Source organism: Ricinus communis, chromosome 7 (genome assembly GCF_019578655.1).
Source record: "Ricinus communis isolate WT05 ecotype wild-type chromosome 7, ASM1957865v1, whole genome shotgun sequence".
NCBI classification, from domain to species: Eukaryota; Viridiplantae; Streptophyta; class Magnoliopsida; order Malpighiales; family Euphorbiaceae; genus Ricinus; species Ricinus communis.
Window position 1 is genome coordinate 4,453,013 of NC_063262.1, and position 65,896 is coordinate 4,518,908.

General features: G+C 32.2%; 8 protein-coding genes and 3 long non-coding RNA genes across 16 annotated transcripts; 6 read left to right on the forward strand and 5 right to left on the reverse strand.

The window, feature by feature from the left end:
- Nucleotides 1–12,768: 12,768 nt before the first annotated feature.
- Nucleotides 12,769–13,820, forward strand: LOC8283389. Its single transcript, XM_002525250.4, has one exon. It carries the CDS (start codon nt 12,837–12,839, stop codon nt 13,434–13,436), a length of 600 nt encoding a protein of 199 aa, XP_002525296.1. The 5' UTR covers nt 12,769–12,836; the 3' UTR covers nt 13,437–13,820.
- Nucleotides 13,821–16,658: 2,838 nt separating this feature from the next.
- LOC8283390 (GTP-binding protein At2g22870) lies at nt 16,659–19,519 on the reverse strand. Its single transcript, XM_002525251.4, has 4 exons — nt 18,841–19,519; nt 18,659–18,728; nt 17,207–17,369; nt 16,659–17,088 (listed from the first exon to the last, which is right to left on the reverse strand). The coding sequence occupies exons 1-4, from the start codon at nt 19,286–19,288 to the stop codon at nt 16,879–16,881; spliced, it is 891 nt and encodes a 296-aa protein (XP_002525297.1). The 5' UTR covers nt 19,289–19,519; the 3' UTR covers nt 16,659–16,878.
- Nucleotides 19,520–25,559: 6,040 nt separating this feature from the next.
- LOC8283391 lies at nt 25,560–26,271 on the forward strand. Its single transcript, XM_015723035.2, has one exon. It carries the CDS (start codon nt 25,665–25,667, stop codon nt 26,115–26,117), a length of 453 nt encoding a protein of 150 aa, XP_015578521.1. The 5' UTR covers nt 25,560–25,664; the 3' UTR covers nt 26,118–26,271.
- Nucleotides 26,272–30,308: 4,037 nt separating this feature from the next.
- Nucleotides 30,309–31,440, forward strand: LOC8283392. Its single transcript, XM_002525253.4, has one exon. It carries the CDS (start codon nt 30,599–30,601, stop codon nt 31,232–31,234), a length of 636 nt encoding a protein of 211 aa, XP_002525299.1. The 5' UTR covers nt 30,309–30,598; the 3' UTR covers nt 31,235–31,440.
- Nucleotides 31,441–32,510: 1,070 nt separating this feature from the next.
- LOC8283393 lies at nt 32,511–36,542 on the forward strand. Of its 2 annotated transcripts, XM_015723056.3 has the most exons (4): nt 32,511–33,225; nt 33,853–34,040; nt 34,754–35,416; nt 36,292–36,542. In XM_015723056.3, exons 1-4 carry the CDS (start codon nt 32,643–32,645, stop codon nt 36,313–36,315), a joined length of 1,458 nt encoding a protein of 485 aa, XP_015578542.1. In that variant the 5' UTR covers nt 32,511–32,642; the 3' UTR covers nt 36,316–36,542. The 2 variants fall into 2 exon arrangements, with proteins under 2 accessions (XP_015578542.1, XP_002525300.1); XM_002525254.4 differs by lacking the exon at nt 36,292–36,542 and having other exon boundaries at nt 34,754–35,699.
- A 479-nt stretch (nt 36,543–37,021) lies between these two features.
- On the reverse strand, nt 37,022–41,226 carry LOC8283394 (ACT domain-containing protein ACR1). 5 transcript variants are annotated; one of them, XM_048376522.1, is made up of 8 exons: nt 41,082–41,226; nt 40,015–40,164; nt 39,825–39,870; nt 38,905–39,019; nt 38,593–38,660; nt 37,869–38,513; nt 37,669–37,773; nt 37,022–37,581 (listed from the first exon to the last, which is right to left on the reverse strand). In XM_048376522.1, the coding sequence occupies exons 2-8, from the start codon at nt 40,083–40,085 to the stop codon at nt 37,198–37,200; spliced, it is 1,434 nt and encodes a 477-aa protein (XP_048232479.1). In that variant the 5' UTR covers nt 40,086–40,164; nt 41,082–41,226; the 3' UTR covers nt 37,022–37,197. The 5 variants fall into 5 exon arrangements, with proteins under 5 accessions (XP_048232479.1, XP_048232480.1, XP_025014234.1 ...); XM_048376523.1 differs by having other exon boundaries at nt 40,015–40,122; nt 41,082–41,221; XM_025158466.2 differs by having other exon boundaries at nt 40,015–40,122; nt 40,835–41,219.
- A 702-nt stretch (nt 41,227–41,928) lies between these two features.
- Nucleotides 41,929–42,632, reverse strand: LOC125370715. Its single transcript, XR_007216771.1, has 2 exons — nt 42,332–42,632; nt 41,929–42,246 (listed from the first exon to the last, which is right to left on the reverse strand). It is a non-coding gene; the product is annotated as an uncharacterized LOC125370715 (long non-coding RNA).
- Nucleotides 42,633–46,412: 3,780 nt separating this feature from the next.
- Nucleotides 46,413–50,304, forward strand: LOC125370656. Its single transcript, XR_007216683.1, has 2 exons — nt 46,413–46,914; nt 49,263–50,304. It is a non-coding gene; the product is annotated as an uncharacterized LOC125370656 (long non-coding RNA).
- LOC8283395 (protein PHLOEM PROTEIN 2-LIKE A10) lies at nt 46,921–49,031 on the forward strand. Its single transcript, XM_002525256.4, has one exon. It carries the CDS (start codon nt 47,218–47,220, stop codon nt 48,520–48,522), a length of 1,305 nt encoding a protein of 434 aa, XP_002525302.1. The 5' UTR covers nt 46,921–47,217; the 3' UTR covers nt 48,523–49,031.
- On the reverse strand, nt 49,622–52,641 carry LOC107261741. The gene is made up of 2 exons (XR_001535643.3): nt 52,246–52,641; nt 49,622–50,118 (listed from the first exon to the last, which is right to left on the reverse strand). It is a non-coding gene; the product is annotated as an uncharacterized LOC107261741 (long non-coding RNA).
- Nucleotides 52,642–61,406: 8,765 nt separating this feature from the next.
- Nucleotides 61,407–62,111, reverse strand: LOC8283396 (phytosulfokines 3). Its single transcript, XM_002525257.4, has 2 exons — nt 61,827–62,111; nt 61,407–61,714 (listed from the first exon to the last, which is right to left on the reverse strand). The coding sequence occupies exons 1-2, from the start codon at nt 61,956–61,958 to the stop codon at nt 61,583–61,585; spliced, it is 264 nt and encodes an 87-aa protein (XP_002525303.1). The 5' UTR covers nt 61,959–62,111; the 3' UTR covers nt 61,407–61,582.
- Nucleotides 62,112–65,896: the final 3,785 nt, after the last annotated feature.

Consider the following 65,896-nt stretch of genomic DNA (forward strand, 5'->3'; position numbering starts at 1 on the left):
GACATGATTCATTGACACGACTTGTAAGATGAGACATAATAAATTATTATTCAGAGAAAAGAAAAGAAAAAGAAGAAGAAGAGAAATTAAGATGAGACAACAAGTGTACACCGATTTGGAAAGTACGATGCCAGAAAGAAAAAAAATGTTCACCCCTTTTGGTCCAGTTCATAACCTAAAAGCAAAGCATTGTACCCTCTTATGTCTCTCTCTCTGTTAATTAATATAATTTAGAGAAGCTAATGTCTCTAATGTTTTATTTTTCAAAACATATGTATTTCATATCCAAACACATATACTTTGAGTGACGATCCCCTTGCTTGCCAATGGATAAACGAGATTACCATACTGCCTTCTTGATGTCTAACTTGATTAAACATGGACTCGATTATGAAATAATGAAGCTCAATTATAATCCATTGATATGGAATTGTATCCTCGTCAGTGGAAGAATACTATTCATGTAATTGACATAACCAGTTTGAGACATAATTGAAAAAGTATTGGTTATATTATTAAATTTAGGATAATTTTTTTTATTAATTTATAATTATTATTCTTTTAGTAAGTATAATTCACTTGACACGTCATTTTTATTATCGTGATATTTGAAAGATTACCATTGAAAAGTGTTTTTGAAAACAAACAAAAGTATAGATATTTATTTTAAAATTATGAAACAATTAGATAAAATTATTTAAAATGTAAAATTTAGAAATTGATTGGCAATTTGGTCTTAAATTTATATACCAAGATTAAAAGGAATGGTCAATTTGTGGGGGGTTTTGAACTAAAAGTTTTCATAACACATATTATGAATTTCTTTTTAAAAGAAAATATAAATATAAATAAAACTTTATTGAGCCCTAAAATAAAATTAGGCCCAGCCCATTAACCAGCTCAACTCATTAAGTAATTAAATAAAATATTTTTTAATTAATTAACTAACTAACAGAGGGATAGGATAATAGTTGCAAATTCAAAAATTAAAACATTGTCAAATTTAAAGCAATTCTTTTGTTTCAATTCAATTTGCTAATCTTCATATTTCCTTCTGCATTGTTACTATCTTCCTTGGATGAGATATAATTTTCAGCTTATTCGAAATTTTAGTTTTTACATTTTCATAAAGTATTAATTCATCATTGTCTCGTTTGAATCTAAACAAATAATAATAATGGATTTTAAAAACTCAAAAAATACAATTCAAACACGATTTATATAACTACACGTGTAAGACTCTTAAACCGTAAATTAAGCCATCAAACTCGAGAGAACACGTGGAAAGATTGTCCTGAAGAAAACTATATGCGTCTATACTTGTAGCATATGGTTGGCTCATGGAAACTTGGAACATAAACTTGTTTACGCACGTGTTCCATGTTTGGCTCGTGCAGGACGTTACTGAAATTGCAAACGGATTTATTTTCCATCGTCAGTTCATCATGCATGGTTGCAAGGGAATATTCTAAAAGACATGTGACATTTTGCATCATTTTAATATATTTTCATCGTGCAAAGAACTTATAATTTAGTACACTAAAACTTTTATATAATATACTCTATATATCAATAATCTTGTATAATAATAAAAAATTATAATTTCAATTTGGACAAGTAATAAGCAGAAATAAATTTTCTATTATAATATTTTATAATTTTTCTTTAAATTTCGTTTAAAAAAAAATATTTCTATATATAGTAATATTTATATATATAACTTTAAAAAAAGAATATAGTATGTTTTGTTTTATTGTAGATTATTTTGTCTTATTAATCTTATTTATATAATATGACAAAATAATTACTTATCTTATCTCTGATTTCTATTATTTCACCAATAAGATTAAGAATTAAGTTCAAAAAAATATATTTAGTACTAAACTTGTATTAAGTTATAATCTATTCATAGTCATAAATTTTATTTGGTCTCAAATGAATGACTATAGAGAGGTTTTACTGTACTTAAATTTCTTGAAGTCTAAAATTCTTTTTCTTTTTTTGACTTTATTACTAAATAAATTATGAACTTTACACTTCTTAACAATTTAATCAAATTATTTTAAAATTTTTAAATAAATATCTATGCTTCAATTTATTTTCAAAAATATCTTTTGATAATAAATTTTGAAATATTATAATGAGAAAAATGACGTGGTAAGCCAATTCTTCTTATTAATATAAAAGTTAGCAAGTTAATAGAAAATTTATTACATTTAGATGTAAAATATATGGAAAATGCACATATATGACATTTTTAATTATCAAATTATTAAGTCTAAACTATTTTTACTGATCTATAATTATTATTATTTTAGTAAGCACAATCGACTTTTTATATCATTTTTTTATTATAAAATTCAAAAATTGTCATTAGAAAGTAGTTTCGAAAGTAATTTTAAAAATGAATATTTATTTTAAAATTTTTAAAACAATTAGATAAAATTGCCTCTTTGTGGTCTTAGCTTGAGGATATTCACATGCCTTGAGTTTACAGCATGAGGACTATACCATGAACAGCTCTCGGCTCCCTTTGGTATCAGAGCCTTTGGTGACAGAGAAGAGAAACCCAACCACAATGACTTCAGAAATCACTACCCACACTTCAACATTGCAACTCTCTCCTTCATGTAAGAAAACCGTATCCAACAAGATAGACCATCTTGTAGAAATTTCTCATATACCTGAGAATGTTCAAATAGAAAACACCCTTGTACCTATTATGAACCCATACAATATCTTTAAAAAATAAAACTTTGTCAGAAAAACCTTTAACCAGATTATCCATAAACAACCCCTTTCTGTAAAGGAATATGTCCAATCTTCTTCCCTTTCTCAATGTTCTCTCACTGCTACTACACAGGAGTAGTACGTTACTCTCGAAATCCCAACCTTCTTCATAGAACAATGGAGAAAACAGGGCTATACACACCTCCATTTTGGAGCAGTTAGATTAGTCCTATCCTATCATGGAAGGATTGGTCTACCGGTCACAGCCCGTATGTCGCTACTGGACACAAGATAACTCAAGTATGAGCATGCAGTGATCGGAATGATCGTCACAACACTCAACACAGGAAGTGTTGTCTTGACCTTCTTCCCTAATTTCAATCTATCCCTCAATGATCCTTATCTTTCCACTACACTAAAAGTTCAATTCCAGATAACAGGAGCGAATCAAGTCGATAACGCCCTCTCTGCAACCCTACACCATCAAATAGTCTATAAACTACAGGATCATGCATTGAATCTACAGATCCCAGGTTTTCAAGCCTCCTCTGATGCGTTGTTCATTATGCCGACTCTGGCCAGATCCCTACTATTGTCCAAGCTCCCAGGCAACTGGAAAAAGAAGATCTACAAAAGCTAATCCCAACAGAATGGGTCACTAACTATGAGAAGCTTCAGGCATCCCAAAATAAGCCTGTTCAAGCTACAAACCCTCTTTTTATCCAACAAAGAGACGAGACTGTTAAAACGATCTTCACAAAGACTGGAGAAACTTCTTCAGCTCCATCCATCTTTCAAGCATCCATGATACAACCAATATCAAGGCCAAGAGAAAAGATCCATATTCATTCATTCCAGTCCTCTGGACACCAGATCTATGCCACCCAGGTCAAAGGACACTTTGTCTGGGATGTTGCCCCAGAGATGTGTCGCCTGGGATGCACTTGTGATGATGACTTAGACTATGCTGAACCTTGCTTTCGGCATCCAAAGAAGAATCCTCGAAATATGTCACCGGACACTCCATGTTCAGAAATAAGATCGAAGCCGGATGACCGGGATCCGGATGATTCCTAGAAACAACAGAAAAGCAAGACACCACTTCCAATATTTGATGAGGCTATCGAACTCCTTGCAAAAGAAGGAAAAACAGTCCTTGATATCTCTTTCGATGAATTTAAGGTACTATTGGCCCAACTCGATCTCGAATTTGGGAAAGCCCCTTCTGCAACCTGCAGAAAGGAGATCCAGCTAGATCTACCAGTGGTACAACCATTAATTCAAGGATGCTACATGTTCCAGCCAGAGGATTTCCCTCCTTTAGGGAAAACGGAGAACAAGAGATCAGAAATCCTTCCTTCAAGGATTTCTCCCTCTGGATCTATAGAGCCTCTGACACCTCTAGAAGAGGTGCTAAACTGGTAAACCTCCAACTCGATCGTCCAGAATACTTATCTAAAAAAGATAGATGGGAAATTGGACCAAGCTTTACACCTGGCTCAAAAACTGGATTATAAGTTGGATACTTTCTCACAAGAAGTACTTCAGCTCCATTCATCGCTCACTGCAAAGTATCAGGCTCTGGATAGAGAGCTTCGGATACCTCAGCCCATTACTTCCGCCTTCATGCAAAAGGAAAAGGAGATCACACGGCTGAAGAAACAAATAGATAAAATTGAGCATGATCTTCGGAAAGACTAGTCTACCATAATTCCATCCTTTACTTCAGCAGCCTCCACATCATTTGCTATTGCCCCTTCGTACTATTCTTCATTTCCTTTTCTTTCACAACCAGAACAACCACAAGAAATCCTTTATCAGCCCTTTGGCACCTTCTCTCACCTTTACCCAAAAAACTCAAAAACCCAGCAAAAGAAAACATCTCCTCCTCTAGCCTCTAAAGACAAACTTCCAGAATAATCCCTCATCAGTCTGTATGATTCAGAATCCTCTTCAAATATTTCAGAAATGACGGACATCACTGAGATTCTCATGAATACTTCTGCTACTGATCTCAGTCCAGAAATAGTGGAACCCAAGGATGAGGATGCACAGTTATTCTTTGCTTCCACTGGAGCTCCAAACCCAAGGTCAAAACCAGCTAGCACGGGACCTTGGTTCACTTTTGATGACTTACCCCCATCGAAATGGAAGGACAAGCTTTCCGAATTCTTGGCATGGATTGATCTTTAGATGACCCTTGAAGGGGCCACACTCAAAAGGGTCCTTACCGAATTTGTCACAAGATTTACCGGAAGCTTAAGAGATTGGTTTCAGTCTCAGCCTGAGTACACCAGACTTCAATTTGTCGCACTGCCAACTCCATCGGCAGCAGTAACAATCCTCCATAACCAGTTCCTTGGGAGTTATGACCTTGTCATAAGACAGCAGAAACAAGAGTTCTTTGATCGAAAATGTTGTTCATTAAAAATGAAGGATCTGGAAAAACACTATTCGGCTATGTCCAAACTCTACTATGTTATTGGAGGACATGATGGTGACGATACACTAAAGTATACCTTCATCCCCTCTCTGCCAGATGAAATACAACCTGAGGTCAACAATATGATTGCGGCAACAAAGAGACCAGTCACCTCTATTACACTTGGCGAAATCTGGCAATTCACACTCTCTTCCATTAAGAGACTGTGTGATCAACAAGAGTTATTTAAAAGGTTATCTCAAAGGGACTTGATAGTCCAGAAGGCTTGCAATAAGAACCAACTCAAGATTAAGTGCAAAGCCGCCAACTGCGTCTGTTCAAATCATAAGAAGTCTGGACATCATTTCCAGAAATACACGCGCAGCAACAAGGAGTTTAGGAAAAAGAACCCAAAGAGATTCAAATACTTCCGTAAGAAACGGAATCAAGGGTACAAGTCTGACAGATGTTTCATCTGCAAAAGAAAGGGACACTATGCAAAAAATTGTCCTAGGAATCCAGAAAAGTCAGCAAAGATGATTCAACAAGTCAGCATGTCTTTATCTTTTTCAGACTCTTTTGAAGCAGAGATAGAATCTCTACTTTCAGAGCAAGAGGATCTTATCCCAGAAAGCTTATTTGGATTAGAAATAGAGTTCTCAGACTCCACAGAGTCCTCACAAGAATCTTCTTCAGACTCAGACGATAGTGAGATACCAATCTTAATGATTGATCTGTATGAAGAAAGTCAGAAAAATATTCTGGAAGATGTAATACAATATCCTCTCTCTCCAGCCCTACTGTCTTCTTTCTTTGTTTCTTCTCCACCTCCTGAAACTCTTCAATTTACTAATAAACCCCCTCCAGTTCCATATATTCCAATACAGATCCTACCTTCAAAATACTCCAAGCCTGTACCAGTAATAGTTTTCTTTGACACTGGAGCACAAAGAAGCATGATGAACCCAATGGTTCTTCCATCAGAGTATTGGAAGCCCCATGATCAGTTCTTTAGGGCAGCCAATGGTCAAACTTTCAAAACCACTCTGATCACAAGACAGAAGATCGAAATACAGTTCTTTCCTGATTGCGTTGTATGGACGCACATCATTGGTTCGGATCTTCCAAATAAGGATATCCTGATAGGGTTTGATGTTTATCATCAAGCTCAAAAGCTCCAAATTCTTCCAACTGGCATAAAGTTCAAGAGACAGTTTCGGCCATACACTAAAACTTCAAATCTATTTTCTGTGACAGATACAATTCCACCATTCCTACCATACACAGAAAAATTCCTTCAGTTCTGTCCAGAATCTCATTCACATTTTCAACACCATCTTCCTCTGTGGAAAAATCCACAATTCTATATCAGTCTTCCCTTCAAACTTAATGAAGACATTAACCCTACTAAAGCCACACACATGGGAATGTCGCCCACAGATCTAGCCCTTGCCCAATCTGAATGCTTGACACTGTTACAGCAAGGCCTAATTGAACCCACTACTTCATAATGGGCTTGCCAAGCCTTTTATGTGGAAAAAATGTCTGAAAGGATTCAGGGAAAAAAGAGGCTTGTCATAGACTACAAGCCCTTAAACTATTTCCTTCAAGACAATAAATTTCCTCTTCCTCGGATCTCAAATCTCAAAGTCCATATCCAAAAAGCCCAATACTATTCCAAATTTGACCTAAAGGCGGGCTTTTGGCAACTCGGTATCCGGCCCACAGAGAGATACAAGACTACATTTTGTATCCCTAATGCCCAATACCAGTGGACTGTTATGCCCTTTGGGCTCAAGACGGCCCCATCTCAATTCCAGAAGACCATGATTGAGATTTTTGGGCCTATCCTTTACTCTTTTTTTATCTATATCGACGACATCCTACTATTCTCAGAAACAGCAGAGGACCACCACCAACTGTTACAACAATTCCTTGCCATAATCCAGAAATATAGCATTATGTTGTCAAAAAAGAAGAGCACTATTGGCCAACGAGAAATCGAATTTCTCGGTATGCATTTCAAGAATGGCCAGTACACATATGGTCCCCACCTGACAAAGGAACTTGATGATTTTCCAGAAGAAAATTTATCAGTGAAACAAATTCAACAGTTCCTTGGAATCCTAAACTATGTTCGAGAGGCCATTCCATACCTGTCTAGTTACACGTGCCACCTCTCAAAGATGCTCAAGAAGAACCCTCCTCCATGGGGAGTGGAACAAACAACAGCTGTCAAAAAACTAAAAGAGCTGGCTCACAATCCGCCACCTCTCACAATCTCGTCAATAGGAGAACTTATTCTCCAAACATATGCATCTGATTATGCATGGGGGGCCATCCTCCTAGAAAAGCTCCACGACAAGGAACAATTATGTGGATATGTATCGGGTCAGTTTTCCTCTTCAGAAAAATATTATCACACGACCTACAAGGAAATTTTGGCAGTCAAGTATGGGATAAAAAAGTTTGAATTCTTCTTGATTGGACAACACTTCCTGGTTCGGATGGACAACTTCTCCTTCTCAAAGATTCTTGAATCCAACCAGAAGACCTTGCCTGAGCCCCAACTACTGCGATTAAAGTCATGGTTCAGCAGGTATGATTTTAAGGTTGAGCATATAAAAGGGATAAGAAACCTAATCCCGGATTTCTTATCCAGACTTTCCAAACCTCAGAATCAGCCTATAGTCCTTCTCACCTCTACCATAAATCTTCCCATAATTTTTATGGCTTCTTCATCTTCCAGAACCAACCTGCAACCTCCTTCACCACCAGATCTTCCCAACAACCTCACAACCAAACAAGTCACTGACTTTGCCCGGAATATGATGTTCCATTATTTGGCAACTTTTCAACAAACCTTCTCACTCCCAATACAACCCAACTTCTTCTTTCCATACTACCCTTGGTGTCTGATTTATCACTTATCTCTTGAACATCCAAAGCATGAAAGTGAGTTATGGTTCCTATGGTGCCTATCTACAGTCTGTCATCATGCTATAGAAGTGCACATTATGAATCTTTTACACTTCTTCAACAATGAAGCAAACTCGGGGTCATATCCATGGAGATTCCTTACCTGGTTCAAAACTCCATATCAATGGACAGGAGATCTCCTTAAACTTATCCATGAGCATCGGTTATTCTCAAACAACATTTCTAAAGCTTCGGAATACCATGCTATTTTCATATTACACAGGCCCTATCTCAGACTGACAGAAAACACATATGCAACCCAGAATATCTATTACCATTGGAGAACACTTAATAGTCCTCTACATCTTGCTTCACCAGCAATCACAGAAGACCTAAAACAGGCCCTGCAATACAGAAATGAATCAAGGATGACTAATGTCTCAACACCATTAGTATGCACATTCAATGGACATCAATCAACTGGACAATCCATCGAACATTTTTGTTTCTCTGATCTTCCGACCCCACTGGATGACCCTACCTTAACCAGAGCACAACAAGAAGCTCTCATGCAAGACTCCCAGCCAATGGATGATGATCAATATGACGATATTTTCTAAGCGGTATTACTTTAAGTGAATTATTGTGTATTGTCCTATTAGGCATGAGAGTGAATGATGAGTCGTCCTTATTGTCTTGTAAGTGGAGTGTATTATTAGGAATTTGTGTAGAGTGAATTATTGTATATTGTCCTGTGGGTGAATTATTGTATATTGTCTAGGCGTGAGTGAATGATGAGTCGTCCTTATTGTCTTGTAAGTGGAGGATGAGTGGGATTCCCACTTAGCCTCCTTTTGTATTCTTGTTGAGACTCTCCTCCCTATATAAGGAGAAGTCATTTTGAATAAAAGGCAGGCAAGTTTCCATTAAGCAATGGCCTTCTAAACTCTTCTCCTCTTTTCTCCTCGATCCAATGGCAATGAACTAATAGTTGCTACGATTTGTTTCTGGTATGATCCAAAAGGGCTAACTCGGCTATCGAAATCCAAAAGAGCAGAAAGACCCCCATGGCGACGTGCCTCTTTGTGGTCTTAGCTTGAGGATATTCACATGCCTTGAGTTTACAGCATGAGGACTATACCATACCAAAGGGAGCCGAGAGCTGTTCATGGTATAGTCCTCATGCTGTAAACTCAAGGCATGTGAATATCCTCAAGCTAAGACCACAAAGAGGCACCTCTCCATGGGGGGTCTTTCTGCTCTTTTGGATTTCGATAGCCGAGTTAGCCCTTTTGGATCATACCAGAAATAGATCGTAGCAACTATTAGTTCATTGCCATTGGATCGAGAAGAAGAGAGGGGAAGAGTTTAGAAGGCCATGAGAGAGTAAGAAATTGCTTAATGGAAACTTGCCTGCCTTTTATTCAAAATGACTTCTCCTTATATAGGAAGGAGAGTCTCAACAAGAATACAAAAGGAGGCTAAGTGGGAATCCCACTCATCCTCCACTTACAAGACAATAAGGACGACTCATCCTTCACTCACATGCCTAATAGGACAATATACAATAATTCACTCCACTCACATACCTAATAGGACAATATACAATAATTCACTCTACTCACATACCTAATAGGACAATAATACACTCAAATGCCTAATAATACACTCCACTTACAAGACAATAAGGACGACTCATCATTCACTCACATGCCTAATAGGACAATATACAATAATTCACTTAAAGTAATAGGAGTGGCCGACAGCTTCACATGCTTAGAAAATATCGTCATATTGATAAGACTTAATTTGTAATTCAATATTTTTTTAATAAAATATTTCAAAAGTAGCTTCATAATGATAATCTCGACTAATGTTTATAATATTTAGGACATATTTGGTTTGATTGATCAATGCAGCTAGTAATTGGTAACTAATAGTTGGTAGCCGATGACTGATAAATTAAACCGTTTGGTAAAATTTTATTAGTGGTTGTTGATAATATGATAAATGATCATTGAAAAGTATAATTTATCGTTAAATATATTTATTTTATTGCATTATATTCAATGACACAAATTAATAAAAATAATTTATAATAATTAAAAATATCATAGTTGATTTTTATTATCTTAGTTGTATTTATTATTAAAAAAATCTATAAAAGTTATTTTAAAAATAGAAATTTAAATTTAGATTATACTAATAATTTTTTTTAATTTTAATTACTATAATTATAAATATTATAATTATTTAATTATTAGGAATAATTTTAAAATAATATTATTTATATAAAATATAAAAGTTTAATTATATAGATCGGCTTAAAATAAATTATTATTAATAATTTTTAATAAAAATAATCATATTTAAATAAATAAAAAAATTAAATCAGCTATGAGCTGCCATTTTTTAAATTTTTATTAGAAGCTTTTAATATAGTTGTTCAGTAAGAAACAGTTATCAATTGCATCAAATATCTGAATATAATATTCTCTTATTTAAGTTGCATGCTTTTAGTATAAAGCTGAAATGAAATCAAAAAATAAACATCATCAATTTTTATAGTAATTCAGAAATTTTCTAAAATCATATCATTCTTTTAAGTAAATCTTCAATTCAATTATCTCACAATTACATAAATTTCTATATAGTAAATCTTAATACTGTTCTAAAATTCTAAAAAGTTGATTGAAAATTCTAAAATCATGGTTGTGAATGAGAAAAATGAGCATGGTCAGCTAATCAAACTACAATATTTAATTAACTTCGGACAGCTAATTAAATAGGCACTTTTGACGAGAGTGCCTAATGAATAATTAATCATTTTTACAAGATTCTTCGAAGATTTTGGATGGCCGCAACTTGCAGGAAACGACCAAGTTTTTATCATTTAAATATAGTGAAGGGTATCCGATCATTATTTATTAGTTAGAAATTTTAGAAACTTCCTAAGTTACTGTCTTTTTTTCTTATTTTCTTCTTTCTCCAATTCTAAGGGAAGAGCAAGAAACCATTCAAATGAGGGTGAAAGATAAAACCATGATAACATGAGCTCTAATCTATTATTTGTTTCAGGAATGATTCATGAGAGATCTATTAGTATCAACTCAGACAATATTTTTCTGATTATTCCACTTCTTTAGCATTCTTAGCACTAATCAGTAGTTAAGGATTGTTAGCCTGGGCATTATAATATATGCTTGCACCCAGAAAACACCACCTTCACATATCTATCTTTAAAGGGTTGGATCAGAAAGAAGTTTATAAATAAACAACTGCAAAGTTCAGAAAATAAATAGTAATAATATGTCTTGAGTAACTGGATTAATTAGTAGTTGGAAATGACTAAGTGCTTTATCTCATAATATAAAAATATACAAAAATTGCTTGAAAACCTCCAAGAATTAAGAAGCAACGGCACATATTTCATTTACATATTAAATTTGGCGAGGCTGCTTGAAGACCCACTAGCTAGTAATTGACAGGGTTACTGCACAAATTATATCAGATGATTGCAGAGAAGATTTGAGTAGTTAATTCAAAACACTAACAAACAAAAGGAAAACAAAGATAAACGAGTTCAATGTATCATAGCTGCCTTCCACAAAAGAACTAAACTTAATGAATTTTTATAATGGATCTTATCATATGCTACTAGACAGTGAGTGATCGGGACTGATGAGCTTTTAAAATTGTTTTTGTTTTTGTTTTTCTTTTATTTTATCTGCGATAATATTCAGCAAAGTTATAGGTGGATATTGTTGAGCAGTTGTTTTTGGTCAGAGATTCAAAATAAGGGCCACGTGGGACGTTTAAGAGATTTATAAAAGAGTCCAAAGAAGGCGGCTGGTCTGTCTTTTCAGTTGGCATCTGTTCTTCCATGGCTGGCTATTTAATCACTTTTTATGTCCCCATTAAAATATTCTGCCATATATTTAAATCAATAATAGGTTTAGTTCGATAATTGCTTCTGCATTTATTTTATTGACTGTAATTAATATTAATATTATGTCACAGTATATCCTTTCTAGAAAATCTCTGTTCAATTTGGATCATATATATGTTAAATTGAGCTATGGAGATGTATGTATTATTTTTAATTGGATCGAATTGAATTCATAATCTCACCACTTTAAGGACTTCAGCTCTAAGTATTAGTCTAAACACATTGGTAATTAACTATACTCAAAGAGTACATCTTTATTTATGAGTATTATATTTTTATTAATTTATTAAGAAAATGAAATTAAAAAAACTAATATAGCCTATCCAAATATGTTTCTAATTGAGCACTATTAATGCCATGACTAGCCTATATGAGAAAACAAACAAATACCCACTGGAAACAAAAGACAAACATTATAAGAAAAATTATGTTTTGATTTACTTAGTTAGAGATTAAATTATATTATAATTGTAGAGACGACCATAATATCAATTGAATTATATGCAGTTAATATAAAAATAAAATAAATAATTTAATACATGAAAGAAAATAGTCAAAAATTCAGCCATCAGACCAATTTATAATTATTGATAATTGAATATGTAAGCTATCACGTCCATCCGTCCGCGGATAGCAAACATAAGTTTTGAATTTCTGTTTTCCCTTCTTAACAACTTCATTGCTCGGTCGTTGCCTTCTTTTTGTCCTATTATCTTCACATTTATCTTATATATAAACTTATCTGCTGGATCATTTCTCATTCCCCATTTTCCCAAAAGAGGCGAAGAAAAAGGAAAACACCTAGCTACCTTATTAATGGAAACTTATTCAACTGCCTCTTCTTCTTCTTCATCTTCTCCAATGTACCTATCGAAATACCCACAAGAGGGGAACAGTCTAAAAGCATCACAATCCTTCCATTCATCACTCCATTCGGTTCGTAAGCCTTACCAGGTGAAGCCATGGAAGAAACCGATAGCACCATTGCCACCGACTCCACCAAGAGTATATAAAGTAGACCCTATAAACTTCAGGGACCTTGTTCAAAAGCTTACTGGGGCACCTGACCCGTCAGAGTCCCAGGGGAACAACCAGCAGCAGCGGCTCCAACGAGTGGCGCCTCCTCCACTTGATCTTGATAAAAAACCTGCATTATTTAGCAGAGAGTTTGCGACAGTATCAGCAGCACCACTGGAGCTCCTTCCTTCCCCCGTGAATACCCCATTTTCTGCTTTGTATCAGGAGTTGATGTCTGATACATTACCTGATTCAAAACCAAGGAAGGTTTCAGACAGTGTGATGGCTTCGAGTTGTCTCGAATTTAATCTTCTGTCTCCATCCACTCACAATTGGTGTTCTTTTCCTCTTCTCAGTCCAGGAACACTTTCAAGTTTGGAGCAAAGCACAGTCCTTTAGTTCTTCCATAACTTTCAACATCCAAACGTTCTTGCACCAGCTACTATATATATATATATATATATATATATATATATGTTGAAGGAGCTCTATTTCCTCTTTGCTCAAGCTTGCAAGGGATGAAGAAAGACGCATAACAGCTGTAGATCACAGCTATAAACTAGCTAGCTTACGAATGTGAAGTAACGTATAAAAAGTATTAGCATCTAGGAATTCTCATTTTTCAGGTTTTGTTTCTCCCCTTTAGTACTGCATTAGGAAAAAAGAAATGTATAATGCACCAGCAATGCTTTTGGCTTGACATGTAGAGCCTATAGATTATTGCATGAAATTGCTGGTGAAGAAGATGAATGTAAAGAAAATAAATTGCCCGTTTCTCTGCAATCTGGATGCACGAGTGTGAATGTGGAATTTTCATTTTTTGTCCTTTTAGTTACTTAGGATTTGAACTCGTACTATTTACCAAAATAATATATTTATTAATTTTAAATATAAAATATATATTAATTATTTAATATTAAAATATAAAATTTTTATATAAATTTTTATTTATTATAATATATATACTAAATTTAGATAATAATTTCTCGCTTCTTAAACAGGCATTTTGTCTACTGTTAGATGAGCTAAGGTAAGCAAATACTGAAAAAGAGACTTCAGGTTTTCCGAAGCCGCATTTATAATCCGTATAACGGCCTATAGTAGACCATTCAACCAATGCTACAAATGAGGTCTGAATACTTTTGTTTTGTTTTTTCAAGAAAAATTCCATTCAACTATGAACAAATTGTCTTGACAAAAGTAGGAATTTGGCATCGATAACATTGATATATTTTCATATATTATGACGATTAGCAGGGAGTATTTTGACACATGAGAGCATTGATAAATAAGTATTTACCATGGGTAAACAAGTTTTGAATAAGTAGGAATGCAATAAACATGCATGGAGTAAATTTCTTGATTTCTTTTCAACCGAATTACCCAAAAGTTTTCATAGTGGTTCTGCAATTAGTTCTGTAAAGATATTGATTCAACAGTTGATCTGTATTCTTCATGTTTACACATACGGGTACAAAAAGTCCACTCGTTTATCGACTGTTTGCAGAAGACATGAATATGGTGTTGGCACGTGTGGTACTTGAAAAGTCCGGCTAAACCTTACGAGAGGCTATTTGACTCGGAGACTTAACGTAATGGATAACTCTTTTTTACCAAACAACTATATTAAAACATTTGATAAATATTTAAAAAATAACAGTTAATATCTGATTTACTCTCAATTAATTTTTTATTGTATCAGTTTTATTTTAAAACTTTTTTTATCGGTTGATAATTAATTTGATTTTTTTTTTATTTAGACCATATTATCTTTGATAAAACTTATTAATTATAACTCATTTTAAATTGATCTCATATAATTAAATTTTTATATTTTATAATAAATAATTATTATTTTAAAAATATTTTTTATTGTTAAATAATTATAATATTTATAATTATGATATTTGTTAATTGAAATTTTTATTAGTAGAGTTTAAATTTAAATTTTTAACTTTAAAATAAATTTTATAAATATTTTTAATTATAGAAACAATTGAGTTCAAAAAAATTAATTATAATATTTTTAATTATTATAATCTATTTTATTTATTTGTATCATTGAATATAATATAATAAAAAAAATTATATCTGACAATAAATTATACCCTCAATAGTAATTTAACATACTAACAGCAACTATTAATAAAATTTTATCAAACAGTTTAATTTATCAGCATCAATTATCAACTATCAGTTACCAGCTACCATTTGCATTGATTAGTCCGACTAAACATGTCACAACCCTCATTACGACATCCTACAACTTGTCGCAACCCTCCACATTCAAACCCGGAAATGCATGTAGCTTTGCCATACTAAATAAGAACTATCGTTTTTCCTTTATATTTCTCCTTTTTTATTTATTTAGAGATTTATTGGGTCGTTTTTGTTAGAGGTTTTTCTTTTTTATTTCTCTCTTGTTTTTTTAGAGATCTATTGAGTCGTTTTGCATTCCAATAAGTTGCAAGCAATGTGATAAAAAATAATTACTTTTTTTACTATTTCATACAGTAACAAATTTTAATATTGGTAAATAACGAAGAAATCCGAATTTAAAACCTCCTAAATACTATGATAATTTCAATCAAACCGCTTCTTATCCAAACGGTTAAAAGCTTTGTATATTTGAAGTTAAAATAAAGTTCTTTTAATAAACAAGCAAAGCAGGACTAGTTCAAAATTTTAAAGTAAATATTCTAATTAACTTATAACAAATGTGTATGTAAATATGTATTCAATTGTACAACTCAATGTCTTCAAAGAAAAGTATTCAACTCATTTTTAAATCTGTTAAAAATAAACTACTCACAAAAGTGAGTTCCACTTGCTCATTATCTAATCAACTAAAAGCTTCAAGTAAAATAAATTCTAATTCTCGTTTTATAAATGAAGCCTGAACATTTCAAGATGTAGCTCCAAGGTTTTCATTTCAGCCTCAAACATATGAGAAACGCAAGTCACCCACCGATTTTGGAACAAAACTATGTGCGGAGCAATCATTTCCACAAGACAAACTATGATTTCCACGAGTGACATCCATAACCTCTACTAGTTACTGCATATTGACACTTAATTTCTGTACATATTATTCTGCAAGTGTTCTTTAACCATTGGATCAGGCCAACTGCCGAAAACCGCATAATCTCGCATGAGCGTTTCCTTACCACAAAGTAAAGAAGCACTTTGCCGAAGTGCTTAGCAAGTACCAAGTATTTCACAATGTTTGACCCCCGAGAATGACATTAGCAGAAAATCATACTTGGGGAATTTAGAAGTTTGACGAAGGACACAGTCCCGGAGGGACCCAACTAGAGGTTCAATGCAATTCAGAAAAGAAAATGGTCTTGGTCAAACTTCAAGAGTTGGATTAGCAACAAGTGGCAAGTAACAAATATTTATATTATACTCCTCTAGATAAGGAAAATTATTGAAAATTGATGAGGATTCAATAAACTCAATCAATAAAATTGATTTGACATTGTGGATTTCAAAATCCTTGAATGAGGGAGTTTGAACTTCTAATCATTTGAAGGATATAAAGCTAACCACACAAAACTAATAGCTCTAACAAATTGAAGCCATAGTAACTGAATAAATGGAGAGAAAATGAAGTGTACCTTTGGAATAAGGGTAAGACGTAATTCATCTATATACACATCAATTCATGTTACATCAAAACACAAGTTGCTGATTCTAGATATATTTTAATATAACTTTCTCTGGAAGAATCAACATGTAACAAGAAAAAAGAAAGAGCTGGGAATTAAAAACTGTAAACATCTATTTAGGCTACCTTTTTCCAGATAAACTTCATTAAGCGGTAGTTTTGACTCACATTTTATTGATCCCAATAGTTCCTTAGCTGTGACATATGTAGGAGAAGCTCATCCCTGCCCAAGCCAGTGACACTACTAGTCATGATCCATGGGGGATGTTCCTGGTAATTTTGTCTGATCAACTCTTGGAAATTCCTGATGTTCTCATCAGGCCTTGTACTTTTGCCCCCTTTCATTTTGTCACACTTTGTGAAAACGAAAGTCAATGGTATCTGAAATGCATGGTGCATAGGTCGTAGGAAACCATAAGAAACCATTGGATTTAGCCTTGTCCAAGTAAATTGCTATATAAGTTATTCATAGAAAGTATTAAATAAGAGTGAAACCCACATTATTGCGTCCAAGCCAATCAGCACAATCTAGATCAATCTTTTGAGGGGGAACACTTGCATCAATGAGAAGGAGAACAGCAACTAGAGTTTCTCTGTTCAAAAAATAGCCTTTAGTGAATGAAGACCAATCCGTTTGAGCAGAAGCTGGGGCTTTAGCAAATCTGCAGACATGGAGATTTATAACTGTAAAACAGACTGCATATGTATTATTAGTGCCTTATAATTTAAAAATAAATGAAAAGAGCAGACACAACTAAAATGTACTGATTCATTCATTTGTCCACTAGATTAAAACATTAGTCGATATGAAATGTAAAAGCAGCCTGCATTAGATACACACTCTGATTCTCTATACTCCCAAAGAATGGTGCAAAAATGGCTCACAAGAAACAGAATCATATTTGGAGATAATTAATTAACCACTGTAACAGTGAAATCCATAATAAGCAATTAATTTTGCAAGAGATCCATACTCCAAGATTGTGAATTTAACCAATAAAGATATAAATACAGGATAATAATTTAGGAGTTATTATCAGGGGAAATGGGATTAAAAACTCAACCCAACTAAGCCTTAATCCCAAGCAAGTTGGAAAATGGAAGTAAAAACATGCAGATACACAAATTACAAGCTTAGCTGCAAAACAAGGAGGCCTTCAGTTTTAGATCACGTCACTTGTAAATGAAAAATTATTAATTCATATCAGGATAACAATGAATATAAACTACACAAAACAGAAAAATAGAATTCTTACTAGAGATAACTGCTATAATAGAACAACTTCTATCATCAAAAAGGAACATAAGTAACATTACGGCAAATCACAGCATACAAGTTACCCAATGCTTAACTATGTCTCTGGCTCATTCATCCTACGTCTTAAACACTTTCCCACTCATTCTCAACTCTCAAGAAAACATATTTAAGATAAACAATGTCAGTAGATGGCCTTATAAGTGCTCCCATCTTCTGCAATGTGACCATCAAGACATCTCTGATTTGTGGGGGTTAAGGGGTTGGCGGCAGTGGGTGTGAGGTTAGATGGTGGCGGATGTGCAGGTTGCATAATTTGGGTCACATGGAGGCTTCCTGTAGCAGAGAAAGCTTAAGAATCAAACTCCTAAAATGCCTATTCTTCCTAAGTAAGGTTAAACACATCCTTAATTGACGGCTCAAACTAATCACTGATAAAAATAACAAAATCAAAGTTTATTTTTTCAATCAAGTAAACACCCTAATGAGGCATACTCACTTGAAAAGACGAAAAGTTTGTATACAAGGGATGTAACTTCAAGCATATTAACACTTAAAAACACAAAAATGGGCGAAAGGGAAAAAAAGAAAGGATTACATATATACTATGACATCAATGTATATTCTATGAGCCTTCAAATGCTAGATCGTATACATTATTCATAGCAAAGAAACATTAAAATTCTGCTTGCTTACCCATAACCAGGCAAATCCACAATATACCAACTTTTGTTCACCAAAAAATGATTAATCAACTGGGTCTTCCCTGCATTTAAAAGAAAGACAAAAAAAACCCCATACAGCACACACACCATTATAAGTCCGCACATGTAAACATATACAATTAAAAATTTAAGATTGAAATATTTTAAGTAAACCTGGTTTTTTAGAAGTAAGCGCAACTTCTTTCTTTCTAACAAGAGCATTAATAAGTGAAGACTTTCCAACATTAGACCGACCCAGAATTGCAAACTCCGGTCGGTCCTCTCTCGGGCAATCTCTAGCCCGACTACTACTCTTAACAAACTCCACTTCTTTAATCTGTGAATGACCCGCGTAGGGTCCGACAACAATGTTCGACCCAGGTAAAACCATATTCTCCGTTACCTCATCTGGGTCGACTCCGGGAGGGACAAAGAGCACGGTCCTGGCGAACCGGGCGGAGTCAGCGGTTGACGGTTTGGCGGTTTTTGAAGCGGAGAATTTTGGGTGCGGAGAGCTTTGAGCTGAGAAGTGGAAAGCGATAGTAAAGGAGAGAGATTTATTGAAAGGCAAAGGAAGTGATGGTGGCGATAAGAGAGTGATTAGGCGGTTTCGAAGCAGCATTTTTGCTGTGCTTTTTGCTTGCTTAGCTGATGCATTTTCAATTGGCTTAATTGGCAACTGTACTTCTTGAAAGCCAACGTCATCGTTTTGAAATTTTTTTTTTTTTAGTGAAATTTTATTTGTTTAACCAGCTGAGCTCGAGTGGGAGGATTGGATTCCAACTTCCCACTTTCCTTTTCTCTTGGTAAAAAAGATTATTTATTTATTTATTTATTATTATTATTGAGCTCAATGCAACATATTTTGTCCTTCGACATACGAGGTTAGTTGTGAATAGAGTTGTTTAGGACTTGGGTCTTGGGCTGCGTTTGGGCCGGATTTAATTGAATTTTAGCTTGAGAAAATTTCACGGGATACGAGTTCTTTCAGATATTTTTCTTCTTATGTAGCATTCTTTTATATGGCCTTTTTTTCTTTTATGATATTTTTTATTTTATTTTTTTATGGAATGTTGTTCTAAGATGTTTCAATTTTTCTAAAAAAACTCTAAATAAAAAAAAAATAAAAAAATATATATTAATAAAAAAATTGATAATTAATTATTAGAATTTTTTATTAAAAAATAATTATTCAAGAAAGTTAATGAAAAGATTACAATTTTTTTTACCAAGAGTCATTTGAATGATCTTTATTGAATTCAAATAGCCTCATCCTAATCATAAAAAATTTCTTGAATTTGTTTTTAACTAAATTAATTATAGATATAACAAATAGTTTTATAATTAAAAAGCTAGAGAAAAATATTTGATAGAAATCAAACATCAAATGAAGAAAAGTAGAAGGGAGAACTAAATTAATCTTGAAATATATTGAAGAAGAAAGAAGAAGAAATTGAATTGCTAGTGACTGATAGTGTGTGACAAAAAAAAAAAGAAGAAATAATATTTTTCTTTACATGCAAGTTACGAATGATATTTCTTTAAGTGAAAAAGAAAATAGTAAAATGAGTCTTCTTCCAAGCCAAAATGGATAATAGATTTTTTTTTTTTTGAAGAAGAAAATGGAATAGAGGTACGATTGATGAAGAAAAACAGAAGAATAAATGAGAAGAAATCAAAAAATAGAAAATGGTAGAAGAGAAAAAAAAATGAGAATTTTTATTTTTGTTTTCGTATGCTTGCCACGTGTGATATTTCTTTAAATATTTTTAGTGTGACATTTTACATTTATGTTATGTGTCCTTTTATGTCATTTGCTTTAAATGATGGAGTAATTGGATGTGTCATATTGTATATCATATATATTTTATGTTTAGTTTTTTTTTTTTTTCTTTTTTGTATATGTTTGATTTATCTTTTGCTACAGGTTAACATCTTTGTTTCAAAATATATAGATTTTAATTTTTATTTTATTTTTTATTATGCTATAATTTACTTTTAAGGATGTTATTTTTTAGTTTATTTTTGCAACAATTTAATATTTTTAGTTTATTTTTTCAATAAATTAGCATTTTTTATTTATTTTGTATCATGCTATGGTTTACCTTCCGATATGTTATTTTTTTGAATTTTTTTGTCTATATTTGTTTATTTTTACAACAAATCAATATTTTTGTTTCAAGGTATTCATTTTTTGTTATGTTACAGTTTACCTCTAATTATGTTGTTTTTTTTTGCTTATTTTTGCAACAAATTATTTATTTTTCTGCTATGTTAGATATGTCTTTTAATAGTATTGATTTTTGGTTTACTTTTTTTTGTATAACAGATCAACATTATTTATGGGTTTACATTTTATATTTTTTTAGATTTAATTTTCTAAAATTAATTCAGATTGATTAATCATCTTCAAAACTCTTGTAAATGTGTCGATTACATTAATGTTGGTTGGAAATCAATCAAAACAAACAAAAATTTAAAGAAAAACAAAGCAATTTTGTAAGGTTTACAATTTTATTTTAAAAATTTAAAACTAATATTTTATTTTATTTTTTAAATATAGTTGTCGATCTTAGCTTTATTTTAAAAATAAAGTTTTATCAATCTATTTATTTGTTAGTTAATCTAGTGGATTTGTGTTGAACTATTTTTTACTTTTTAAATTTTACGCTTTGTTTTGAAAATTCAGATATTTTTGATATTATTTTAAAGAAATCAAGTATTTTTAAATAAGTTTTGGGATACGGTGCTTTTAACAAAAGGTGCACTATTTTTTGTGTTTATGAAATTTTCTTTTTTAGTGTTTCAAATTTTAATTCAAGTTCAGTAAATCTCGATATACAAATTTAAAATTGTAATAAAATCTCGACTAACTTTCGAAAATATATAAATCTTCATTTATAATATTTTTAGGGCGGATAAAACTTATTGGATAAGCTTTTAGAAAAAAATATTTCTAAATCTATTCAAGAATAATTGAACTTTTTTAGACTTAGACTGAGACAACTTAAAATAAAAATTATGTATTTAAACTTGAAAAATTTTATACGGTAGATAGAAAGGGTAATCAAATCAAGTCTAACTTATGAATAATTATAAGCATACTATAAACATGAGTACCGAAATAATTAATAAAACTAAATCTGCTTTTATCTTCAAATCAAGAAATTATACAAACATTTAAAGGGTTCAATTTTAAGATTTTTTTAAAATTAAATTGATATAATTTCATTGAATTATAGTAAGATAATAAAGAAATTAATAATGAATAATAATTTTATATAAAAAAATTGATAAAGTAATTGCAACCTAAACTAAGAAGATGTGTTTACTGCTGCCAGAAAGTAATAGAAATTTAATTTAAGAAATAACTTTGTGTACTTGTTGCACTCTTCCATCAAGTGACTTCTTATTTTACACAACTCAGAACTTAGAAGAGTGATAACCATTGCCATATTCTCTTCTTGTCCCACTTTCCGTGATTCCAGCTCCCTATATTTCTCAACTAATAATTACTATAGCTTTTCTGGAATAAGATTTAATTGGCCCTCAAATTTTATATTCATATTCAATTTAGCCCTTCTCCTTTTTACTTTTATAACTAATCAAAACATTTAACCAGGTTAGATCAATTCCACTGGCCCAAAAAATTCAAATATGGTGTATAAATCATAGGCGATGATGCGCCATATGAAATATTGTTATAGATGATATCCTCACACTAGAACACTCCCTCATTGACTCTTTAAGTAGAAAATGGATGCAACTTGCATTTTCTGCTGTATTAACTTGACATGAAAAATTAGATTTGTATTGTATGTTGCCTTAATTTAACATGAAAAATTTAAGGAAATTATAATTTAAAAATATTAAAATTATGATTTAATGAATTCTAATTGGGCAAATATGCATTTTTATCTCTTTATTATTTTCTGTTTATATAATTAGATTGTTATCACTAGTATATGGTTAAATCATAAATCTCAATCTAACCAAAAAATTATAAACTCTCAATTATTTTATAAAAATTATATATATTATTTATTTATTTTTAGATATAAAAATAACGTTTTCAAATACTTTATTTGCAATAAATCAATTTGATATTGCTCGTCTGATTTTTTTTAATGGCTAAATTACATTAATTAGTAAGACCATGTTTGAAGTTTTAAAGAAAGAAAAGATATTTGTCTTGGGATGTCTTTGCTTTCCTTTTCAATTTTGAAAGAAACGTGAGTTTAACTATGAATGGATATTCGAATCCGAACCCGATTAAAATACACATATCCAAATTTATTTTAAAATTATCTTTATTATCCGAATCCATCCTAAATTCGAATAGAAATACCTGTATACTATCTAAATCTAATTAAAATCTATTTAAATTAAATAATTATTAAATATATTTATAGATATTTAAATAAATATTTAAATAATTAAATGTATATCCATTTATAAATTTTTATAGATTTCAACTAAACATAATATAAAATAATTTTAAATTTAAAGTAATTTTAAATTGAGGATTTAAATATATTCTACCGGTAATAATATGCAAACTGAGAACTTAAATTTGTTAGCCCAGACAAAAAGTATTGTTAAAGGCAATAATAATTTATAGTTTTTCTTTTTTTATAAAATGGTTAAACTAATATATCTTCCATTACTATTATCATATCAAAAACAGTAAGTTATGTGAATGAATATTACTGTGTAGAGCCTGGCATAATGTCTATAATTTGAGATTGTATGGTGCTTATCAATAACGTAATTCGACAAAGTCAAGAAAAAATATTATAATAAATTTATTATGTAAAGAAAACATAAAAATAAATATCTCAACCAATGATATTAAGCAATATTATCCGAGTTAATTTTATTATTATACGATTTAAAGTATTTTTATTATTTATAATAACCATAATCAATACAATTATCATTAATTTAGTATGCATTCTTAGCATAGATACAATAAAGAGGACTTACAAACGACAAATACAAGTAATCTTATAAAAGACTAGCTTTATGGCGGATGGCAGACTGTCCAAAAATGCTAACACCCAAAACACAAAACACAAAGTTCATTGCAGTGAAGCAATTCTTGGATATTTTGTTTCAATATTATTGTTCATAAAGGAATAACAAAGTTATTAATGAAGAAATCATTTGGCAGCCATTCTCAAGAAAACAATTATGGTTGTGTTTCGTTGAACAAGTCTATTATAACTTGCTCCCCAGGTGCTCAAACATTTAATTTTGAAATATTTGATCTTGAAAGAAGTATATTTGATAGAAACGTAAATTACTACTACTAATGTACAACTCTTATACTTTTATATTTTTAATTCATTTCATGAATATTTGCTATATCATGCAGAAATCATTTTTCTCTCTAGCGCATTTGGTATTGTAAATAGTTGCTGATTTTGATATTTATATCATCTAATTCATTCAAATCAAAGTATCATCTGAATAATTGAAAAAAATATGTAAATTACAAATGTCGTGAGGAGTATAATGTAATAAAGAAATGTTGATATTATTGCTAAGTATATCAATATAAGTTTTAATATAGCTTTGAGAGACTAGGTGAATATGGATAAAAATTACTTACATAAATTTATAATTATCTATAATAATCTGTGATCAGTCTTTCACTCCTTATCCTTATTTGAAATAGTTAAGCTACCTTATTCTTCTTACTATTTACTTATCGCATTATTGGTAAGAGTTTGAGCTTAATTAGCTTTTCTAATGCCAATAATTTTTTAATATATTCTCGTTAATCAATGTTGTATATCTTTCTTTTTCTTTCTTGAAATGAAAATATATGCAAATTGTACATGATTTAATAGGCACTGACCATGTCATTCCATTACCATTGGAAATGCAAATTGCATTACAACCATGTCAAATAAATAAAAATATATGTTGATAGGTTGTTACAACAAATCTAGCAATTCCAAACAAATTTTGGGCAATCAGATCCTTTCCATAAACATCAAGCCTCTTGTTGTTTTCCCCCTAAAATGATTTCAAAATGTGCACGCTAGCTCTACACACAAACTTCTTGTTTTTTGTTTAGCCTTTCACCCGTTAAATTACTTGTCAGTCAGTACCTCGGGCAGGATGTTTTGTGAACATATAATTTTATAATAATAATTAAATAAAATGATCTTTCACGTTACTTAGATTTTATACTACTGAAGTTTAAAAATAAAAATTATAAAATTAAACAACAATTGACATCTAAGGACTTATCGTGGATCAATATTAAAAATAATTATGCATTGAATATATGATTAGCCAATAGCTCTGTGCTTTTATAGTATCGGTTTTGAGTTTGATTCTTAAAAGAATATGATGATTTTAATTTCTGGTCATATGATTACTTGATGAATTTTGATTATAATTATTTATTGCAAATCTTATTTAGTTCTTAAAGGATTAAGATTATTCTTGGCTTGTTTGTTGACAATTCCTTCCTTCCTTTATGCTATTAAATTAAATGCATTTCATAGTTTCAATTTCCTTTTTTAAATTCCTCACGATTATATATTATTCAAATGGTAAGGAATTCTCATAATAGTTTGTATGTTAATTGAGACTATATCGCTCTTCAGATGATCTTAATTGGCACATTCTCTCACAGGCTTAGTGCATAAACATGTGCATGAAGTTTGTCAAAGTACCATGTGAGTTTTGGTATTGAGGGATTGAATAGCTAAGCTGGTTCTAAGCTCCATTCCCTTTTTAGTTTTGAAGTACCTAATGGTACCTTTTGTGTAACAGATAGGTAACTTGTCCACTTGCAAGTCCTAACAAACCGACCTTTGATCATCTACAAATTAAATTCACGTCCATAAACACATGCAAGCCAGCAGCTCATCACTTGTCCCTTCAAAATACTCCATCTCTGTCTTCAGCTTCTCCGAACCACAACGTACGTCTCTCCTTAATTTCTTTATCTTCGTTTTACCTTCTTCAAACAAACAGCTATGGGAAATTGCTTTCACATTCACAAGACCACTTCTTCTTCTTCCTCCTCTCATTCATCTGCAATAAAGCACGAGAAAGTCTTAAGGGTCATAAATCCTGGTGGTAAAATCTTGATGAATTTCTCTGCTGGATACAGCACAGGGCTGTCAAGAAAACAACTACGAGATCTTCCTGGTACGACCACCGATACAATTGGTGTTTCTCGGGCCACTAGTTCATCGGTTACAATGAATAATAGCAAGAGAATTAAACTGGTCATAACAAAACAAGAGCTTCAAATATTGCTGTCAAAGAAGATAACAGCAGAGGAGATACGCATGTTGAGTGTAATCAAGAAAGACGATAATAATGATGATGAAGATGCGTGGCGTGGAACTAACTCTTCTTCAAGGTGGCGACCGGTGCTTGAAACCATTTCTGAAGGAAGTGAGTTGCATTTTACTGTGCAGTAATTGAAAACATTACCAAATTAAGTAACGTATGTTGTAATTATTTGTTGCATATGAAATTTCTAGTACTTTATGGAAAATGATTATTTCAGTTTTATTTTCCTTAAATTAAAATATATAAAATGAATGTGTAGATATAAATGATAGAAGGATTGAATTAAAAAAAAAAAGATGACAAGGGTACTTTCTAGATTTATTAAACACTAAGAATATATTGTACTAAAAGTTAAAATTGGAGTAAGTAAAAAAAAATTAACCAATTAGTTTTGTTAGAAGCTAAGATTAGATGTTGCTAAATTCAAGAGTTCTATTCTAATTTGATAAAGACTTAAAATTTTGAATAAGTTTGATATTATTATTTAATTAAAAACGCTTAATTATTTAAAAAATTTAAATATTTATACATATTTGACAATTACAATTTTGGCAATTAGAAATATTTTGAGAATGATAATCTATTGGTAAGATCGGTTAAAATCAAATGATGTGATAAAAACATATGGTGAAATTATGTGACATGTCAAAAACAGATGATAAAAATTATTAGTCTAATAACATAATCCGATTCTTTTAGTTACTGATTTAAGAACTTGATTATAAGGTAATTAAAGAATATTTTAGGGTAAATATCAACAGAACCATGTTTACAATACAACAGCAGCAACTCCATGATCTTCCAATACAGAGAAACATATAATACTGAACTTAACCCGAAGAATTGTTTGTGAACACCGTCTCCATGAATGAACAAATACAGCAAGACACTGATATTATCATTTATTTTAGGATTTGGCCAATCTATTTATTTAGTTTTACATGAAAAAAAAAATAAAAAAATCGAGAATTGGTGGGGGCGGGAGGGGGTCTAAGGGCCCCCCTGGCCTTCCCCCTTGCCTCAGCCCCTGCTGTCTCATGTCTGATGTGACTCTTGACTTTTGTTTTGAGCACATATTTTGGCTTCAACGATGGCAATCGACAGTCTCGCGAGTGATGACTGACTGCCTCCTCTTGGGCAAAAGAATAGTTCCTATATTTGGGGGTGTTTCACTGTCTGATTTAGATAATTTTTAAACCAGGTTATCTAATAGTAGTTTGTATTTTTATAAAACAAACTTAACTATTTACTTTAAATTATTAAATTAAATTGAACTAAGGAATAATAGTTTAGCGTGATTTTTTAAACGGTTTCCACTAGAATTTTTAAATATAAATATATAACTAGTAGAATGCATTATCATTCACGTATTTCTAATAGACTTTTGAACAGGGTAGTCTAATATTTGGTGAAATTAGTTTTAAAAAATTAAATTTACTTTTACAATTCATATAAAAATATATCCAGATAACCAAACACTATATCGAATATTATAATACTATATACATACACTTTATAATTTAGTTTGATTTATTTTATAAAAAACAACTAAAATGAAAAGTAAACTTCATTTTAAATGATTGTAAAGCTCTTCTTTCTCAATTTGTAGACTTACAGAGTCGTTTTGTTCGGCTTACAGCGAACAGAGCTGTTCATCTCCTTGCTAGAGCTGCTCATTTAGAGTCTGTTGTCGGGAAGTGGGATACTAACCCCTCCTTTTTTTTTTTTTGATGTAATTTCTTCTGAAAATTAAAATATTTCCCATTGAATTTCAAAAAAAAATCAAAAGTAAACTGATTCTTTATATAATTTATCAAACTAAATTATCCATTTTTGGAAATAAACTAAATTACCCTTCTTAAGGGCTCAAATTAAATCAATTTACCTAATTTAGTTTTATTTAGTCTGGTTTTGCATTTTATCCTCATTAAATCAATTTACTTAAGAGTAAACAGCCCTGCCTATCTTAATCTTTTTTATTTTATTATGGGTCATATGGCGTGAATTCACAGTATGAAATAATTTATTCTCTTATGTTTAACTATTTCCATTGAACCTAAATATTAATAATTGAACTCGTTATTATTAATTTATTATATATATATATATATATATATATATATATATATTAATATAATTCTTGTATGCATTAATTTAAAAATGAAAAAATATTATACTTATATTGATTATTATAAAATATTTTAAAATATCTTTTATTAATAATACATATTAAATGAAAAGATAAAATAATTAATAAAAAATGCATCTACTTGAGATGTTGTTTTATTTATGTATTCATCAATTAGGTTAATAATCTAAAATAAAATAGAAAAACATAATAAAGACACAAAAAATAACATTTTTTGTATAATATATTATTTTTAACTATAAATAAATACATCGTCTATTTTAAAATTACTTATCCAAGTTATTTTTAGTAGTTGTTTATTATGTTAATTGTTTATTTTATTTTATCTAGTTTTAAATTTTAAATAATTAATTAAAAAATGATATTAATCTAAATACAAATTCACATTTTAAGTATTTACTTTAAAATTTCTTGATTAATCACATCCTATATTCTAATGATACATCGAATTGTCTCGTCTAATACTTTATAAACTAAATTGATATTTGATTGTTCAAATAAAATAAAACTCAATTACATGATAAAATTATAATACAAATATCATTAAATATTTAAACAATCTTTAATGGAGTAATATGTTTTCTATTTGATATTTTTTATTAATTTATTTAGTAAAATCTTAATAGAGTTAGAATTTTATTAATTTTTTTTATATAAAATTATGTATTTTATATAAAATCTTATTTCTTGAAGCATGTTATCATATTTTATTTGATGAATATGACTCGTTGAACTTAAAATTTTTTGAAGTGCAGAGGGAATGCGAGCATCACAGCCATTCCCAAAATTTACCAAGGCTAAATGCGAACATATATATATAATCATCTTGTAGTCTACCGAGGCTATACAATCATATGGAGGAGCAGATGGTATTGGCCAACGTGTGGACCATACAATACTTCCAAGAGGCTGTTAGTGTCTGCCGACCCAACAGGAGTTGCTAGGCGCGGATTATTGATCAAGGCACATAGGGAGTTGCTTGCTACCAAAACATGTGCTTAGTTAGCATATTGCTTGCCTGTTTTAGCCCCCCTTTCTTTTAATGATAATATATTTAAATAAATTAAGGCACTTTTAGAAAATGTTACGAGTTATATACATATTAAAAAAAAGAAGGCAAATTAAGTTGATGAAGAGGGAATGCCAGCATCATAGCCATTCCCAAGATTCCAGTGTTCTGGTCTCCCATTTTCCTTTCTGTTCATCTTTTTCAGAATTTCCTTGTCTCTTTTGTACACATTGCCATTAACTCATTTAACTAACCTCCACTAAGTAGAAAACGATAACAGGACTTAACACATTAACTCTTGATTGATGATGGGGCAGCTAATTGTTGCACATTAGCCCCCTTTGCTCACTGTATTATTATATTTCATTATTAACTGATTGCTGTCCACATTCAAAGCTCAATACCTTTGCCTTTATCCAAAGATTGCATCCTACAAAAAGCAGCAAGACCCTTTATTTTATTTTCCCCCCTTTTATTTTTCTTTCAAGTTGTTAAGAACAGAAACAATATTAGGTTACACGTTGCAGTCCAGCTACTGAAATAATCATGCCATATAAATATACAGCCAAGATTATATATATGATTGGGCACATTATAGGGCAAAGAAATTATCCAAATAACTGCTTTCCATACCTGTGACCTGCAAAAGTCCATGGATTTTAGGACATGTTTAATAAATAAAAGAAAAATAAAAAGAAAAGAAATGATATTCAATGCCGACACACATCACAAATATAGCAGAGCATTAGATTAGTATAGAATTCATATGTAGACCCGCCAATCTAATTGCTCACATCAATTCGTGCCGATTTCGAAAATAGGCATGGTGTAGTCTAGAGTGGCTCAAGAAAAAAAGATGAATGATTCACTAGGAACATATTATTATGCTCAAACTGACTGTTGGATTTAACAAAGGACAATTTTTAGATCCATTGGGTGTAACGAATCTTGTGCACCACATGAGCATGCTCTTACAGGATTTAGGCCCTCCAAAGGAAAAGTACAAAAAGAGACAACTTAGTAATAGTTGGCCTTTCTTTTGCTCCATGTTGACCATGGGTATGAAAAATGGGGATTGGGGTAATAATAGCAGTGAAAATCTTTAACAAAATCTCTCCGATTCTCCGGCTAAACGGGCCCTCTTAAGTGTGCACTTTGTTAGTGATGCCAACCTTGTCTACTTCTTCCATCATTACACTAGCATAATAAAATGTTTGGTTCTTTCTTTCCGTGTTGGAATAGTTGGACTATAAACCATCCACTTAGATAGTGCTATAGTAGTAGCAAATTGGGGTAAAGTGCTATACCTTGCCTTTTCTTCTCTTTTTCTCACTTGTTTGATAGTGAAAACCCTAAAGAAGAATTCCACACCGACCCAGAATTCTCCCTTTCCTTTTTACCTCCAATAAGAGAAGAGTTTGTTCTTGGTTTTCTTGGTCTTGTAGCAGATAATGGGGAATTGCCTGTTTGGAGGGCTAGGAGATGGCGGTGGTGGAATAATCAAAGTAGTAACATCCAACGGTGGAGTTATGGAATTTTCAGGGCCAATAACGGCTGGATGCATCACCAATGAATTTCCAGGGCATGCTATTTATCCAAGCCATGATCTCTTCTGGAGACCCTTGTCTCTTCATGAAGATCTTGTTGTAGGTCGCTCTTACTACTTGCTTCCACTCCACACCAACACAAAAATAGGAGGGCAAATTGTAAGACACGGTCACGTCAGATCAAAAAGCTGCATACCTACTTCATCTCTTGTTACTCCTTACAGGATGTCTTTTGATTATCAAGGAATGTTAAAGAGGTCCTATACTGAAGCTTTCTCTAGCTCTAGATATAGCAGCAGTAATAGTAGTGATCATAATCAAGGGTTTTGGAAAGTAAAGCTTGTGATTAGTCCTGAGCAGCTGGTGCAGATTCTTTCGCAAGAAGCTCAAACTCAAGAACTGATTGAAAATGTGCGAGCTGTTGCAAAATGCGGAAATGGGAGTTCATCATCATCAGCTGGTGGGTTTTCCTTAGACCAATGGAGTCTTTCTAGCAGTAGAAATGGCTCCTCTAAGAAAGACGGCCTGTTGGAAATTTAGTGCAAGTACAAATTCTATTCTAGCTTTATTCTCTTTTCTATATTGTTATAGTTCTTTGTTACAATTTATAATAATTTGTGTATGTTACTTTACGCTACAGTGACAAAAGCAGAAAAAAGAAAATCGTATGATGATGAGATCTGTTATACAGTTTGCAACTTACATTTAGCTATAATTAATTTCAACTGCATCTGGGTGTTTCTTTTTCTCTTGCCTTTCAGTATTAAGTTCCTCATCATTATCAACTGTTATTATTGGCCACTTTAAGCCTAATTTCAAGAATTGATCAATGATAATTATGATTTCACAATTCGCCTACTCGGGTAATTAATCTTCTGTGTAAATCATTCATGATTCTAGTTCAGTAATTTTCCCGCTCGAGTCGGTGTCTCCACTTTGTTTGCTTTTCTTCTCACTTTAGGCTGCTTTATCAATTTTGCATAGCTGCCGCTAATTGCAGGCAACCCTCTTCTCTTTTTCCAGTTAATGGCTTGTGTTTAGTATTATCTTAGCTAATTTCCTTAAAATGGTAACAAAATTCTGATGGAAAATTCTCAGCAGATGTATGGCTTTCTTTCTTTATTTGTTTGTTACGCTTTTGAATCTATACAAATAAAATAAAGGCAACAGCACCGAAAAGTATTTTGTGGTTAGACTATTTTACTTAAACATTTATGGTTTTCTTTTCCTTTTATCATTTCGAACTAGTTTTTTTTTTAATTATATAATTACAAATAGTTTGTGAGTTAAATAAATTATATGCACTAAATAATAATATAATTCTATAAATTTTTACTGTATATTTTAGTTAAATAGATATTTTAATTAAATATTAACTAATAATGATTTATTATAAAACTTTCTTTTCTGCATTGCATGTGGCATACGTGGTTCTGTATTTCAGTTTTTATGTTTTAATATTATATTTACTAAAATTAGTTTTTATTATTATATAGCTTATCAATGATATTTTTAATATTAATTTACATAATTAATTAATATTTTAAAATAAATTTTATATTTGTTACATTAGTAAAATTGTAGATATAAAAAGTTTTATTCAAAAGACGTTTTAATTGTATTTTAAAATATTATTATTTTTTAAAATGTGCTGAATATTTATAAGATATTAAAAAATTTATTAAATTATTTTAATATTATTTTTTATGTATAGTTTATATAATAAATTCACAAATGAGTGGTTATATAATATCAATTAAAATAATTAATGCACAAATTAATCTTCGAAGATAGTATAAAACAGTCGTACGGGTGGAGAAAGTAAATCTTACCGATAATAATAAGACCTCGGTCCGTTAACAGGAAGTAGAGTAGAGAATCCAGAGGGAGGTCTTCTCTGCAACAGCAAACTCTATTTTTGTGTTTACTTAAAAGAAATTCCACAAAAATGTCATGGCTAGCCAGGTCCATTGCCAACTCTCTGAAGCTCGATGAGCACGACAACGATGACGATAACGATAACGATAACGATAACAGTAACCCTAACGCCACGAACTCAAAATCACCACCATCTCCCTCTTCCTCTGCCACCACCCCTCGCGGCGTCAAGGAAGACCTCTCCGAGCTAACCAAAACCCTAACACGTCAATTCTGGGGCGTTGCTTCATTCCTCGCTCCTCCTCCTCCACCTGATAATCAGATCTCTGACAAGTCATCTGATATTCAGCAGTCGTCCGATCCGGAATCGAATGATGAGGATTTAATTGCGGGGATTCGTAACGACTTTGCCGAGATTGGCGGAAGATTCAAGTCCGGAATCTCTAAATTATCGAGTAATGTGAATGTATCGGAGATCACTAAGATCGCGTCTAATTTTCTGCAGATTGGACCAGAAAGTGATATTAATGATGAGGATTTGATTGGGAATGCTGTTGGTGTCACTGAAGAGGTCGTTGCTTTTGCTAGAGATATCGCGACGCATCCTGAGACTTGGCTCGACTTCCCTATCCCTGATGATGATGTTTTTTATGGTAATTTTCTTTCCTAAATCTCTTTTTCCTTCGTAGATATGTAGCTGTTGCATATTTTGACTTGAATCGAAAAGTGAAATGTCAATCTTAACGTGTTCTACTTGATTGTGCTAAAGGTACATTTCCCTCTTAGTTTAACTTTTATTTAGATAATGCTAGTCTTGTGATGCCCGATTACAGTTTCTTTGTACTAAATTAGAAGTTGCTAAAATCAGTTCTAGTGGAGGCTGGATTATGTTCATGGATTTTCTTCTATTTCCTTTATTCAGTTAGTCCAACTTAAATGGGGTTTAATTGTCTAATTTTTTAGAAATGTGGTATAAAGCACTTGTAGATGTTTTGTTCGTGATCCTTGTTGAAAATTCATATGTTATATATTTGTCTTGTTATTTTTGACGTCACTTTGTTTGATGCATATATATTTCATATATTTAAGTGATGCATCTTCTAGATGCCTTCAAAAGATTGAATTATGATTATTCCAAATCCTTGAGGCTTATTCGCATTCCATGTTTCTGTCTCTATAGTTTACTTGTTATTCAAAAAGAAGAAACTGTTCAATAAACAGCCCTTCATTTATGTGTATTTGTTGATTGGCTATTGCAAAGCTTTTTTCACTTCTTTCAGATTTCGACATGTCCGATGCCCAACAAGAACATGCTTTGGCTGTTGAACGTCTTTCCCCGAGATTAGCGGCTCTTCGGATTGAACTTTGTCCAGGATATATGAGTGAGGGCTGCTTTTGGAAGATCTATTTTGTTCTTTTGCACCCTAGACTCAGTAAACAAGATGCTGAACTGCTTTCAACTCCTCAAGTATGCTGTTTTTCTGTAGTGCAGATGGTTGACATTTCATATTCCTTGATTATACATGTTTCTATATATGCCTGTGATATTCATTCGTGGTTTAATTATATCTTGATACTACTCTCTGTAAGATGGAAAGTAGAAAAGAAATTGGGGATGGTCAGAAAAGAACAGAATTAACTAGTTAATGAAGAAGCTTTTCTTAAATCCTCCTTCACTTTTTCATCCAGGTTGTCATTGATCCACTCACTCCTGTAGTTTGGTTATGTTCAATCTTTCATTCCAGTGCCTCTGCTGGTTCTCCCTACATATCTTCCAAAGAAGTTTATATTTTGGGCATGCAATCTTCTGATGGATTCAAAATTTGAACCTTGTTCGATGGACTTTATTTAAGACAACGAAGTTGAGCAAAAATTCTTGTTTATTGTATGCTACAGATGTGGTGAAGTATTCTTAGGATAGTTTCTCTGAATTGCTTCAAACCCTAGAATTTTTTTCTTGTGTTTTATTGTAGTCCTTTCACTTTTAACTGCTAGCCATAAATACAAAAACTTTTTCTGTGGTGAGAGCAGTATTCAGTTTGAAGCAGGTAGTACATTCAAGTTTCCAAACTGGACAGTTAAATGTTCCGGCTGATTTAATTTTCTCCTAGTCTTAAGATATTACTTCCCTGAGCAATTAAGTTGCTAGACTGCCTTCTAAACTTTAACACATTCCTGCAGGTGGTGGAAGCAAGAGCAATGTTGTCGCATGAGTTGCCAAACCGAGCTAAGCCAACCAAATCAGGTTGGTCTGAAACTGGCAGTTCTATATCAACTAAAACTGCCGGCTTACCTCATGAAGAGCCTCTTTCAGTGCCATCTCGTCCAGAGACTGAATCAGCACCACTAAAGACATCAAGCATTGAAGTAATTTCTTCCACTTTTGCAGCCAACGCAATAGGGAATGAAGCATCCCCTTCTGTTGTTGCAGATGAACTAGAAACAGAGAAGCACCTGGTTCAGAGTACTGAGATGCGAATTATTGACAAAGCTGTGGTTGAGGAAGAACCAGCTTACCAGGCTAAACATCAATATCTATCTAGCTCCACCTCCAATGTTCCAGATGAGAAATCTGAGGATGATGGTGATGATTGGTTGAACGAAGAAAGTTCAGTAATGGTAGGCCCCAGTGGAACTACAATACATATTGAAAATGATGAAGATGTTTCATTTAGTGATCTTGAAGAGGATGACGGAGAGGTGCCTGTAAGTTATAAGAAAGTTACATCAGGCTCCGATGCTTCATCAAAAGACCCACGAGATTGGGTTCAGTTAAGTGAAAGCTCCGCCCTTTCTGTCAAGGATATTAACCCTGTTGCTGTGAAACATGTTGGGTCTGAGCAGGTAAGTGCTCGCAACTCTGATTCCAAGGAGTCTAATGATTGGCTTGATGTTGATGACATTGATGTAATATGATAATTCCGAAAGCGCGTAAGACCTATATGCTCTCCTCCTTAATAACCTTTGTGAATAGCTTGTATGTGGTTTCTTTAGTCCGAGTTGGGCTTTAGAAACTTTATGTACATAAATTTGAATCTTAAATTGGATGATCATGTGCTCATAAAATATGTTTGCTTACAATGTAATAATATTCTATTAAGATAGGCCAGTTCATTTGATTTGGGAATTACATTGTCATTTTAAAGCATGTGAAGGCAGAAGGTACTCTTTTATGGTTCTGTTCAGTAGTAAAATATCCAATAATGCAGTTTAGAGGAAGATGGAAGAAAGGAGAAGTATTAGGTTCCTAGAGTACCTAACCCTTGTTTCCATATCTGTATTAGTGCCATTATCTGTTCACAGCATTGCAGATGGTGGATTTCTGCTAGCATTGAAGTGTTGTCCTCATTCACAGATTAGATGACTATTGAAAGGATAGTTGCTAACACCAAGTAATTGCTTAAGAGAAAGTGACTATTTACTTGTGGCTTCATTAGCATCGAACCTGATGTCTATAGTCCATACCTTGCTACGTGCGGTATCTGACAGTATCTTATACTTGTGAAAAGGCAACAAGGGGGGTAGAGTTCTCTTTTTTCAGGCGCATATAACTGCACAACCCACAATGCTGTGTATAAAAATATTTACTGGTAGAAGTTCAAATTAAAACCCTTGTATAAGTAAAAATTTCACTGTTATGGAGGGATCTCGATTGCAGTTAAGACCATGCAGTCGTGCTTAGGTTATTTTGCTTTTCATTAACTTTCTACAGTTCACAGGTTATGGCTAGTTCGATCGTGTAACCCCTTCTGGCAAACTTTGATGTGATTTTTACTCGAAGATTCCTGGTTTTGGCGCCATTCTTCACTTGGACTTTTGCTTGACATTATTATTACTATGACCCAAGAAACAATATCTACTGTTTATGGTACTGAAGGATGGACAACCTCCTTTACTTCATTTGTTCTCACTTCCTCCCACACAAATTATTTGCAGATCGTTTATTCTTCATGCACTTTCTGCATATTGATATCAGTCCCTTCAATTTAGATGAGTCTTTTATATATATATATATATATATATATTCCCCTAATGCGAGCAAATGATATCGAACGATTTAAGTGTACTAGAGATTTTGTTTAGCAAAAATACTTCTTTAAAAAAAAATTGACGTTTTTTGAGTATAAGGAACTGCTTTTTGAGAATCGAATAAATTGATTTTTCTTTTATAAAATGGTTTTGACAGAAACAATTTATAAAAAGAAATAAAAATTAAACAAAATTAGACTCCAACACTCTTATGATAATAATCTCAAACGAGCTCTAAATTGCCTTGGCAGTAAAAAAGCTTTAAATGATAACTATTTAAAAAAATTAATCAGTGATGTCCTTTCATGGGTCCACTTATGAAAGCCGCAGCTTAGGTAAGTTTGTATTAATGTACTTTGCTTTCTGGTTACACAAATGATTAATGTTGGACTCAATTGTTACAGATTTTGAAGGTTAAAGTTGGGAAATACAGTAAATTCTTTTGAAGGTTAAAATTGGGAAATACAGTGACTACGTGTAAGAACTAGATACTACTAAGTAGATTATTACAATGAAACTAGGAAGAGAAACTATTCATCTCCTAACATACAAGCAAGCTTATATACATCCTGTAGGAATATTCTTAGATAGGAAACTCAGGATCTTATAGATCCAAAATTACCCGAAAGCCGCTCGAGCTGAGACCACAAGAGGCTTCCTAGTGAGAATTTTGGCTTCTCTTCACCTACACTTCCACTGCTAGTTCTACTAATACCAGCTGTGGAGGGAGTCCTGGGAGTCCATCCTGGTGATTTGTTAACTACAAGGACAGATCCCCCTATCTCTTTCCTCACCAATTCTAGAGTGTGTGTATTAGCTTCGTCTCCTGAAGCATCAGTGATATAGAATGACCCTACTGCTCTGTCCCCTTGTAAACCGATCTCAGCTCTCGATATCGATAGGCCATTTTCCCGAAAGACCCGTGTCACATCTGAGAGCAACCCCACTCGATTGTGAGTGCTAATATCAAGCCTCAGGCCCTGCAGAGTGTATCACAATCATAAGTTTGGAAACATCTTTTGTGTTGTACATCAGTTTTGCTATGTCAGTAGTTGCATTGTGCTTACATGAGATGCCCTCCTCTCAGTGGCAGCAATCAAGCATTTGGTAAGTTTATGCCTTTCACTTTCTGTATCCAAAGTGCAGCCATCTTTATGCCGAATAAAGTATTCCTGCAATACGAATATCAAAATTTTACATTCATGCAAAACATTTCTGTTTCCATGTACAGTAAAAGAATTTTTCCCCAGGAGTGGCATGTTGATACCTGACGAGCCATTGTGCCCTTGGAGCTAACAGCAGCGTGGAACACCACATACTGCATATCAGTTAGCGCGCAGAGCGTGTCAAATAAGAGCTTCGGCCTGTCCATACTCCTCATATTCACCACCGAGTATCCTTTCTCCTTGCAAGATTCTATTGACACATGAATCTTAGTACAATTTCTCTGGTGCGCAGCATCGCCATCTGTGCAGCCACAACACGGCTCATAATCCAAAGTGGCAGACATCAACTGGTGGAGCCGCCTCTCAGTGTGAGTCTGTCCGGTCACTGGTGATGCCAATCTCACACTCCTCATCTCCCCAATCCCATGATGGGCCTCCACAACATTTTGAAGCTGCTCTTCTACATGTGCAAGTTTGTTGGAGTCAGTTATGGGTCCGCCACTCAGCCCGTCTTCCATATAGATTATACATGCTGCTCGGCTGTTATGTGTCCATGCCACAGCCGCTGTGACGTGGCATTGCAGCTCAGCTAACACAGCCGAAATCTCCGATAGCATTCCTGGTCTATCAATTCCAGTCATCTCCATTGCGGTGTGGTCTGTGGACACATGTCTTGGCCTAACTTCTCTTTTAAGGCAATTTTGTAGCTCCTGTGATGCTCCCGCTCTTCTATTTGTACAGAGTGCCTGTAATTGATAATTTGTTACAAGGCAAAACAATTACATAGTTACGTGTATATTCATACGTATCTAGAGAGAAAAATACCTGCTGAATATAAAGTATGAGACTCTCGTCAGTAAGCTTGTTCCCAAGCTGGTCAGTCACGTGGAACACTGTACACCATGCAATATAAAACAAACCCACATAAGCGATATCGTAGTTGTAGTGGGGTGACTCATATTTAGGTCATAGAGTACTTAGATCGATCAGTATAAATGCCAAGTTAGTTAATTAATCAACTCTCGATAAAGCGTATATTATATTATAAAATGGGACTTGGAATAATTAATGGCACTAAATGGGTATAACAGAAGTAGCGTAAAGGGTGATGCAAGCATGATGAATAGAGCCACTGACCGTCCATGAACCATCCCCCATCAGAGCAAATGTATGATTTAGATATAACAAGGTCAAGATCTGTCAAGACTTGGACCATCTCTAATAGAATGCCGTGCTTGTTTGCACTATCAACCTGTAAAGTAAAAGTAAAGCAAACACTTACACTTGTAAATAATGAAACATTTTCCTCCTTAACAAGTCATTTTCTCGTATTTAATGAATCCTTTTAGATCCTGGTTCCGAAAGGAACTAAAAGCTAAGAACTAGGCACGAGACTTTAGTTTGTGATCAATGTACTCATGCAACTACATTACGTCATCTAGTTTGGATTCCAAAAGGGAAGCTAACTAGATTGGGAATGGGGAATGGCAAATGGCAAATGGGAGTTAAGTCTTCTGCTCTACAGCTGCTTCCTAAACGTTAATTAACAGCTACAAAAGTTAGTAAAACAAACACTAAAACCTTTTCCTGTGCAATCTTTTTCTCCTTTTCCTCTTATAAAATTTGATTTCTAGTGGCCCTCCACTCGGTGGGTCAGAGAAACCCAACTCATCTGTCTCAATCTCTATCCCTTTCTCACAAGTGGGAATGTGGAATTCTGTTAACTATACATTTGTTTATAATGGAACCTATAATAGATGCCATTGCTAATATACCAAGATTTCAGCATCCTCAATATAAAGAAACATCTCTAATTCTATATCAGAAGGTACTTTTGTGATGCCCTTAGTTTAACATATGTCATATAAATGGAATCTACAGAAACAAAGGGCCTATTACATGTTATATCCAAATATTAAACAAAAAGAGATGACAAAACAAATCATCTTGAATCATGCTCCTCATCTATTAAACAAGATGGGTAAAAACCTAGTTCTAATACCATTTAGTATTGTATATTTCTTGGGACTTATAAGGTGAAAAACAAGATTGCAAACCTTGACAACCGTGCAGTCTTGGCATGCCTCATTATCAATACAAACCCTGCAACATCAAAAGACCAGCAAACCAAAGATGAATTCATTGTCATCATGTAAAAATATTCAAGAACCCAGAAATAATTTTATTATGGAATGGAATAATCTTAAGCAATAAGACACAAGATATATGCTTGCAATAGATAGATACCTAGGAGGATAAATTCTTTCGATTAAAGATTCGAATTCTGGGTCGATATAAGGCTGGTAAGCGATCTCCATACTTCTGAAATTAGCAGTATTGGTTCAAGCTTTGTTTCTGCATTTAGAGATCCTCTTCGAAATCACCGATCGCTACCTTCTAAATTATTGAAAGCATAAGTATTATATAGGAACAAAGCAGACGCGTTAACATAATAAACGTAGGGAGGAGATAAGAGTGCGGCGTTTCCCTTTAAAGCTTTTATAAAATCTACATAACAATAGCTGACTAGCTACAAAGATTTCATTCGTAATTAAAATGAATATTGAGTAGCCTCTTTCTTGAAAATCAAGAAAACCAGAGAGTTGTTATTATCTTCTTCTTTTTTTTCAATGAAAATATAGAGATTTAATTGAGAAATACCAGGAAAAAGAACGTTGTTTTTAATCCAAAACTGCCTGCTGTGTGGGCAGAAATTAAAAGATTTGTTTCAACAGGACTCCACAACAAGAGTGATTTTTCTTTTTTTAAAGAAAAAAAAAAAAGCGAATTGCTTGGATAGAATGTTACAGTTGTCAAATTTAATTAAAGACTCTTGTGATTGAATAAGACTGATAATCAAAGATTATAAAAATAATTCATGTTCTTGAATGAAAATTGAACTGGACGCAAACCCACATAATCTTCTTGATATTTATAAGGTTAATATCAAGAAAATGAGATAATGAATCAGAGCTCTCGCTTGATGATATTTTCCTGGTCTATAAAGAAAACTCAAGAAGAAGAAGAAGAAGAAGAAGAAGAAGAAGAAGAAGAAGAAAACATTTACCTTTGATGAGGGAGAGCCCTAACACTTGCAGACTCAGCAAATTAATCACACACAGAACTTAGAATACAAAAGAGGACTAAAAGTTGGCAAACGAATAGGACTTTCTACGGCTGATTGAAGTGTTAGTTTTTTCTTGGCCAATTTTAGAACGTTTTCTTGGCAAGCAGAGTTGTAGAGAACCGCAACGGATGGTATCATAAAAAGACTAAAAGATATGACAGGAAAAACAATAATAATAAAAGAAAACCTCTTAAACCCAAAACTTGGAAAACCCACACCACAGTTGCACCCTTTCTTGTTTGTTTTTTCTTGCTTCGGCTAAGCTCCGGTCTTAAATACTCGCTTGAAGTGTCAAATATATGTGAACCCCTGTCTCATTTTATTGTCCTCTCCTTTTGATTTTAGGTTTTTCTTTTTCTGTGTTTTAATATTACCGATTTGTGGAACGTGTTCGCACAGGGTTAATGCTGCAAGGGGTGTTACCTGGGAGCAGGACTGGCACTTTTACTGGGTAATTGACACGTGTCCAGATATGACAGATGGCAATTGAATTGCGGCGGCTTGTTCCTAAAATGGTGGACACGTGTGTAATAACGGAAAATTGTAGATGTGGCTGAGAATTGAATTTGGGGGAAATGGAGTAATGTGTTTAGCTGAGAGAGGAGGATCAGTTATCATTTTCTTGGAGTTTGATTACTCAGTCAAATAATCAACAACCATAAATTATGAATTTATATAAGCTGTATTTACACACCGTAAAATCTTGACCATTTGCTAACGTGGCAACAACCGCCAAATTCCATGGAAGACTTCTTATCGTCTTTTGTATATACTGCATTCCACTGTGACCTCATGAGATGTATTATGAATATATTGCTTTTGTGATATGAATACCGCAGAAGTGATTTTATTGACCCAATTAATAGACAAATATTTATAGCTCTAATTATTTAAAAATTTCATATTATTCATATTTTAATTAGATTTCTTCATACATATATATTTTTTCGAAACTATAATCCACCCACCTCAATTTAAAAAATATAATGGCTGATTACTGACGTCTTATTTTTCTTGAAGAAGAAAAAGGATGATTCAGTAGAAAATTGTCAGACTCATCAACATTACCAAATAACATTTTGTAAGGCAATTTCGAACGCCACCTTATGTTTTACAGTTCCTTGGAACTAAAAAGTGAAGAAATTAGAGGAAGAGAGGAGAAAGGTAATGAACATGACAATGTAACAATACCATATTTGAAATAACAAAAAAATTGTAGAAATGAAGACTCGAAGCTCTGGGAAACTGGATTATTCGAGCATCTTCTGGCCACCGTAAAAAAAATCCGAGCACTCTCTGACCAACGCCAAAAATTGGATTGTCAAATTCTAAACCAGGAAAGGCCTATATCTCTGCAGATACCGGTGGTTAAATTGTAGAAATTGGTTCCCAAAAGCCCTTATTTCAATGCTTGAACTATGAACAAAGAAGTGTTACCTTATGAAACCAATATTAGATGGAAGAATCATGTAGAGATTGCTCCCCAAAAGCCCAAACTTCAAATCTTTAGAGCAGAGGTTGGGGGCGAGTGGTGACGAGCAAAATCAAAGTTATTCTAGTTAGCCGGGGCAGAAGCAGCGGCTGCAATGGTAGAGAAACAGGAAATGTGCTAAGACAGAAAGAATGACTTTCAAAAGAGCAGCTGTCACGGTCATCAAGGTCATTAATTGAGGCCACAGTGGTGGTGGTAGGATCCAGAAGAAATGATGATTGAACGAAGGAGGAGAAGAAGGTGCAGATTTTCTTATAGCTTAATGAAAAACCAAAACGGTATTATTTTGATAGTTCATTTATGACCCAAAGTCGGCTATTCTTTTACTTAATTGTCGGGTAAGAGTCAAACTATTGTGTCAGTCAAAAAAAAGTCAAAAGTTCAGGAAGATTTTTGTGAAAATTGAAAGTCTGAAATTCCTTTAGTAATTAGCATATATTTCCAGATATTAAAACTTTAATTAAAATAAAACACTTTTTAAAAGTTTTACAAAATTGGATATGTATATATATAAATATATGATTGATTTATTGGTTTGTTGATTTTTTAATATTATATTTTATAATTTTTCATGTATATAGTTTTAGTTATCACTCATTTTATTCGAAAATATAGTTGAGAAAAAATTTATATTTCAAATATTAGGTATTGTAGAAGAAATCAATAAAATATTATGATTTTTTTATTTTTATTTTATTTATTTAATTTAAATAAGAATATTAGTAGAATAAAAAAATAAAATGAGAAAATAACCCTAATGGTTTTCTTTAGATCCAATTCCATCAATTTTTGTTGAGGTGATATTTTATAATAATTCTAAGTTCTTTTTTATATTTTAACTATAACTATAGTAAATGATATAACTCAGATTATTTTATTATTTTTTATATTTATATTATTTATCTCAAAAAGAGAATTGTTTTAAAAATAGAAAAAGTATGACATGACAGATAAGTATTGGGTACTCGGAGAGGAATGCATGCAAAGTTATAGAAATTACTAGTGTATTGTATGATTATTTTATTATTTTAATTATAAAATTAAATTAATAGATACAATTTAATAAAATTTTAATATTTAATGTTACTTTGTACAATTCTAAAAAAAATAATAAAATAGCTATTTTTAAATATTTTTATTTTTAAAAATTATAAAATTTTATTAATACAATAATATAAAAATTATTTGTTATAATTAATTAATTTTAATATTATGAATTAACATATCAATATAATTAATATTACTATTTTTTAGGATTAAAAATTTATTATATAATTAAAAATTTAATTTATTATTAGATATAATATTAAAATATTATTTAAGATGTTATTTTTATATTATAATTATTATTGAATTATAAAATAGTTTATTAATTAATATAATACCAAAATATAATTAATATGCTTTCTTATAATAGAATTAATATCATTATCTGATTAAAAAATATTTATTTATTAATTTAATATTAAAATATAATTAAAGTGCTACTATTTTTAGGATAAAATTAATATTATTATCTGATTATAAAATTATTTATTAGTTAATATAATATTAAAATATAATTAATATCAATCTCTTAGAATTTAGAATTAGTATTTAATTAGGAATGTAATTTATTAATTAATCAGTTATTAAAAAATTATAAAATTATATATAAACTTAAACCTCATATGTCAAAAGTAGTACATATATCAACATAAAAAATTTATGTATTAAAAATTAAGTACGCATATTAAAAAATTTAAATTTCTATATATATATATATATATATATATATATATATATATAGATGGAAAATGCTATTGAAGCTTCAATCTAAGACAGGCGTCTATATATCCAAAATATGCAGATTCTATAGAAATGTGGAAATTGCTAATTAATTCCCAGATTAAACAAGCATTTGTTATAAATTAATATAATAAAAATATTTATTTATTTAAACTCGTCGTACAAATCAAAATACCTCATGAAAATGAAATGAAAAGGAAAAGATTTAAATTTAAAATTTTTTATTTTTAAAAATAAATATACTTATTACTTCAGTTAGGTTAATTTTTTTCCCATGAATAAAGAGTCAAATGGCTCTTTAAATTTATAATTCAGAGCTAAATAAATTTAAATTTAATTATTTTAATAAATAAATCTATAATTTATACTTAAAAACTAAATAGATTTAAATTTAAAATTATAAATGTGCCTATCATATTTTTATTTAAATTTATTAAATAAGTAAAATTTGAATAAATATTAATTTTTAATACTAAAAACTATTGTTTATTTTATTAAAAAGATCTAAATTAACATTTAATGCCTTTACTTCACTATTATTGCCCAATTTACCAAATTTACACTGTTGTCATTAATTTTATTAAATTTAGTTAAATTCTAGATTTATTTGACTTTAAAATAGAAATTATAGATTCGTTTGTTAAAATAATTGAAATTGAATTCATATCACCTCAACATACAAGAGAGTGTTTGATTCATAATCTTTTCCTTAGTTATGTTAAATCTTTTCAGTTTTGTAGTTAAATTCAGTTATGTTAAAGATAAATATTCAAAACCTTTTCAGTTTTTATCTTATTTCGTTCAAACTCTAAAAGAAAATTCTTTTATAAACTAGTATATATACCACAATAACAAAAAAAATGATATATACATATAAGTTTTTGATATTTAGTATTAAATGATTGATTTATATTATATTATATTATTTATAATTAAGAAATTATTTTATTCAAATTTGATGTATACGTCTATAATTTCAAAGATCAAAGGTCAAAAATTCAACGGAAGTCGAACCAAGATTGAATTGTTATTTTTTAAATTAAGTTAATATAAGAAATAATTTTTTAATATTATTTAATAAATATTAATTATTATATTATTAAAAAATTAATTACATATAAAAATAAATATACTTAAATTTCTTTTTAAAGTTGATCCATTTAAACCGTGTGATTTATTATCAGGTCGTCGGGTTGTCAGTATTAAGATGAGTTGGTGTAAAATGGACTTTATGGGCTAATTGAATCGGAACATCCTCCAGTATACGATTTAACCGGGTGGGTCGGACTAAACTTGATATTTGTATGTACACCACAATTAATAGGAGAGTAATATGTATGTATGCGTATTTTTTACTTTGATATTAGATGATTGACACATTCTATTATTTAAAATTAATGAATATATCTACATCTATTAATTTTGTGTATAGATAAGGACATGCACCAAGCCTATATAAGAATTTTTTTAAAATTAATGAATATGTGTTAATTATTTATTATTTTGGTGTATAAATTAAGACATACATAAGTACTAGACAAACAACCTTCCCTAATATGACTATATGAGCTCTCCTAACTACAGAATGTTCATAGAGCCATAACTAATTTGAGACGAAATTCAAGCTGGTTACCGTATCACCAAACTCAAAACTAAATAAAAGAGAACTAATTAAAGCGTGACCTGAGAATTTTTATAGGAGGCATACATAACTCAAAATCATTCAAAATTTGAAATCAAACTATCTCTCAAAGTTAAAACCAAATTATCGTAGTTAATATAAGCACTTCATTAAGCCACCACTTGATAGTGTAAAAATAATTTTAAATCTTTTAAATTTTATAATCTTTTATATTTTACAAAATAAAAAAAAAAGAAAATAATGATATTAATTAATTGTAGTCTAAACCATTAGAATTAATAGTTATATTCAAACTTTTAAAATTTAGTACGGTAATCACACACTTAGTGCTGAAAGCGAAAACTGAAGTTTCAAATCCAACACCTTTTTTTCTAAAAAAATAATAATTTATTTTCCGACAAATAGTTATGTTCGTATTGGTCTTTAACTTGCCCTGAGCTAAACCATTTCAGAATGGTAACTTTGATTTAAGTGGGGGGCATTGGGTGTAACATCCAAGTACTCCATTGACCTGCTCAGAATTTGTATTTGGACAGAGTATATTGTTAATGGAAATTAATTATTCTGATGTTCAAAAAGAATAGAAAGATGGTACCTTCGTTAAGAATAAAATGGGTTATGCTTATGATTTGGGAGTTCATTCTTCCCTTGAGCCGGTTAAGGAGGTTCAGCATCTGTTGCTTAGAGATTCTCTCAGTATCTACGGTCCTAGGCAGTACTTGTTTTTTTGTGCTCTCGGGCTTTGACTGGTCATTTTCTTACCAAAAAAAAAGAAAAAGAAAATATATTTAGATTTTTAAATTTTTATATATAGAGAAAAAAATGGATTAATTGTAGAAGGAGAAGTAGGTTATTTATGTGATGTGGGTATAAAATATATTTAAAATTCAAGTGGCTGTTACAGATCGAAGTTGACTGTTTCTCTTCTCACATCCAGAAATGATATTAATCCAACACGTACATGGCCCATACACTTTGCCTTCCCTTCACAGGCTGCGTTGAGTTGGTTCCCTGTATAATTTCTCTTCTAGCAGACGCCACTTTCCCTCTCTGCAACCAAACCGCCCTCTACGTCATTTCCCTTCTCTCTCTCTTCAGGTTTCTCTCTTTTCTCTCTCTCTCTCCCTATCTTCCTCGATTCTTGTAAACTTGGATTAGAATATTTCCTTTTTTAATTTGTTCTTTCATTTATTCGATTTCTGTTTACCTTTTTAGTACGAGAACAGAAAGTTTTAAAGAAAAGAGAAGTCTAAAACTTTATTTCTTGGTTTGCTTGTATAGCTATAACACTTGCTTATCGACTCATGTATATAGCCTTGTTTCATTGCAAACTTAGAGAACATCAAGAAATTAGCAAGCTTTTTGTCTCAAATCCAATTGGGCTCTTTTGATTGTATTCGAATGGACTTGCAGTTGGTGAAAAAGAGCGTTCTTGATTATACTCAGAAAAAGAAAAGATGGGTTGCTATGTTGGGAGCTATTGGTTTCACTAGTTATGCTCTTTATAGGACTTATCACTTACCTTCAATAGCTCAGAAAAGAAAAAGAATTTCTAAGCTTTTAGGTGCTTTAATATCTGTCGCTGAAGTTATTTCTGATTCTGCTGAAACAATTGGAGTCATCTCTAAGGATTTGAGAGATTTTCTTCAATCAGAATCTGACCAAGTTCCCAATAGTTTCAAGCAAATTTGTAAAGTTACAAGGTCTTCTGAGTTTTCTGGATCAGTAATTAGCCTTACTCAAGCCTTAACCTTGGGAATTTTGCGCGGTTATCAATCCAGTGCAAGAATTAATCATGATGCCAATGCCAATCCCAATTCGAGTTTCTTGGATGATGTTTTTGATAAGCTTTCAACTCCTGCAGGGTCTGGTCTTGTTTCTGTTGTTGTTGGAAGCTTTGCTAGGAACTTGGTGATGGCTCTGTATCAAGAAGGGAATTCTAGTGGAGGGGAGAATTCAATTTCAGAATTCAATGCTGCTGATACTAATGATTCTGCTGGTTTGGAAATGACTGCTGTTACGAAATGGGTCGATGTTGTATGTGGCAATAAGTGTAAAGAGCTTATTGGTGATTGTATTCAGTTATTTGTCAGCACAGCTGTTGCTGTTTATCTTGACAAGACTATGCATATCAACACTTATGATGAAATATTTGCAGGATTGACTAATCCCAAGCATGAAAAGCAAGTGACAGATGTCATGGTATCAGTCTGTAATGGTGCAATACAGACTCTTGTCAAGACATCTCATGAAGTTTTAACAAATGCTGATTCGGGAGCCAATTCAAGATCCGCTTCTCCTGTCTTGGCTATTGATCAAGGAGGAGGTGTATCAGAGAGAGAATTAAACGGGGAAGAAGAAGCATTTTATAATGAACCAAATAGAAGGAAGTCATTCGATGAAGCTGAGGATGGTGGCTGGGTTGGTAAAGTATCATCAACTTTAGCAGTACCAAGCAATAGGAGGCTTGTTCTTGATGTGACTGGGAGGATTACATTTGAGACTGTTAGATCTTTCTTGGAATTTTTGGTGGAGAAGCTTTATGGTGGCTTGAAAAGCTGTGCTGATATTGTTCATGAAGCTGTTGTTGACAGTGGCCTAGGAATTGTGAGATATGTTACTGCAAAATCCTCTGTAATTGTAACTGTATGTCTTTCTTTGTGCTTGCACATATTGGATGGTGCTTGGGTTATGGTGCCAGCCTAAGTCATTAAATCATATCTCCTTAATGGTCATCTCTGATTGTCTTCACCACAATACTGTTGTTTGAAAGATCCATTTACGTCGTGGAGTTTCTTTGGGCAGCTCAAATCCATTTCCTATATCAGCTTCTGTAAAAAATATATAATATTACATAATTAATGGAATAATACTTTTGAACATATATAGGCTGTTTCTCTTGCTAAGCATTGATGAAATTCTATTCTTTGTTGGACATCAAGGGAAAAGGTGTGGAAAAGGGAAGTTGTATTTGTTTAAGGCACATGATCTTTGAGGCATTTAGTGGGTTGAGCAGATAATATAACTGAAGAAGTTTGTGAGGAATAGAAGCAACCCTTCAATAGCCTCCATTTTCACTCGTGCAACCTGGAGGCGCAAGTTATTGATGCTTTATTGTACTTCTATTAGTTCGACTACTGACGTAGGAACACCTGATTGTATACTATGTAAAATGTACAATCATTGATTTATCTACAAAGGTTCTTGGGTTTCCATATGCCTTCTAACATTGACTGATTCTGGTGAACTTCAGAAGCTACACCAGTACCTGAAGCTTTCTACGTTGTCAGTTGTCGACTACTGAAAACCCTTGTAGCATGGCTTCAACCTATGAATTTTTTTGAGTTCCCAAACATCAATATATTTATTTATTTTAATTCGAAAATAGATATTCCGGGTTATTTGGGCTATTCCAGTCATAATCCACTCCATTCTAAAAATTTCAGGATTTAGCAGGTTTGCAACAGATTAACAATTGTCACCTCAAGGCAGGGTGAACGATCCAGCAAGGTTGCAGGATTGAGCCGTAGCGCTGAGACGGGGCATGGCTGATGGGTGCAACTCTTTCTTGAGGAGAGTATTAGCTGGACAGCTGTGCCACTGGCTAAATAATGATTACCATTTTCAGAATTGTTGTTACCAGTACATCATCTGTTTTGGAAGCTTTACATTGTTCCAGATGAGGACCTAAGACGGTTAATGAGTTGGTTACATAAATTATAAAGGCCGCCTGGGTTCACATGCTTATATCCATGAAGAAGTATTTGATCTAATCGAGTATTTTTACCACGCATGAAAAAGCCAATGAGAAGGATTAATACGAAGCTTCAATTAGAAAATAACAAAAAGATTGTTGTCTTTATATTAGTTAGGATCAGCATGAAACCGAACTGCACCATCTGCTCATATAACTAGTGGATAAGGTAAAAAGAAAAAGGGTAATACAAGGAAGGTTTGATGACATAGTCAATCAACAGATGAGGCTGATTGTGCTTCTCCACTTTGACCAGCAAATAACGTAATCAACTGACCTCCACAAGCTTGCAGCTGGTGCACCATTTTATCCAGATTTATTAGCATTTGCAATGTCCACATTCTGTATTTCATCAAGAGCAGTATATGGATGAACACATATTACGCCTCTTTATTCAGCAAGTCTCCTGGTTCGTACTGCCACTGCACTGTATCAACTAAGTAGAGTTTGTATCCGTGTCTTTTGCAGCTGCCTCTTCCTGAAGCTTCTTTTTCCAGTACTCATCAAGTGGGGGACCAAATATTGCTTTTCCAGAGACAACTCCAATCCTGCAATATCCACATATAATTACTTCCAAAGCCTAGAAAATAAGTCGTTGCAAAATCCAGGTGAAGGGCTCCGCAACATTTAGAACTTCCAGCTGGAAGATTGCCTAAAATGTAGTGGTACAAAAGGTTAAAGAAAAACTTATGCAGAAGAATATAATTATAGAACAAGATTGTTTTATTTTTCCATTTTCCTGTAGAAAATCTTCCCAGATCAAATTACATTTCCATATTGTATCTGCAATCCGCCAGAAAGATTGGGAAACCAATTATCTTTAAGTTCAACATAATTTCTCTAGCCAAGTTAGATTATCTGATAAGCTCTATTAAACTCTCAGGAGGAAAAAAAACACTAAAATTGATTTGTATAAATCAATTACATACTGGAAATCTCCGAAAACAATTTGCATATCTATCTATCTTTCAGACCCAGAATCATATTTCACATGAATTGAGTGCTTAAGAGGAAGTACTGCTTTTTCTAAATGCATTTTGCTCACTTCAGTTCAATCAAATGAGAAAGTCGTGTTATACCAATCTCTTCTATCCACTACTCTTACAGACCTCCTTATAAAAATACCAAAGCATAAAAAATGAGGAAAAGTAAAGAAGTTCAGAAAACTGGCAAGACTTTAAATAATTTTTACCTATAACTTCTTTAGCAAGAGTAATAACATTTTATTGTCTTTGTTTGCTATCTACCAGAGAGAGGGATAGATCAGGAAAAAGAAAATTAGAGATGGCATAGCACTTCTGTACAATGAATCTAAAAATGTAACACAGGAAGAATAGCAATAGTTACTTTTGGTGGATAAATACAACTGTATAGAATTATGGACAAGATGGAAGTGCATCATGGAAGAGCATGGTGAAAATTTCATAAGATCATGAAAGGACAAGCCATAGTCAAATAACAAAAGTAAAAAAACATTTATAGATGAACATGGCTGAGACGAAGATTCTTTTATGTACGAACAGATAAACAAAGAAGGATCATAATCAGGAAACTTAATATATTCGATAAAATGCTTGCAGCAATAACAGGAAAAATTTGAGAGGAGACTAATTAAAAAGTTTCAACTATGAGAAATGTATAACTTTATTGCTAATTAATTTTTCAGCTCTCTTAAAAACTTTCCTTTTAAGAGTCAAAGCATAGGAATTTTTATTATACTTGTTTCCAAACACTTAAATGAGGTTATTGAGTGAGCTTAGACAAAGTGCTTGGAGGGTTGTTTGTGCAATAAGATAACAATCTTAGGATTACTTTGTAAGGGTTTGAAAGTGAATGTGAAGCTTTGAAAGCCACTTAGGTTCAATCTAACCGGCTTTAGGTTGTAAATCAACTAAGTTGCTAGTACAATCCCAAGTGAAACTTGGGGAGTAGATGCAGGCAAATCTTTAGCCAAAACACTATAAACTGTGTGTTTTGTGTTCTTTAAATTTCCAATTAAAAATTTATTTAATTAATCCTCAAAAGCACCAATTTACCCATCCTCTTAGTACTTGTTAGAATACAGCTTAAAAAGGCATATTGCCACTATTATAAAACAAAACAACAATAAAGCCTTGCTATGGGAAACAATAGAAAGAAAAGTATATTGCTCTCAATCATCAATAGGAGAAAAAAAAAAAAAAAAACACTTGCTCTACATTTTTCAACTATGAAGGTATAGTGAAAACATTTTGGTTATCATAAACTTTGACCCATTGGCAACAACTCATTGTTACCGGTATAGTGAAAACTGCTCCTTCCTGTTCAAGTCCACCATCTCTAACATGTAAAGTAAACATCACTGAGAGTTCACTCTTCTGATACCTAAATTGAAGAAGCATTTCTACCGCAAATATTTCTTAAACCACTAAGAACATTAAATAGAATATGAGAGGAATAGAAGAAACTACAAATAAAGCAACAAGATTATGCAAATAAATCTTACAGATGTTTGATCAGGAATCAATCAAATCATAAATAATAGTAACCTTTATATCTATATGGTAGTGGGTACTAAATAAATGAATAATCAAACTAAAATTTGCTTAAGGGTAAGGCTATCAAGCTGGAAATCAAAGTTGGGTATTTTGCATAAGTAAACCAAAGAAGTGTGAAAGAGAGATAACAAAACTTACACTACAGCTCCAATTACCATTGGGAAAGAAAAAAATCTGCTTCTTAAGAACATATTCCGAAAAGCTTTCTTCTTTAATCTTTGCGGTTCGGTTATGTGATTTTGGTATACAATTCTGCTCTGTTTCAATTTCAGGGTTTTGAGGTTTTCCAGGTTTCATTGAATTTTCTGCATTGAACTTAAAAATTTTCAATTAGAGGCTGGGCTTGGAATTGTCAGTTGAAGGCTCCCTAGTTCGGGTTGGATTCGGCCTGATAATTTTGGGGTTGCTTCGTTACATATTTTATTTTGAAACTTTTCAAAAATATTTTAAAACTAAAAAAAATATCATTTTTATTGTATAATTATTTTTAAAATATTATTTATTTATTTATTTTTTTAAATTCATGATATGGTTGTTTTTCAGTTATTTTTTAATTTTTTGTATTGAAAAAGCCCAAAAATTAACCAAAATTGTAAATCTTAAAAAAGAAGTTAAGAACCCTTAGTTTTATTTTTTAATACAGTAAATTTGATACAAAAATTAAATAAAGTAGATATTTATGATATTTTTCCCTTTATTTTCTATGCATATGCTTTTTATTTTATGAAACGTTATGTTTTATTCATTGAATCTATAATTTAAGCAATAAGGCACATTCTATTTGAGTGAGGATGAATGTTTGAATTTTCATTATCCCTTTTTAAAACATATATTAATTTTAAATATTTAAAAGCATTGTTGAGGAGCAAGATCAAAACACAATCAACAAGAACCAACAGTCAAGGATCATTAAGAAGAACCAACAGTCAAAGACTGTTGGTCATGGCCTCGGTCCAGATCATCATAGGCCACAAATCAGGGAAAAGGAGCAACCTTTCTTCCTTAAGGAAGAAAAATCACTTCCACCTCTCCCAAGCTAGAAAGAAACGTTAGAATAGGATCACAGATAGCTAAAGGACCGTTATAAGCATACATGTATATAATAGAACATCCATACTTATATAATCTCAGAATTCTTATATAAATCATCATCATAGATCAATATAACAACAGGTTCTACATGGTATCAGAGCATGCTTGATCCTGTCATCCCCTACCAATCCAAACCAACCAACAAATACAAAAATAATCTCTTTCACCAATGGCATACAGTGATATTACAAAGTTATCCAACATTGTACTAAAGGGCAATCAAAATTATTTTGAATGGTCAAGGTCAGTCTACATCAGCCTTAGTGGTAGGAAGAAATTAGAGTTCATCACAAGGACCCGAAGTAAACCTCAATCGACCGATCCAAATCAACCGATTAAGAAAGAAATGGAGGCAATTGAGGAGTGGAAGACGACAGACCATTTGGTCATGTCGCTGCTCACTAATACTATGGAGCCTCAGATAGCCGGGCTTTGCATGCTCCTGGAATACTCACAGGCAATATGGAACAAAATGAAAGGCCTCTATGGCCACGAGGAAAATTATGCTCACATTTTTAATCTAAAGCAAGAATTAGCATAGATTAAGCAAGGGACCAGAACAAGCACTACATACGCAACAAAGATTTTGACCAGATGGGAGGAGCTGCAAAGCTACCTCCCACCAACAATCGATCCAGAAGAGGCGAGAAGAAGAGCTCAGCAAGACCTAGTATATAGTTACCTAGGCGGGTTGGACACGAGCTATGAAGCTCTTCGATCCCAAATCTTGTTGTCGAGCCATCTCCCCTCAATAGACGCTGTCATGGTCACCATCCAGCAAGAGGAAACCAGATGGGCGACCATGAGCATCAACAGCGGCTTCGACACCACAAAAATAAAAACTTATATCGCGCACTCATCGCACCCTCGCGAGGCAACTCCATCGAGAGATGGGACCACTGCGGAAGGCAGGAGCACTCCCAAGAACGCTGCTGGCATCTCCATCCCAGCCTTCGGCCAGGTATCAGCAGGGGCGGGAGAAGCAGAAGTAGAAGACGAGAGAGAGATGAGAAAAAAAGATTCGGCGGCATAAGTGTTCATAAGCCTAAGGGTTATGAAGAAGAGTCGGGGCGGGGAGCTTGTCACGGGTCGGGTTTTTTTAACTTACACTGACCCGAATCAAGCGATCCAACCCGACCCGATTTCTCTGACCCGGATCCGGCCCATTTTGCTCAGCTGACCGACCCGGATCCGACCCTATAGAAAAAGCTCAACTTAGAGAATTAATCTTTCAGCTTCAGACAATTGTTCATCGCCAGCAAACCGTGGGTCAAGTTCGGTTTCAAAAAATTCAATAAAATCATTACATGCCTCTCACAATTGGATCATTGATTCCGGGGCAATGGATCACATGACATGGGATGCAACAAAATTATAAAATTTTGTTCCTACTAATTCCCAACATGTAATTGTTGCCAACGGAAATCAAGCTAAAATTTCTGGTTTTGGCTCTTCTCAATTATTGCATAAAAATATTTCTAATATTCTTCTCTTACCTGACTTTAACTCTAATTTATTATCTGTCGGTAAGATTACGAGAAATCTAAATTGTAATGTTATATTCTCATCCTCTAAATTGATGTTTCAGGATCGAATTTTAGGGAAGATGAATGGTGAGGGTCGTTTTGAAAATGGCCTGTATTATCTCACAAATTCCCCCAACTGGTGTCTTGTCTCGACCAATTCTGCCAATCTTGTAATGCTACTCCATTGGCGGTTTGGTCATCCATCTGATAGAGTTTTAAACCTGTTTTTTTGTTTAAAAATGAACTATAGTGGTTGTGAAATTTGCAAATTTGCTAAACACAATAGATTACCTTTTCCTGTATCTTCTACTATATCTAAAAATATGTTTGATCTAATTTATTCTGACATTTGGGGACCTGCCCCTGTCACTTCATACAACCTTTTTCGGTACTTTATTACGTTTATCGATAATTATTCCCGTATCACTTGGGTTTATTTGCTCCAGGGAAAAAATGAAATTTTTTCCTACTTCCAAAACTTTTTTAATTTTATTCAAAATCAGTACAATGCCAAAATTAAAACTTTTCGTTTAGATAATGACACTGAATATGTAAATAAATTTTTTTTGGATTTTTTCTCCACTCAAGGGATTTTACATCAAACCACTTGCATTTACACTCCCGAACAAAACAGGGTCTCTGAAAGGAAAAATTGTCATCTCCTTGAAGTCATTACATCCCTTCTTTTTCAAAATAATGTTTCCCACATTTTTTGGTCGGATGCCCTTCTAACCGCTGCCTATCTCATCAACTGACTACCCAGTCCCAAACTCAACAATCTGAGTCCTCTAGAAACTCTCAAAGACCGAAAAATCGACTTGGGACACATTTGCACTTTTGGTTGTACAGCCTTTGTCCACATTAGGCGTCACCATAAATTCAACAGTAATTCTATTAAGACTATATTTCTAGGATACTCCTCTGCTAAAAAAGGGTATAAATATTATGACCTTTCTAATCATAAGATCTATATCTCTCAGGATGTGTCATTTGATGAAGATTCCATATACTTCACAACCAACACCACTACCGATCATGAACCCTCTACTTTATTATTTCCGGATAACTCTCTCTTTTTTGACAGCTTCATCTAGGAACCTACATCTGACAGGGAGCATATATCCGAGGCACCTCCTTCAGGGGGAGACAATCTCACTGCCAAGGCACCTCCTTCAGGGGGAGAAAATGAGCCACAAAAAGAAGGAATTGCCCTATGTAGATCATCTCGGTTAATCAGACTTCCTGCCAGGCTAAGGGACTATGTGTTCTATAAGGTTTCGTATCAAATTCAACACTTCATTAATTACTCTTCAGTATCCGAACAATATAAGACATATTTAGGGAATCTTACATCACACACTGAGCCTACCCCCTTCTATGAAGCTAACACTAATCCAAATTGGTGTAAAGCTATGAAGGAAGAACTTCGTGTTTTAGAAAAGAATGACACATGGGATATTATCACTTTGCCCCAAAATAAAAAACTCATAGGATGTAAATGGGTATATAAGATTAAATACCAATATGATGGTACCATTGAACGATATAAGGCGTTAGGTTAGTTGCAAAAGGATTCACTCAAACCTATGGAGTCGACTACCAGGAAACTTTTGCCTTTGTAGCCAAAATGAGTACCGTTCGCATTTTGTTATCAGTTGCAACTAATTCAGGTTGGAGTTTGTTCCAAATGGACGTAAAGAACGCCTTCCTTCAGGGATCTCTAGACGAAGAAGTCTATATGACCCTTCCTCCAGGATACAAGTCTTCCTCTAACCATTCCTTGGTATGTAAGTTAAAGAAGGCTATCTATGGATTAAAGCAGTCCTCAAGAGCATGGTATGCCAAGCTAAGCCTTTTTTTGTTAAAAATTAATTTTCATAAATGTGTTTCAGACTCATCTATGTTTGTAAAACACATTCACACATCCACTATTATTATCCTTGTTTATGTCGATGACATTATCATAACAGGTAATAATAGTGAGAAAATTGAAAAGGTAAAATCAAAACTAAAAGGAGAATTTGATATTAAGGATTTAAGTCAATTATCATACTTTCTAGGGATAGAAATAGCCAAATCACATAAGGGTTTATTTTTATCTCAAAGAAAATATGTTCTCGACCTACTAAAAGAAACAGGAAAAACAGGAGTAAAACCAATGAATACCCCAATGGAGACTAAAACCAAACTAAACTTAGAAGAAGGGGAACTTCTTGACAACATAGGAAATTATCAGTGTCTAGTAGGAAAATTGATATATCTTACTGTCACTAGACCTGATATTGCCTATGCCGTGAGCATGGTAAGCCAGTTTATGCATGCTCCTCGTACCAGTCATCTGGATGCGATCAACAGAATCATGAGATATCTTAAAGGCACTTCAGGTCAAGGTATATGGATGAAAAATAATAACGATGCTAACACTATAGTTGGTTTTTCTGATGCAGACTGGGCTGGAAGCTGTGACAGAAAATCGACTTCTGGATTCTGCATATTCATGGGAGGGAACTTAGTAGCTTGGAAAAGAAAAAAGCAAACGGTGACCGCGAGATCAAGTGCAGAAGCAGAATATCGAGCCATGGCATCAACAGCCAACGAGCTCATTTGGATCAAACAAGCGCTTACCAACATGAAGATAGGATGCAAAGGCCCAATGAAAATGTACTGTGATAATCAAGCAGCCAGGCACATTGCCTCCAATCCTGTCTTTGAGAGGAGTTGATTGGGATTGTTTGAGCAACTCGCTTAATCGTTGACCTCTTGCCAATTGATTCTGAGTAGCTTTATCAAGATCCGAACAAACCAAACATATTGAAATAGACTGCCACTTCATAAGAGAAAAAATTCAGTTTGGGGAAATTGAAACTCCATTCATCAGAAGCCATGAGCAATTAGCAGATATCTTTACTAAGGCCCTAGACAAATCACATCATCATAGCCTTCTCACCAAGATGGGTTCCATTAATTTATTTGAACCCACCTTGAGGGGGAGTGTTGAGGAACAAGATCAAAACACAATCAACAAGGACCAACAGTCAAGGATCATCAGGAAGAACCAACAGTCAAAGACTGTTGGTCATGGCCTCAGTCCGGATCATCACAGGCCACAAATTAGAAACAAGGAGCAATATTTCTTCCCTAAGAAAGAAAAGTCACTTCCACCTCTCCCAAGCTAGAAAGAAATGTCAGAATAGAATCACAGATAGCTAAAAGACCGTTACAAGCATACATGTATATAACAGAACATCCATACTCATATAATCTCAGAATGCTTATGTAAATCATCATCATAGATCAATATAACAACATTTTCTACAAGCATGAAAGGATTTTAAAATGAAGCTTCCATACTGACACAACTATAAAGGATATTATCTTTCTACAGTTAATTATTTGTGATTAAATATATTATTATCAATTCATGGTAATATAAAATAATAGGTTTTTATATATAAATTAAATTTAGATGCTCATGAATTTTTATAACATTTTTGTATTTGTGGATTAAATATAAATATTTTATTCATATAAATTTAATTCTATAAAAGCAAGCTAATCACACGACATTCGTTGAAAAATCTTAAAAAATCAATCTTTTAAAAAAAAAAAATTATGCGCACAGTCATGCACTTCATGAAGAACTTCTTCAGAAGAATTGATAAATTCTTGATAATAGTTGTCTATCCCAAATTTGAATGATAATGTGCAAACTTAGTATAAAATAGAAATAAAAAGAAAAAGGTTAGTCCTTGTGCAGATTAGTTATCATCCACCCACTTGAGACACAACTGAAAACCTTTGATCCTTGATGGATTTAATAACCAGCAGGGCATCACTTTCAATCTGTTGTCCTTGTCCTTGATTGATTCAACTCTCAACTTGAATGAATCACGCCTCTGAATTCTTAAACATATATAATGTGATATGTGAGAGTTCTTATGAACTGTGGAAAATGTCAACTAGTATCCAATACCCGCATGAATGCAGCATTAAATTAACTAGAAGAAAAATAAAAATAAAATTGGCCAAACTGAAAATCTAGAACGTTCAAAATCCAGCTCATCTTATTTATATTAACGAGTTTAACAGAAAGGATTGGTGGCAAACTAGCAAGTTGCAAGTTGAAAGTCACTTCCAATCTTTAATGGGTATTGACTAAAAACATAATAAAAAAAATGGAATAAATAAATAAGCACTATCAAGAAATTTGTGGTAGGTATATATATACATATATGGGGCATATGCCTTGTCTTCTCCATTGGGTAGATTTTCTTGTATGAACATTCACAAGTGCTCTATTCTGTTCCTTATTTAAATAATTTAGTCTTTGTAGGGAAAAGGCATTAACAAAAAGATTATGGCAGAATGATGTAACCTTGTAACATGATACACATGATGAATTATTCTCGTATATTTTTGTTGACTACAATAGCAGTCAATTCAGAATTGCTATTACATTACAGTTTTGTGATATAAATTACAATTGGCAGAGATGCCACTAAACTAAACAGATAGATCAATATGCAAAGAATTGTAAGGACCATAACCATTGTGGGTTTTGTCAAAAGGTAAGCAATCATGGTCCATTCAATCGAGTTGGGAGGGCCACCACATGCAAACAAAAGCAAACCCTTAAGAATCTCTCCCTTTGCTTTTTTAAAGGAACCGAATTCCTGAAATCAGCATTATTTGATAAATTCTTAATTTGATAAAAATTTACATGTCGTATTTGATACTTCAAAGAAAAAACAAGAATTTCTAGATTCGTCCGGACAATCTTTTTCGACATTGAAATCAAATTTATTCCACACAACTACCAACTGGATCTCCCGCCAGCAATTCTTAGGTGACTCTTCTCTAATTTCTCAACTAAACTCTCAAGGGGTGGTTGTTTGCATTCAATTCTAGCTAAATTTATGAACACCCATTTAACAATTTAATTATTTGATCTACGTACCAACCAAAAAAATAAGCAAAATCTATTTGCTAAATGCTAATTAAATAGGGGAGTCCCAAGATAATTGTATTATTTTCATCATAATAAACTATGCGCAAACGTTTGTTAATCTTTGAATGAATTTATTAAATTAAATAAGACAAGAAAAATTGGTTAAACAGAATAAAGCCGCAGGCTGAATAGGCAAATTGATTATTGATTAATAGAAGATGAGAATAGGAAAATAACATGAAAAATGTGTTTGTTATTTTTTCGGTTGCCTTTATTGAACAGATCTTTTGGGCTGAAAAACTCTTTTACGTGTGTGCTTTCAAGCCACAATGCTCCAAAAGATGCAAGGGGTAGAAACTAGAAAAACTAAAAATTAATGGATTAAGGTTTTAGTTGAGATCTATTAAAGAATTTATTTAATTTGAAAAAAATATATTAATAAATTAACGTGGAATTTATTTATAAATTCTACCTATTTTATAGAATTTAGTTTAGTTATAACTAATTTTATATAAATATAAATATGTAGAATTCTAAATTAATTTCACTTCATTCAAAATATATAAATTTTGAATTTGTAAATAAATTCCATAAATTTTATGGATTTCAACCAAACATAATATAAAGAAAATTAAAGATTTTCTTTTGACAAAATAAAACTTTAAGTTGAAATTCTTACTAGGACACCAGATGTCATTTTTATAGCAAATACAAAAGAATGATTATTTCATATTATTTAGACTTCTTATGAAAAAAAATTCATTAATTTAAAAAAAAAAAAACGTGTCACTAAAAAATTGTAAGGATAAGAGATGATTTAAATTTCCATCTCTAAAAATAGAATTTAAGTGGATTAAACTAAAATTTTAAAAGGGTTACATAAAATTTTTTATAAAAAAAGTCATAAAGATAAAATTACCTTAAGTGAAACTCTCAAATAATTTTAAAAAAATAAAATAAAAAAGATAGTACTTATGATTAACCTTCTTTTGTATTTAGGGTATGTAGTTTTTCTGAGGATATTTTGCATTTGTGGTTTTATACCTATCAACTAATATAATTAAATTTATGTGATGTAATATGAACTTTGAATGCTAAAAGCATTGATTAAGTGATTTATTAAATAGTTTAATTATTATGCACTAATTATTGGAAACAGAAAGAACAATTTTAAAGTAAATTTATAATATTAATTTTTAAGAGTATTATGAAAATTGGTTTGGTAGTAAATACGTATAACACAATTTTACTTTGTAATAAAACGAAGGAATAAAAAAAAAAAAAAAAAACCTTCAAGTAGAGAAGCGGCTAAGAAATTAAGAACTGGAAGGAAATTGCAATGACTTGATTAGAAAAGAATGTCAGTCAAATCCGCGTTGTTAAAGGGGCAACATTACATAAGGCTGCATCATTATTATTATTTTCTTTTTTAATCTCATACTCTGCGTTCATACCATAGACTTTTAGTAATTTAAAGTTTTATTCTTTCTTAGCTCTAGAAACTTAATTATTTCAATTAGAGAATGGAAAAACAAACAAATGATAAATAAATAAAGCTAGAAAATCAAGAAACAGATCGAGCTGCCTATAGCTTTAGCTACATGATAACTGTTATTGAAAACTTACAGAATATTAATATTCTTGATTATATAATATTAAACTTACGAGACTCTCGTAGAGAGCAAATGAAGGCAAGAACTGATGTAGAAACCAGAAATAATGAGATGAATATATAAGAGAAACTCATCAACACCCTCCTGTATAACCTTCTTGTTTAATTTTTCTTTTCTTTTTTTTCATCATTAAAAAGTAATTAAATTACAACAATCCGTAGCTATATTGAATAGTAATTATAATAAACAACACCAGCATAACTCATAATAATTAGCTAGAATTTTAAGTTTCGTTTTCATGGTTTGTGCTTCTGGGTATAGATGTAATCAATATGAGCAGCAAGAGTTCTTCTCATCAAGCACTCTTCTTCTCCAACTCCTTCACAACTTTCTTCCACCATCTCTGCATGTTCTTCCTGATTAACACCCTAATAATTAAAAAAAGAAAAAACAAAGAAAAAGAAAAAACCCACATGTCAAAACCATATGCCATAGCTAATATATTACGAAGAGGAAACATAATCGAGTTTAACCACCAACCTGATCTTGTTGGTTCTTGGGCAAGGAGCCATTAGAAAAGGCTGGCTCGGGGCGGCTGGCGTGGATTAGTGTAGAGCAGAGGAGAAGGGCAACCAAGAACAGGGTGGCAACCTTAACCTTCACATTTGCCATCTCTTGAAGTCTCTATTTGATTGCTATAATAAGAGAAGAGATGATGGGAATTCTGAGATACAAAAGGACAGTGTGTTGTGTAGCGTATATATAGAGAGAGGCGGATAAGAGAGACTATAAAGCAATCGTGCATGTGAACTCGAGATGCTGAGATGAGATTTCAACTATAGCAGCTCATTTAGTATATATAAGGCATTAAATTTTATATTATACATATATATATATATATATATATATATATATATATATATATATTATTTAAATGAAATTCAAAATGTATTTAAAAAGTTGTTCTAGAAAAGAAAGGAAATATATTCGATAAGAAAAGGAGGAATTAAAGACAGACCACAGGATTTAAAACACAAAAAAGGGGTTTTGAAAATCTTGAGATGATGCTTATCTCAAATCCACATAGATTTGTTTTGCATGTTACTGAATATGTATGGAACACCTTACCAAACTTAGGATTGTCATTTTTGCCTATTGGCTTAAAGAATATAAAAACGAATTTGTATATTTAGACTTCTGAATGGATATAGAAAGGGGAACTAATTTTTCAACAATATCTCTTTAAATTCCTCTCAGAATGATGCCTATAGGCTATAGACTGCCATGTTTAACTTATGGAGATAGCAGCTTATGAGAAAAATGGTGAATGATTGCTACACAATTAAAGCAGAATCTGGTATCAGGGACATGTGATGATGATCTTTATGCAATAATTCAAAGTGGATATTTCTGCCATTATGCATAGATTAATTAGAGACACTATGATCTTTATATTAATGTAGTTAACGCTCTCTTGTACTATCAGATACTCTTGATTAAATATTAGATTCCATCTTAAACGCTTTGAAATATTAACGAAAAGTATGTTCATCCATATAACAAGTAAAATTAGGTTTTCAAGTTTGTACTTTGGTGTTTAATGCTGAAGTTGACATGCATGAAGACTTAACAAACTACTTGCTAATAACAATTCATCCCATATATAGCCACCCTTCTCAACTCCTTTTCAATACATATGGGATATATATTTGGGACATCCCATTTCTAGAATGCCCTAGAAAGACTACTCCAGCCAATTTTCGTTTTTTCTAATGCTGAAGCATATGATTAGGTCATCATGACTATATGATCTCCTAATGTACCACAAAAAGAATGACGAAATATGAAATTAATAAGGAAATATATGCAACATAATGCTCAAACAAAAGAAAAATAGGAAATATGAAAAATCAATGATCACCATTGACATTTAATTAGTGGTATGAATTGTGAACCATTTTTGCTCTAGAATAGTTGACAACTTGCATATATACCTATCAATAAGTGGCAAAATAACCGTTCGGTTAGTGGACTTCAAATGACCTAGTTAATTAATGATGGTTGGCTTTTTGACTGCATTTCTTTTCCACCATTCACAACCAAAATTGTGCCACTAATTATTCTTGATGTGATTAACACTAATTCTACTCTAATCTATGCTTAAACGTCTATAATTACTGGCAAGCAATAAATTATCTCTTTTTCTTTTTTGATAATAAGAAGATATTTTTTTTAAGAAATATTTCCCATAATAGAGAAAAGCAAAACATTGAGAAAGTATACTACCCAAGCCAATATAATAGAGTTAGCTATTATCTTTGCACCCACTGTAAAGATAATAATTCATCTAATGAGAATTGCCTTGTGCGACACTCATGGAAAATAATACATTTGCTAAATTCCAACACGAATAGCTTAATGGAGCTTCCAATAAAGATATAGTGGTGTTAGTGAGAATTCCAACACGAATTTTTGCAAGGATGGAAAGCGAAGTACGTGTTGTTCTGCTTTTACTACCCTATTTAGAGCACTAAGCATGGCTTATGTCGTGGTTTACATTCATAGCTAAATTCATCTTTTTAGATTTCAAAAATCACGTGCATATTAAAAAACCACAAGAAGAGAAATGTGCTTAATATTTGTATTGAATACTGAAAAGTGGTATCCGCTTGATAAAATTTAAAATATTCGAAAGAAGTGTATAATATTTATAGAAGATAATCATACGAGATTCATATTGACTATATGGATATTTAAGACTTAATTTTCTGTTTATTTAATAAGAACAAGTTTTAGTGAAACAGACTAATGAAAAAAAATTAGAGAAAGAAAGAGAATTCAATCACGGAAGATCAACACAAATATAAATATAAAATATAAAATATTCAATCATTATTTTATACTCAACCAATTCGGGCTAAAATTAATTTTCTGATAAAATGTCTAAATCACAAGAGCCGTACTGCTTTTCTTGTGACAAGACCAAATGTTTACAAGTACAAGGTGGTCACATAGTAAAAGATTATTCAAACATGATACTAATAATAGTCTACGATATTATATTAAACATGATACTAATAATATATATATACACTTTGTGAATATTTTTTATTTTTTTTAAAGAAAGAAAAATACTTGTAATTAATAATAAGAAAGGTAACGTATTTTATGGAAAAATGTTTTAAGTTTTAAGTCATTTATGTGACATTAATTAAATTATTATATAATAAATATACAGAAAATAATTACTCATGTTATGGAAAAATAATATAAATGAAACCAAATTAGGAAAAAAAAAAAAAGTGACAATATTCTTGAACGAGTCAAAAGTAGTTCTAAGTATAATTCTTTCGGTATCCAACTAATCTTTATGACTTGCTATTTGAACTTTCTTGCTGTTTCAATTTCAACTATAAGATAAAATGTCATCTCTATTTTATTTTCGCACGTCATTTTTCTTTTGTAGTCTATGAGCTTGGTTTCTTAATTCTAGAATATGTTGAGTTATTTTTTAATATTTTAACTATAAGAAATTCGATTTATTCGCATACTTAATCTAATAGTAAATATATATATATTTTTTTAATTTAAAATAATTTTTAAATTTTGATTTCTCCTTCTATCGTGCAGTAAAAGTATTACAAGCACTTAACACATACCTTGCAAACCTATTAGAAGCCTCAAAATGATAGTGATTGTTACTTTTTAAAATAATAATCTCAATCTTTTCTTTTAGAATTCAAAAGATATTTTTTTTGAATTCTATGATTGACATTAATTATGTTACGTAAAAGCTGTTTAATTAATAAAGAAAAGGGCTCTAATATAGTACAATTATTCTTATTCATGTTACATAACCCACTGCTACACTAGAATGCTTAAAATGGCTGAAGAGAGGAAACGACCTTTTACATTATCATGTTCACAACAAACACACAAAATATAAAATCTCTGTTATCACTACTTTCAATCATGAGACCGCAACGACAGCTGCTCTCACTTCATGTACCAAAACACAAATATAAACACTTGAATTTAGTATTTATTTCTAAAGTTTGTCACGTTGGGCTCCATTAGTGAGAAAATATTGCCCTATTTATGTCATCCAATTCAAATCCTAATCCTCAAATGAATACGAATCATCTTGTCCTTTTACTTTTACAGTGAGAACATATCTTCAGTCTCTGAGGATCTTATTCATTTTATAAAATTAAATTAAGTTTGTAAGGATTTGAACTTGATACAGTGATCCCTCTGACTGACTGCTGAATTTAAAATAAAAAATTATAATAAGTTCATTCAAAACATGAATAATATGCATTTATATAGTGGGCTCCATGAGAGAAAATACATGTACAGGTTGAAGATTTCTGCAGCATCAGAATTCCAGTACATGACACCAGAAAAGAGTTTGACTACACCGTGTAAACACAAGAGCAGCTTTAGTCTACATTACAATTATATATATAAAAACCCTTCTAGCTGATTGAAGAAATGTCAGGCTTTTTATGTCCTAATCCCATTTGTCATTCTTACCATCTGAATCCTATTTCTCTTTTCTCAAAGAAAGATTAACCCATACGGAAAAATGGTCTTCTTGATTTGCTTAT

Coding starts and splice junctions, on each gene's coding strand:
- LOC8283389 (XM_002525250.4), top strand. CDS start 12,837: ATGGAAACTTATTCAACTGCCTCTTCTTCTTCTTCATCTTCTCCAATG.
- LOC8283396 (XM_002525257.4), bottom strand. CDS start 61,958: ATGGCAAATGTGAAGGTTAAGGTTGCCACCCTGTTCTTGGTTGCCCTT. Junction 61,715..61,826: donor CCAAGAACCAACAAGATCAG/GTTGGTGGTTAA, acceptor TTTAATTATTAG/GGTGTTAATCAGGAAGAACA.
- LOC8283394 (XM_048376522.1), bottom strand. CDS start 40,085: ATGGAGATCGCTTACCAGCCTTATATCGACCCAGAATTCGAATCTTTA. Junction 39,020..39,824: donor AAGACTGCACGGTTGTCAAG/GTTTGCAATCTT, acceptor TTTACTTTACAG/GTTGATAGTGCAAACAAGCA. Junction 37,582..37,668: donor CTGAGAGGAGGGCATCTCAT/GTAAGCACAATG, acceptor TACACTCTGCAG/GGCCTGAGGCTTGATATTAG.
- LOC8283392 (XM_002525253.4), top strand. CDS start 30,599: ATGGGGAATTGCCTGTTTGGAGGGCTAGGAGATGGCGGTGGTGGAATA.
- LOC8283393 (XM_002525254.4), top strand. CDS start 32,643: ATGTCATGGCTAGCCAGGTCCATTGCCAACTCTCTGAAGCTCGATGAG. Junction 33,226..33,852: donor TGATGATGATGTTTTTTATG/GTAATTTTCTTT, acceptor CACTTCTTTCAG/ATTTCGACATGTCCGATGCC. Junction 34,041..34,753: donor AACTGCTTTCAACTCCTCAA/GTATGCTGTTTT, acceptor ACATTCCTGCAG/GTGGTGGAAGCAAGAGCAAT.
- LOC8283395 (XM_002525256.4), top strand. CDS start 47,218: ATGGACTTGCAGTTGGTGAAAAAGAGCGTTCTTGATTATACTCAGAAA.
- LOC8283391 (XM_015723035.2), top strand. CDS start 25,665: ATGGGAAATTGCTTTCACATTCACAAGACCACTTCTTCTTCTTCCTCC.
- LOC8283390 (XM_002525251.4), bottom strand. CDS start 19,288: ATGCTGCTTCGAAACCGCCTAATCACTCTCTTATCGCCACCATCACTT. Junction 18,729..18,840: donor GCTTACTTCTAAAAAACCAG/GTTTACTTAAAA, acceptor TTTTAAATGCAG/GGAAGACCCAGTTGATTAAT. Junction 17,089..17,206: donor ATTGGCTTGGACGCAATAAT/GTGGGTTTCACT, acceptor CATGCATTTCAG/ATACCATTGACTTTCGTTTT.